Below are 72,089 nucleotides of genomic sequence, written 5' to 3'. Positions count from 1 at the left end.
GCTTGTATTTGTGTCCTGCCTCTCGATCACCCCAGGCAGTCTCATTTTAGTGCCATGTCCCGGCCTACCGGTTCTTCAATGTGGAAGGATTTGCTCATCGTTCTATTTATTTATCTATTTATGTAAAAGTCTTATATACTGCACCCTGCAAAATTATTACTCATAGTATAAAATATTATCACAAACAATAAAAACAAAATAGAAAATGAAGTAAGATTTTTTTTCCACTTCTCTCCTGATTTATATACCAGAGTCATCACAATGTCACAGTCCAGCATTATTAATCAAGGAGAATTAGTGCCCTGATATCTTATTCTGGCAATTCCAACAGAGGCAAACTCCTCCCAGTACCCTGTGTATCCCCAAGAAGAGTGGAAGGCCTTTATCCTAATCAAGAACTGCCTGCTCAGCCCTGAGAGTAGAGGCTGGTGCTATTACAGCTGCCTCCTCTCTCTCCCTAGACTGGGTACTCCCTATCTCACCGGAGTCCAGTGACCACTGCTAGCTCCTCCCAACATTCTGTCTTCTGAAAGATCCACTGGGTCAGTAGAATATGCCAAAGAGACTATTTTCTGTACAGAATATTCACTATAGTAGGAGAGTCACTATAATGAACGATATCTATTATATAATGTGAATTATTTCTAAGGAATCAATAATGTAGGATACCTGATGTATGATAAAATACACTGGTAACTAGAGCAGTGCCAGTCTTCCTGCTACCATACCATTTCTTCCCACTTAGCATGCCAGTCTGTGATGCCAGGGTCTGGATGGCCCAAACCTTGAGATGGTCAATTTTGTTAACACCAGAAATGCAGCTGGTGATGATATTGCAGTCAAACAGATTCAATTTAAAACTGGATAAGAGACTGCATGCTGGCCTACATTCCTCACAGCAGGCTCAGGAGCTGAAGTTTGTACAGGCTGCGGGTTGACAGAGGTCCATTCTCAGCATCTGTCTGCTGCCTGGGAGGCAGTGAGCATTCATTCCTTTGTTTCTAAATCTTCCTCCAAATTTCTCCCTCAGGCGCATACGTCAAGTCCCTCAGTTATGCGGTGCTCAAGTCAGGCTGTTTGGATGCATTTATGATTTTCTTTCAAAAATCCAGGCCTTTCTTGGACTCTCTTGCTCTTCCACCAGGGCTCCTCATCATCAGATGGTGACAAGGCCTGAGACTGCGGTCAACAACAGGCCTCATGTGATAAGGGTCAGGCAGAACTAGGTCTTGGGTTACCTCACCGTATCAGTGGCCTTTTCACCCTCGCTTTCTTATTGACCCTGGAATGAGAAGTGCATAGATACCATGGGGAATTATGACAGGCCTGGCTAGGCCCATCCCTTGTGACAGGGAAGCTTGCTGGAACGCCAGCCTCCGCTCTTCCCACATTCTGATGACAAGCAGCGTGGATGGATTTTGCTTTCCATTAGGCCCATCTTTGCTCTACGAACACCGTCGTGCCAGACTTCCTTCAGAGTTTCTGGCTGAAGTGTGGCACAGGCCTGAGGCCCAGCTTTCAATGTTTGCCCCCAGGCCAGCAGCTGGTGGTGGAGAAGAATGTTTGCTGAATCCCTTTTCCTGGTAGCTGCGAGTCCAGACTCTGTGCCTGATTAAAATGATGACACATCATCCCTGGGACCTCTCGGTCCCAGCCTTTGGTACTCTCCCCCCCCCCAACTGGGTATCCTCTGCCGCTGTCAGGTTCACACTAATGTTGCACCTATGGATTATTGTGCCGCAGGAAGTCGTGATTCATGGGTTTCCATCTGGAAATATAAACATTGGAACTGGAAGGCCTCAATAAATTCCTGCCTTCCAAATGTTTTAATTAGGATTCTTTTATGTTTAATGTTTAATTTTTGGTTGTATAATTGGTTACCTGTTGTTTTGGTATATCAACACAGGTGATAAAAAGTAACCACTTAACTGTCTCTTAAGCTGTTAAGTGTTCCTGCTGGGGCAGCTACTGAATGAATTCTTCACCCCCACTCGAGCTTTCCTCCGAAAACTGTGGGACCGCGGAGAAGATGGATATTAGCATCTCATTTTGATGGCGTCCTCTCCAGGAGTAACCTAGCGGACAGGGCAGCAGGAGGTGAACCAGGGACGCCAGGAATGAAATCCCATTTTTTTCCCCCACTGAGGCTCCTTGGGACCTGGAGCACATCACTAAACCCTCCATTTGCCTCAGGTACAAACTTAGATCATAAGCTCTCCTGAGCAGGGAACTACCTGCTGTGCCTGATTGCAACTCACTGCAATCAAATCTAAAAAACAAATACAAATTCAAAAAAAGATCTAAAATAAATTGTAATGATATGGGATTGGCTGGAATTAGATTGCATTATGGGAGACAACTGCATTCCACACCCAATCAGACTGCAGTTGATTAGGAGCAATCAGGTACCTCTTATTCTGTGTACAGATGTCATCACGTCCTCTTCAGATCACAAGTGGAATAAAGCTTTTGGTTTTTAACTTAATATGAATGACTCATGTTTCCGCTGATTGCTATCCTAAATTACAGATGAAAAATGTAGATGGTAAAGAATATGTGCTTCTTTAGGGGTACAACCTGCTCTAAGGACAGAAAGGGGGCTTGTGAAATGCTGACCTCTAATTACCAGAAGAGCATTGCACACAGAAATGTTCTTGGTCAATAAACGTTGTCAAAACCTTTGTGTGTGTGTGTGTGGGGGGGGGGGGGGTGGAAGAATTCTGGCCGAAATCCTGGCCAAAATGAAAAATTTTAGATTTGCAGGTGAGGGACGGAAGGAACTGGCAAATTAACTAACGTAATACCGGAGAGTATGGCAGAGGGCAAAAAGAGAACGAGGCGAGCAAAAACATGGCCGAGACCCGGAAACATGCGAGAAAGAAAGAGGGAGCGATGAGCAGCAAAAGAACGAGAGCGCCAGAGTTAGTGACCTTCGTACCAAAGACAGTGCTTCATGAGGATGATGATGATGATGATAGATTACCCAATGGCTGCTCCTTCTATGGGCTCCTTCTCGCTATATTTTCCTTATATTTTACAGTAAATCACAATATTCTGTAACTGACATCTCTTGATGAATTCTGTGAATTTTAAACAGCCAAAAACAGTTGTGTTTGCCCAAAATGCAATGGGATATTGCCCTTTTATTTTTTTGCTCTTTTTGAGGGTATCTACTAGTCTCCTCTTACTGCTGGATTTTTTTAACCAAATAGAAATTACCCGTATAGAATGCACATGGGTTGTAGGGTGCGTTCTGCACTGCTTTCCGGCATGTGTATATATAAGGTGAGAAGCTGAGGTAGCCTTCATTTCTGGGGTTTTGCCCTGGTTTTGTTTTCTGTATCTCGGCTCCCCAGACCCTGCCATGGTCCTCCTCCTCCTCCAGCCAAGGGGGCAAGTCCTGCAGCTCACCTTCAGTTTAGGGCTTTTGACCTGGTAATTAAGGGTCACCAAATATCGACGACTCCTAGGGGTCATGAGGGAACGTGCCATATCATCAGAGGTGCACCTTCTTGTACAACGGCAACCACATCTCTCTCACTTCCCCCTAGAGCGATAGCCAACTCACCTCCTCAGTACGGCGGCTCATTCCCTGCCCATGATTACCTCCTGCTCCCTTGCCCTGGAATCGGTGACACATTTCTGGGATCATGACTCTCTCAGTGCCCTGGGATGACAGCAGTCTGGCAAAGCCAGGATTACAGCTCACCCACCTCTCTACTTCCCTGGCTTTATAGCCCAATCACAGACTTTACTCACTTTAGCAGATTAAATCAGAGGTAGATAAACATTCATTTTTCTATAAACTGGGTATAACTAACATTGTTTTGATATTTTCTGGATTTGATGGTTGGAGCTTCCACTTGAAAAATATTGGAAAAAAAAATGTATTGAATAGGTAAAATCAAGTCACATGTGTTCTGCCTATAGAGGCAGCGTTAAGCCAAATGAGCTCTGATTCTTATTCAAAATACTTTCTACCTTATTCTTTCTCCAACGTTGAATAAGAATGTTCCCAGTCACCAAACTATCTGTTTCAGCCATTCCCCTCTTAGAGCACTTGGGTGCAGAAACACTCTAGTTCACCACTCGTTCCATCTCAACAAACGAATAGAGAAAGGAGGAGAGAAAAAAGAAGGAGATGATGAGTTGTACTGTGTTCTTGACCAAAGGAATTACATACCGGCAGGAAAAAAATGGCAGTACTTCACCTTTAAGTAATGCCTCCTTGTCACGCATCAGAGGTTCGAGCTCAGAGACTGATAGAACAGGTTCTGGGGTCGCAACACTCTTCTGAGGAAGAAGGACGTGTTCTTTTGCAGATAAGGGAACATGAATTGGGCAGCAGGGCCCTTTTGTTTTCGCTGCCCTGAGCCAGGGGAGAGGAGTGTGTGTGAGAGAATGCACAGGCTGTTCCCAATTCCCACTCAACAATGTCAGACGCACGCCAAACTGGAGGCCATCCAGCCTCCAAAGAACTGCCTGAGCCTGTGCCTTAAGGGATACGTGAAACCCCCGGAGACCGGGCCCACGTTACGGCACAGGGCCATCTGTCTTCATTTGCTAGATTGCACCATTCTCCTTTCAAGGTGTTTGGAAAGTGTAGATAGCCCCGGCTGGAAAGAAAGCCAAAAGCCAGAGAGACAGATTTGGAATCCTGAGGTTGGGTGATGGATGATGACTGGAATGAGGAATCGTATTTCCCAACAGTGGTCAGCGGTTTAAGTGATAGCCTATGGAAACCTTTTGTTTTAAATGTTCTTAACATTACAGTATTTTCCTTGGACTTGTTTCTGCCGGGAAAATCTAATTAACAGTGCTGTAGGTCAGTGATAAGCTGTAACGAGACCCCCTAATAGGGGTGACACTTGAGTAACAGTACTGTCATTATTGGAGCTTAGTGAAATTCTGCTTTTAAGTTGACTGATTTCAGCACTTGGGGGATGGTGGTTCTGGTTCATATATTATGGCTGGATCAGAACTGGGAAAGGTTTTGTCTGCATGTTCAGCTCAGAGTTTGCCACTTGATTAACAGAGAAGACTTTCTATACGAGGAACTAGTACTAGTGATATGCTTTTGAAAGCTTCTCCTACTTGACAACTCAGCTAGTAAACATCTGTGTGAGCCAGTGATACTCTGCTGGGTTGATCCTCATCCGACCTCATACAGACATTGAATTGATACAGGTAAAGCATGGACGGCAAAAAAGTAGACTAGAGGGAAGGAGACCAGGCAGCAGAAGCATAATTAAAGGTGCACATCCTTATTTAGTTTTATTTATTTATTTTTTGTTTATTTAATAACTTTTAACATACCGACGTTCATAGTACACATCACACCGGTTTACAATTAACTCAGGAAGGAGGAGTTACAATGAACGAGGAGAAGGAAGTGGGAGCAGGCAAGAAAAGGGGGGAGAGGGGGCGGGAAGGGAGAAAGACAGAAAGAGAAAAAAGTGCAGAAGTAAAGTAGAACGGAGCAACCATAATAATATAATGAAGGTAACTTATTTACATAATTTCCTTAATTAGTTCCGAGCAATAGAAATGTAAGGGGTCCCTATTATGGGTGATGATGTATTGGGGGGAGGAGGGGTTGTAGTAAAATTAACTTTTCCAAAGGTTGGAAAAGTAGTATATATTACTGGTAGTAGGAATTTGGAGACCATTTTGGGAAAAGGGGATCTCTGAGAGACTCTGTTTTCTGTTCTGATGGTAAGAGTTTGGTTTGCTATAGATTGGTTGACTCCAGAATATTTTATTGGTGTCAGACTGGAAATGGAATCAATTATCTGGGATTGCTTCTGTGCTGGAAGAGACATGTCTGAAGATGCTGGAAGCTGGGATAGAAAATAACTTACACTGCTACTGTCCTCTACAATTACTATCTGATAGACTCAGTAGGTAGAATCCATTTGTAGGATGGATCGATAACTATCGCCCTCTGGGGACAGGGAAATGCCTACAGTACCTGAATGTTATCCATTTTGAAGTGGCTGACCAGTCACAAAAGGCAGAATATAAATTTAAAAAGAAATTAAAAATTAAATTTAATTATACTAATCTGTAATGAATATGAAGATCCCAACTTTTTTTTTAGAGTCGACCTAGCTGCAATCAGTTACTAGCCTTAACTTCGTGAACATCGTTGCAATTCATTATCCAGCCCAGGGTCAGATTTGCCTATGAAATGGGTGGAAAGTGTATGATGTGGGTTGTTAAATATTATATTTGAGTTGGATTCCCACTTTAGGATTTTTATGACTTAAAAGGAAATTATTAAATATAAACAAAAATAAAAAAAAGTATCAAGTGCACAATATGAGAAAATTGTATATTTTGAGCTGCCTTCAGATTGGATGTTTTCTGTGCTACATTTAGATTACAAATGAATTTGCTGTTTGTCAACTATCTACCTGAAAATAAAGCAAGCTCCTGGGAAACAGCCAGCAATTCTATTACAGTCAAGTTATTTCCTGTTGTTTGCTCGGCATTGCTCCCACACTGAAGGGCCCAAGTAATATAGTTTATTGGACAGAACATATATATGTGTGTGTGTGTGATTATGTCAGACCTTGTGCCAGCTTGAGAAAATCATGGCTGCAGAGAGAAAATGCAGTAGGATCAAAAAGAAAAGAAACCTAGGATTTTGATCCATAGGGACAAAATGATCGCATCAACCCTTTTCTCCCAATAAATCATTTTTATCTGGTCCAACATATAAAGATTATCTATTGAATGTGATTTATTCTGTTTTATTACTTGGCTTCTGATTATAAATTGTAATTTTTCCAGCTGATTGGAGGTTCCTTGGAAAAACCAAATGTGGCAACCCCTTCCCCCAGTTTGGCCACCAGATGTCACTGTCCCTGTACGGAACACACTATTAAGAAGCCATCCATCCCCTCAGTCCCTCCCTCCTGGAGAGCTGTGGTTGGATGTCTCAACACTATTTAGCCCAGTCATTTTAGAACATGGTGGGAAGAGTTTGAGGAAGCCTTTGAAGAGTCAGATGTTTAAGTTTTACACTGTGATGAGGCCTCTCAGTCTCACCCAGATGATCCTTCTCCTACTAATTTACAGAAGAGATAGATTTTTATACCTACTGGGGAGAGGGAAGCCAGCATCAAGTCGACTAGGACCGCCCACCCACCCACCAACACCAGATGACCATGGTGGCAATGAGGTGAGGTCCACTGGGCTCCCTCCCACCACTCACCCAGCAGCAGCGGTGGCGGAGGCAGCGAGAAAGCGCACCCCCCCTCCCCCCTGAGAGAGAAGAACAGGAAGCCAGGGAGAGGGAAGCTGGCACTGAAGCAACTAGGACCATCCGCCACCCACTTACCATCCGCCCACTGACACCAGAAGCTACAACGAGGTGGTGTGCTCCTTGGCTACCACAGTCCCGCGGCTGGGCTCACTCACCCCCGATGCCAGCCCAACGGGTTGGGCCCGTCCTTTCCGGTGGTGGCAGACAGCTGTTCCTGTGCTTGCCCTGCCCCCTCTCCTCCCAGGCCTCCCCACATGGCGGGGAGTTACTCTAGGCTCAGCTAGGCCCCTACTCTTCTATGCGGCCAGATGCCACCCCCATCTCCCTTCCAGCCCAATGGCCTTAGGCGTGCGTGCTGCGTGCCTCAACTGAATTTAATGGGACTGCGGCGGGAAAGCCACCCATGGCCTCCTCTGATGATGTCTGCAAGCTTCCCTATATAAGGCAGGATCTGGCAGTTAAAGCTTGCCTTGTCAACAGGTCTCCACACTGTTCAGCTGTGCTCTGCGTTGCCTGCATTCCTGTTCCTGATCCTGCTTCAGTTCCAGTAACAGTACCAGTTCCTGTTCCTGCTTCAGTTCCAGTACCAGTTCCTGATCCTGCTTCTGTTCCAGTACCTGTTCCAGTACCTGTTCCGATTCCTGCCTTCTACTTCCTTTAGGATGGACTTCCCTGCCTCTGACCTCTTGCCTGGACTTGACTTCGTACCTTGCTTCCTGCCTCTCACCAGTCACCTGGACCAGCCTCCCAGTTTCACCATCTGCTTCTTCCGTAGCTGGACCTTTCCAATAACTGTCCTCAGGTGTGCCGCCCTTTGGCCAACCATACGGGATCATCCACGCAGAGGCCCATCTAAGTCCAGCTAGCCCTGGCACCAAAGGGCTCAACTTGCGTGGCACGAGGGCTGGTATTGGCGAAGCTCCAGCTGGCCTCCACTCCTGTCCGGCCTCGCCTCCCGATGGTGGGGACCTGTGGGGGTTTCCCCTACAGATGGCGCCAACACCACCTCGGGCCAAGGATCCACCTCCACAACAGAGGTGAGGTCCATCAGGCTCCCTCCCACCACTCACCCAGCAGCAGTGGCGGCGGAAGCAGCGGCAGAGGCAGCGAGAAAGCGCGCCCCCCCCCCCCTTCCGGAGAGAAAAGAAGCCAGGGAGAGGGAAGCCGGCGCCGAGTCGACTAGGATGTCCCACCGCCCGCGTATCACCCGCCCACCGACACAAGACCGCAGCGGCGACGCCAAAGGCGCTTGCGTCGTGAGGCGTGCACCCTTGGCGTGCAAATGAAGGAGCATGACAAAGGAACATTCCTGCGTAAATATGATGGCATCTTAAGGGGAAGAACAATACCAAGCAGATGATGGAAACAATAGAGACTGACCAAGAAATGTAAGCTAAGAAATGCTTAAAGTGCTGCCCACTATTTAAAGTGCCCTTGCTCATTTTCCTTGATATCGATCCTTTCTGAGCATACAAAAGATGAATTAATTCCTTTTTAACTAATTTCCATCTGAATAAAACATCAGCTCCCTGCCTCAAATCTACACAGAAACTCAAGCCTCAGGCTCCTCTGCTGAATATTCTCCTAGTTACTCAGACCCGAGAGATACTCCGTGGCACCTTCACTCATGAATGACGTCATTCCAACAATGGAGCAAATACATAGTATTGAGCCTAGACTTGGTCAGAGAACATATGGTGAGCTAAAACAGGAAGGACAAAAAAATAAAAAAAAGAAACATATAAGGAATACAAGGCATATATTTCCCATGAAGAGTAACAACTCTCCAGTAATCTCATCCTGCTTAATGTTTACTTTACTACTTTGAATGTTCAAAAAAAATCCCACTGATAAACGATCTGTTAGAGGAATTAAATCCTACCATCTTCTGCATTGCTGAAACCTGGTTGAATGACATATTTAATGTACTCTTAAATCAAACATCATACCAACTATGATGTCTTTCACTTCCCCAGACATAAACATAAAGGTGGGGGGCTACTTGTAACTAGGGATGTGAATCGTGTGATCGATCATCTTAACGATCGATTTTGGCTGGGGGGGGAGGGAAATCTGATCGTCATGTTTGGTTTTTTTTTTTTAATCGTAAAAAATCGTAAATCGGGGGAGGGTGGGAAAACCGGCACACCAAAACAACCCTAAAACCCACCCGACCCTTTAAAACAAATCCCCCACCCTCCCGAACCCCCCAAAATGTTTTAAATTACCTGGGGTCCAGTGGGGGGGTCCCGGCGCAATCTCCCACGATCTCCCGCTCTCGGGCCACGGCTGCGTTAATAGAAATGGCGCCAGTGGCCCTTTGCCCTCACCATATGACAGGGCAAAGGTAGCGCCGGCGCCATTTTGGTTCCTGTCACCCGACGTCACGAGTGCAGACCCCCGTTGGACCCCCAGGGACTTTTGGCCAGCTTGGGGGGGCCTCCTGACCCCCACAAGACTTGCCAAAAGTCCAGCGGGGGTCCGGGAGCGACCTCCTGCACTCGCGCCGTATTGCCAATATTCAAAATGGCGCCGGCGCTACCTTATGACCCTTATGACATAGTGAGGGCAAAAGTAGCGCTGGCGCCATTTTGAATATTGGCAATACGACGCGAGTGCAGGAGGTCGCTCCCGGACCCCCGCTGGACTTTTGGCAAGTCTTGTGGGGGTCAGGAGGCCCCCCCAAGCTGGCCAAAAGTCCCTGGGGGTCCAGCAGGGGTCTGGGAGCGATCTCCTGCACTCGTGACGTCGGGTGACAGGAACCAAAATGGCGCCGGCGCTACCTTTGCCCTGTCATATGGTGAGGGCAAAGGGCCACCGGCGCCATTTCTATTAACGCAGCCATGGCCCGAGAGCGGGAGATCGCGGGAGATCGTGGGAGATCGTGCCGGGACCCCCCCACTGGACCTCAGGTAATTTAAAACATTTTGGGGGGGTTCGGGAGGGTGGGGGATTTGTTTTAAAGGGTCGGGGTGGGTTTTAGGGTTGTTTTGGTGTGCCGGTTTTCCCGCCCTCCCCCTCCCCCGATTTACGATTTTTTGACGATAAATCGGGGGAATTGTTATTGTATCGCGGCTCTAACGATTTTTGACGATTTAAAATATATCTGACGATTGTTTTAAATCGTCAAAAAACGATTCACATCCCTACTTGTAACTAACCTCACTCATATAAGCAGGACATATCCTAGATTTAATATTTGCTAGCCACAATAACTGTCTAATCAATACCTCCCACAAAATACTGCCCTGCTCTGATCACCAACTAATAAAAGTGAACATAACCCTCCTCAACTCAAAGCAAACAAACCGCAATAATAACTAAACCTTCACCTTCAGAAAAAAGATAAACCAGATGTACTTTAAGAATCATTAAAAAATAAACTAATTGATTTTAAACAAACTAATGCCTCCACAGCCTTTGACTCCTGGGAAAAAATCATCAATGATATTGCAGACAACCTAAGCCCAATACAGACAAAAACATTCCAAAATGAACAGAATAACTCTAAACCAAAGAAACCATGGTACAACGAGGAACTAAGAAGAACCAAATAGACTGAAAAGATCTGAGAAACAATGGCGAAAATACCCATCTACAGAATCCCTAGGAAAGTACAGATGCCTCCTAGCAAAATACCTCGAAGAAGTCAATAAAGCAAAAAAGACTACGTGCAAAACGGATTCACAGGGTAATACTTATGTTGTGAACCGAGTGGTGGACCCTTGGTTCGACGATGATCGAGTAGACCACCGTCGTTAGGCGAGGCTGATTCTCGGGGTTGCAGATGGAAAGAGTAAGATCTGGACGCTGGCGCCTCCAGCAGGTCGAGGAGCAAACCCCGCGGATCTCGTGAAGAAGTCCAATCCAGAAGTCGTGAGCCAGGGAGATCCGCAGCCAGTCCAGGAGTCAAAAGCCAGAGAAGTCCGCAGCCAGTCCAGGGGTCAGAAGCCAGAGAAGTCCGCAGCCAGTCCAGGGGTCAGAAGCCAGAGAAGCCCGCAGCCACGCCAGGAATCAAGGAACCAGAAGGAACGTCAGCCAGACCAGGAAACAGCTCAGGAGGACAAACAGGAACCAGGAACAAAACAAACGCAGGAGCCAAGAAGTCAAGGCAAGGTCTGAGGGTACAGACCTTGCTTAAATAGTCTTCAGCCAATTGGAATGCCGCAGGAAGGCGCCTGCTCACTTCCTGTGAGTGTTTCTTTAATTACAAGCCAGAGCCGCCCGCGCGGCCCTAGCAGCTGTCAGGGGGCGGAGCTTAGCCGCGCGGAGAGAAACGCCGCGGCCATCTTGGGGCAGCAGCGGCTGCTGCTGCTGAAGAAATCTGCGAGGTCTGATCAGTGCCGATGGTCAGTTCGGCCCCTGGGGATGGCGGTAAGTCCCGGTTGCGGCTTGCCGCGGCTGATAGTCATGACAGTACCCCTTCCTTTAGGCCTCCCCCTAGAAGGCTTGGGTTTGTCCGGGTGGCTGGCATGAAAACTCTTGAGGAGATCCTTGTCCAGGATATTAGCAGCAGGTTCCCAGGAGTTCTCCTCAGGCCCAAAACCGTCCCACGCCAAAAGATATTCCCAACGACGACCACGTCGCCGAACATCGAGGACCTCACGGACCTGAGAAGTAGAGTCGTCCTCCAGCTGAACGGGCGAAGAGACAGGAGCCTTCCGAGATGGCCAGTTGAGGAGCAGAGGTTTCAGTAAAGAGACATGGAAAACGTTGTGAATGCGAAGAGAGGTGGGTAGGTGCAGGCGATAAGTGACGGGACCGATCTGCTTGGCCACGGAAAAAGGACCAATATACCGGGGAGCCAATCTCATCGAAGGAACTCGCAAACGAATGTTCCTGGTGCTCAGCCACACCCTATCGCCTGGATGAAACTGAGGCGCCGGCCTCCGATGCCGGTCAGCAAACGTCTTAGCCAGAAGAGCCGCCTTGCGGAGCATGCGGCGAGTGTGCACCCATAATTGCTGGAACTGAGTGGCAGTAAGCTGAGCCGCCGGCGAGGGTACCGCCAGAGGGAGAGGCACCGGAGGAGTAGGTTGGTAGCCAAACACAACTTGAAACGGGGAGGAGCCGGTTGAGGTACACCGATGGTAGTTATGGGAAAACTCCGCCCAGGGCAGCAAAGCCGCCCAGTCATCCTGCCTAGAATTGACATACGCACGCAGAAACTGCTTGAGAGTACGATTAGTCCGCTCAACTTGGCCATTGGCTTGCGGATGGAAGGCGGTCGTGAAGTCCAAGGAAACCTGAAATTTGGCACAAAGGCTCCGCCAATACCGGGCAGTGAACTGGGAACCTCTATCGGAGGAAATGTGGGACGGCAGTCCATGAAGGCGGAAGATATGGGACATAAACAGTTGAGCCAACCGAGGAGCAGAGGGAAGAGCGGGCAGGGGCGTAAAATGAGCCATTTTAGAGAAGCGGTCAATTACTACCCAAATCACTGTGTGTCCTTCAGAAGCAGGTAAATCAACCACAAAATCGGTGGAGATATGCGTCCAAGGCTTGGATGGTGCCGGCAAGGGTTGTAGCCGTCCCCACGGCCTTCCCACTGGAGTCTTGTGTTGGGCACAAACGGGACACGAGTCCACGTATGCCCGAATGTCTTTGTACATCCCCGGCCACCAATAGAAGCGCTGAAGGAGGTCCTGTGTCCTCTTGCGTCCAGGATGTCCAGCGAATTGGGAATCATGTCCCCATTTCAAAACCCTGTTACGGAGTCGGCTGGGAACCACCGTCTTTCCTATCGGAACCGGAACAGTAGGTGCCAGAATGATACGGGCAGGATCAATGACGGTCTGAAAACACCTCTTCGCCATCCTCACAGACAAAGGACCGGGATAGTGCATCTGCTTTGATATTCTTACTGGCAGGTCGATACCGGAGCTCAAAATCAAAACGGGAAAAAAATAAAGCCCAGCGGGCTTGCCGTGGGTTAAGTCGCTGGGCTTGTTGTAGGTAAATCAGATTCTTATGATCAGTGAAGATGGTGATTTTATGCTGGGCCCCCTCCAGCCACTGTCGCCATTCTTCCAATGCGAGTTTAATGGCTAATAATTCTTTGTCGCTAATAGCATAATTGCGCTCCGCGGGAGAGAACTTCTTTGAAAAGTAGGAGCAGGGATGAGATGTACCCTTGACAGTGGTCTGACTTAATACTGCTCCTACACCTTCGGTGGATGCATCAACTTCAACTGTAAATGCGCGACTTGGGTCCGGGTGGCGAAGACAGGGCTGTCGTAAAAAGGAGTCCTTAAGGGCCTGAAATGCTTCTTCGGCCGCCGTGGGCCAAGTAGTGATATTAGCCCCTTTACGAGTGAGTGCAGTGAGGGGCGCAGATAACTTGGAAAAGTCCTTAATAAAATGTCGGTAGTAGTTCGCAAAACCAAGAAATCTCTGCAAGGCTTTTAGCCCCTTCGGTTGAGTCCATTCTTGTATACTTTTTAGTTTAGTTGGATCAATTTGAAACCCGTGTTTAGAAATAACGTATCCCAGGAACGGCAAAGACTCTGTTTCGAAAATACATTTCTCCAGTTTAGCATACAACTGATGGTCCCGGAGTCTTTGTAGTACTTGTAGCACGTGTTGACGATGAGTAAGTAAGTCCTTAGAAAAAATCAAAATATCATCAAGATACACCACAACGCAAGTATATAACAGATCCCTAAAGATTTCATTAATAAAATTCTGAAAAACTGCAGGTGCGTTAGTTAAACCAAACGGCATTACCAAGTACTCATAATGTCCGTCTCTGGTGTTGAATGCAGTCTTCCACTCATCCCCTTCTTGAATACGTACTAAATTGTATGCACCACGCAGATCAAGTTTAGAAAAGATTTGAGCTCCTTGCAGACGATCAAACAATTCAGCAATAAGAGGCAAAGGATAACGATCCTTGATAGTAATAGCATTAAGTCCTCGGTAGTCGATGCAAGGGCGTAATGTCCCATCTTTCTTTTCCACAAAAAAAAATCCAGCCCCCGCGGGCGACGTGGATCGTCGAATAAATCCTTTTTGCAGATTGTCCCGAATATATTCGGTCATAGCTCGAGTCTCAGTAGCAGACAAAGGGTAGACTCGTCCTCGCGGGGGTATAGAACCAGGAATCAACTTGATAGCGCAGTCAAACGCCCGATGAGGCGGCAAAGCATCAGCCGCCTTCTTAGAGAAAACATCTGCAAATTGGTGGTATGAAGAGGGTAATTCTCCCAAAAGCGAGGTGCAGACATAATTGGAAGCGGAACCGGAGTCCTTGAAACAGGTCCCAGAACATTCGGGACCCCACTGTGTCAGTCGTAAGGAAGTCCAATCAAACTGGGGGTTATGGCGCTGCAGCCAAGGTATGCCCAGTACCACAGGGTGAATGGCTTTGTTGATGACATAGAAAGTAATTTGTTCAGAATGGTCTGGTGCAATAAAACAATTCAGGGGTTCCGTCTGATGCGTGATTCTGCCGGGTAAAGGTTCCCCGTGGATGGAAGAAATGATTAGAGGTTGCAGACAAAGTCGAACTGGAACGTGGAGCTTATCCACCAGTGCTTGTAAAATGAAATTTCCTCCGGCTCCTGAGTCTACTAGCGCCAGCGTGGAGAATTCATGTTCGTTCATATGGAGAGTGATTGGTAAAGTGAGTGGGGGTTGTGGAGAAAACTGACCCAGGGAAACACCCCCCAAAGTCCCTAGGCTTTGAAGTTTCCCGGACGAATAGGGCAGTTAGCTAAACGATGTCCAGAGCCTCCACAGTACAAGCAAAGCCCCGATCTGCGCCGTCTCAAGCATTCCTCTGTAGACAGCGGGCCTCTTCCGAGCTGCATGGGTTCGTCCCTGGAACCCTCACTGGAATGGGCTCCTTGAGGCGGAGGATTGGGGGTTGGAGAGATCTGAGAAAAAGTAGACCGTCTCCTCCAGTTGCCGCCCTCTCGTGCTCTTTCTTGTAATCTGCGATCGATCCTGGTGGCCAGTTCGATGGTGCCATTCAAGGAGGACGGAAGTTCTCGGGCAGCCAGTTCATCCTTGATCTTGGCAGTAAGTCCTTCAAGATATATGGTCCGAAGAACTCTCTCTTCCCAGTGGAGTTTATTGGCTAGAGTGCGAAAATCAATGTTGTAATCCGTGAGGGAACGTCCTCCTTGACGGAGGTGTAGTAAATCCGTGGCGGCAGCGGCTTGTTTTCCGGGTTCTTCGAAAGTAGTGCGGAATAGTTCAATAAATTGGAAGTAGTTCTGCAATACCGGGTCAGAACGTTGCCATAAAGGAGAGGCCCATGTGAGGGCTTTGCCTTCCAACAGGGACAGAATGTAGGTAATTTTAGTGGCGTCATCTGGAAAGAAGGGTGATTGTAGCCGGAAATGCATTGTACATTGGTCCAAAAATCCCAGGCAGAGACGGGGATCTCCGGCGTATCGCGGTGGTGCTGGAAGTGGAAGGACTGGACGAAGGCTGCTGGACGTTGAAAGTGGAGCAGGAGCGACCGGTGGAGCTATGGTTGATGCACTTGGCTGGCTGGCTACCACCACATCTAGTCGAGCGTTGAGCCGCTCCATGGAGGCGGCCATGGCTTCGAGCATACCCTGTTGCTCCATGATCTTCTGAGCCAGGCCGGGAATGGCCCGCAGAGCAGAGGCCTCCGCCGGGTCCATGGCCTTGACTTACTGTTGTGAACCGAGTGGTGGACCCTTGGTTCGACGATGATCGAGTAGACCACCGTCGTTAGGCGAGGCTGATTCTCGGGGTTGCAGATGGAAAGAGTAAGATCTGGACGCAGGCGCCTCCTGCAGGTCGTGTAATCCAGATGCTGGCGCCTCCAGCAGGTCGAGGAGCAAACCCCGCGGATCTCGTGAAGAAGTCCAATCCAGAAGTCGTGAGCCAGGGAGATCCGCAGCCAGTCCAGGAGTCAAAAGCCAGAGAAGTCCGCAGCCAGTCCAGGGGTCAGAAGCCAGAGAAGTCCGCAGCCAGTCCAGGGGTCAGAAGCCAGAGAAGTCCGCAGCCAGTCCAGGGGTCAGAAGCCAGAGAAGCCCGCAGCCATGCCAGGAATCAAGGAACCAGAAGGAACGTCAGCCAGACCAGGAAACAGCTCAGGAGGACAAACAGGAACCAGGAACAAAACAAACGCAGGAGCCAAGAAGTCAAGGCAAGGTCTGAGGGTACAGACCTTGCTTAAATAGTCTTCAGCCAATTGGAATGCCGCAGGAAGGCGCCTGCTCACTTCCTGTGAGTGTTTCTTTAATTACAAGCCAGAGCCGCCCGCGCGGCCCTAGCAGCTGTCAGGGGGCGGAGCTTAGCCGCGCGGAGAGAAACGCCGCGGCCATCTTGGGGCAGCAGCGGCTGCTGCTGCTGAAGAAATCTGCGAGGTCTGATCAGTGCCGATGGTCAGTTCGGCCCCTGGGGACGGCGGTAAGTCCCGGTTGCGGCTTGCCGCGGCCGATAGTCATGACAACTTAATTCCAAATTACTCTTCAAAACCGTAAAACACCTAATCAAAGACCCATCTTCATCCATGTCAAGTAACAACAACTTCCCAAAGAATGCCTGCAATGAATATGCCATCTCATTGTTAGATAAAATTAGTGTTAAAGATTGAGCAGCCTAATTGGAACACATTTGACATAGTCACTAAAACAGAAATAAATCAAATCATTGCCAAAATTAAGCCAGCTACCCCACCCACTAGACCCTATTCTGGCGAGCTCCCTAAAAATAGTAAACAATGTAGTTACTCCATCTAAAACCACTACAGTTGCTACAAAATGCCTCTACAAGGCTTCTACTGGGGGCTGGGAAATTCGACCACATCACCCCCTCACTGATAGCTCTGCACAGGCTATCAGTACAAGCCAGAATCCATTATAAAGTACTAACCCTAATTTTTAACATCATTAACGATGGAAACCCCTACTTAATAGGTGCAAATCTTCAACCATATTCATCACATTGAACACTAAGGGGTAGATTTTCAAACTATGCGAATAGGCCTACTTTTGCTGGCGCATCAGGCGCAAGCAAAAGTACGCTGGATTTTAGTAGATACGCGCGGAGCCGCGCGTATCTACTAAAATCCTGGATCGGCGCGCGCAAGGCTATCAATTCTGTATAGCTGGCGCGCGCCGAGCCGCACAGCCTACCCCCGTTCCCTCCAAGGCCGCTCCGAAATCGGAGCAGCCTCGGAGGGAACTTCCTTTTGCCCTCCCCTCACCTTCCCCTCCCTTCCCCTCCCTAACCCACCCACCCGGCCCTGTCTAAGCCCCCCCCTTACCATTGTCGGGGGATTTACGCCTCCCTCTGGGAGGCGTAAATCCCCGCGCGTCAGCGGGCCTCCTGCGCGCCGGGACGCGACCTGGGGGCGGGTCCGGAGGGCACGGCCACGCCCCCGGGCCGCCAGCACGCCTCCGGGTCCGCCCCCGAAACGCTCCCGGCACGCCCCCTAAACGCCGCGCGGTTCGGGCCCGCCCCCCGACACGCCCCCGACACGCCCCCCTCGGAGAACACCGGGACTTACGCGAGTCCCAGGGTCTGCACGCGCCGGTGAGCCTATGTAAAATAGGCTCACCGGCGCGCAGGGCCCTGCTCGCCTAAATCCGCCCGGATTTGGGCGGATTTAGGCGAGCAGGGCTCTTAAAATCCGCCCCTAAGCTCACAAAATAAAGGACTATTATCTGTACCCACAACGCAATGCACACACCTAACGCAAATAAGAGACAGAATGTTTTCCATAGCAGGCCCCGAACCGTGGAATTCTCTACCAGAGTCATCACGTCTGCTAACAGAAAGAAAGAGGTTCAAATGTGAGCTGAAAACCTGGCACTTCATAAATGCATACGATTTAACATAATATATCAATATGTAAAGAACTACAATATTAAAAAAACATAGTCAATGTTAGAAGAATGAACAACAAAGAATGAGTGATATAAAGTATCTTAAAACAACTCTCGGACTAATGCATGAAGACTACTGAAACAGAACCTATGTAGCACAATTTACTAGATAAACCCTCCAGTTAATGTTTTAAATGTCTTGCGGACCTATAATATGAATGTCAATTTTGTAAACTGTTGTGATCTTCTTTTGGAATGACGGTATATAAAATGCTTAAATAAATAAAAATAAATTAATCAATACCTTTCTGGGGTGAAAGGGCTCTCAACAGAGGACCAAAGGCCTATGAGCCTACTCTAAACCCTAGGTGGGCAAGCACCAGTGATGGATCCTGCTGCGAGAGACGGTGAGGGCAGAGGATGTAACCAGTTTAAACTTTAGAAGTATTCTTTGGACCTGAACAGTGTGGGGAGATTTTTTTTTTGATCCCCACCTCTCCCCTGGAAGGTAGTGCTGAGATAGCCTGATCCCCTCTGACTTTTCTGACTTTTCCCCATGAGAAGTCCTCCCAGAAAAATATCATTGAAAAAACAAGATTGGGGAAACCCCAACCGGATCTCCAAACTATGGGACCAGGACAGGTTGGGTGTCCAAGGAGAAGATGACCTCAGGTAGGATTTTTGCTGTGAAGTTGTCATTCCTGGATAGCTGATGGGTGAGCTTTGCACATTAAATATCACCATGGGGCTCTACCCAGATGCCTGAATAAAGGACACCTACCCATGTAGAGATACACTTGTACCAGTAGTCAGGTCAACATTATTGACCAATGGACTTTAATTTATGATAACCAATCAGCAAACTTTTATGTTAACACCCAGACCCTGGTCCTATCTGATTTATCACAGCCTCTCGCCTCACGGGAAGTATCTACATTATTTAAACACACTGTGTAGCAAGACACCATGGTCTGAGCCACAAGCGAGAGCTTACCCACATAAAAAGGATCCCCCAATCCGTCCCCCACTCATCCCAAGGATTAAGAGTCAAGCATGGAAGTACATTTGCTAGCCGGAGCAGCTCCTAAAGAGAAATGAATATGTTTGCGTGTCCTTGGGGTAACAACCTCGCTTAGGTTTACAAAAATGAAGAGACACCCTTGGTTTCCATTATCCAGTTTGTCCCTAGCTCAGACAGTGGGTTAAGATTTAGGGAGGATGGGAGGAGTTGGCAGACAATCCCTTGCGGTCACCTCCTGTGATTGGTCAGTAGCTTGCATGGCCTTTTTGTTAGAATTTTGGAGAGTAAGGAGAACTGCTGAAGTGATTCCCCCCCTGCTGGGCCCACAGCCTGGTACCCGGGGAAGGGGGGGGGGCACATGTTCCTGGCCCTGCAGCCCACGATCTGGCAGGGAGTTTCTCTGGGAGTGGAGTGGAAGAAGAGTTTTTCTGAGAGTTGGTTTTTGGAAGAGTTTGGGATTTTTCTGTGGTGTCTGATGCTGCCACGGTGGAGGTCAGGATAAAGAACTGGTATTCCCTGCCTGCCATACGAAGGAGGGACAGCAGTGTCTTGTCAGTGGAAGAGTGAGTACTAGTTTTTGTTCTTGTTGTTTTGGGAGGAATTTTTGACCTCAGTTCCTGCACATGAGAAGGAGGAAGAGTTTCAATTTTTTGCTTTTTTTTGGGTCCAGAGTAACATTAGAGAAAGAGATTAGGAGATCCAAGTCCCAACTAGAAATCTCTCTATCATTCAGGAGTGTTGGGTCTGTTTCCTGAGGGGCACTGGTTCAGCCAATAGAACTGACATAAAACGTACATCTTGGATTTGGTTAATTTTCAGAGGACATCAATTGGAGCTTTTTGTCTGCTAATTGGACTGGAAGTATTTCTGGTTAAAGTTACATTTACTTTTGGCACACCCCACCTGCATGTCCAGTATCTTTTTTGCAAATACCAGGATATCACAAGCATGAATCCAGCTGAGAGCAAAAAGGACTGAGGGACTGTGAGCTGTGCCACTCCTGTGTGCCTTGGACCCCCGAGATTGAATTCTCCACTCTGTCAGAAAGAATGCAGCACCTGGAGCCAGTGGACTGGCAGAAAGAAGAAAGAGAGTAAGTGAAGGAGTTTGCAGCCCCCGGACAAACCGTGTACCCCTGTATTCAGGACACCCACCGAAAAGGGAGTTACACAAAATTCGGTGTTTATTGCTGTTTTTGCAGGGCAGGTGTGATTATTCGGGACAGTGAAATAATACCTAATTGGCATCCATTATATGTCCTGACTATCTGCTTATTCTTTCTCATTGGAAAGCACTGGCACAAGTGGGATGAACGTAAAAGCTGTAAGCTTGTAACACTAGGGATGTGCATTCGTTTAAAACAAATGTCACATCTGCAATGAAAAGGTCCCTATTTGTTTCATTCGTGGGACCACGAAACAAATGGCGATCCCCCACGAATGAAACATATCATATTAGTTTCATTCATTTGGTTCACAGTGCTTTCTTAGCAGTCTTTTGAAATAGGAGAAGGTCATGTGGGAGTATCCATAGCAACCAGCCCTTTCCTGTGAGTCATAAATGACCTCACAGCCCTGTCATAGAGTGGGTCGGACAGGTTGGCAAGGAGACCATAATGCCAACATATCAGTGAAGCATTTTTTAAATTCAGCCAATCACTGCTCATCCTGGTGCTTTTCTACTTTCAGCAAATGTAACACAGTGCACTTTCTTCTTGGGTTCTATCTGAGAAGGTTGTTTGCTGATTGAGCTCTCTCAGAATGTCTCAATTATTTATTGAATTGCTGAAAATCAGACCTATTGCTAATTTGCTATTGCTGAAAAGGATTTTTTATCCTTTTGTGCTGCTGTGTCAGGTAGCCAGGCTTTTTTTTTACTGCGCACTGACTTTTCTCTCTGTGTCACCTACTGAGACAAGCTGCCAGCAGTGGCATTTTGCTGCTGATCTTACCCCCTTGGGGTAGGTTGCAGGCAGGGTTTTGGTGGTGTGGGTGGGAGATAGTGTGAGAGTTGCGGTGGCTGTCTGGAAGTGGGCACTTTTCAACTACAAGCAGCATCACAGTGAGTACTGTAGGAATTTGACTTGCAGACTCACAGCAGGAGTAGTCAGGCTGAGGCTTCCAGTGTTTTATATGGAGTTTCAGTACTGTTTTTGTGCACATAGAGCAATCTCAGTTGTAGTGTACAGCAAGATGCTGCACTGTGTGTCTGTGTGTGTGTGTATAGGTTTTCACTCATATATATTGGTACAGTGGTGTTCAGTACAACCAATAAAGAAATAATCTTTTTAATCCAAATCTCCAGTAGGCAGTGACATTAAAATCCATGATGTCAGGGAAAGGTACACGTCGAGTGATTGTGGCACTGGCAGAGGAGGCACTTCAAGAGGCAGTCCCCCAATAAAGTTATAAAGGGACCTGTTCCAATCCAAAATCTCTGGAGGGGCAGGCAGTTCCAGCCAGAAAAAAAACTTACATTTAAAGATGATGCACCGCCACCACCTGTTTCTGACCCTGTTTTGGAGGTGAGGGAAGCGGAGGCTGAGCTATTCAAGGCAGTTGGGGTAGTGGAGAAAGAAAAAAAGAGCGAGACCCAAAAGCAGCAGTGCGACAGCATACTCTAGTTAGTGCTGACCATTTAGCGCAGTCACTGTTTGCTTCTGATTCTGATGAAGAATCATCTTGTATGGGATTTCCTTAATCAGAAATGGAAGCCATAATAGCTGAAGAAGGTTTAGGAGGATTAGTTAGTTCTGTCTTAGCCTCCATGTCAGTGCTGGAGGAGAGAGAGGAAACTGGTGATGATGATGAGGAAGAGCAGTCAGCGCAGGCACAGAGTGTGACTGATGGCATTGGCATTGCTTCTCAGGGTGCCCCTGGCATTGCTTGGCATTACTTCTCAGGGTGCTTCTCAACTCCAGTGCCAGCATCCACCCCAAAGGCTAAAGAGAAGGGATCACAAAAGAAATCTGTGATCTGGAGCCACTTTAAAGTGAGGGAGGACCTGTGTTTTGCTCAGTGTAATTACTGTGCCAGGGATATTAGCAGAGGCAAAAAAATGGGCTATCTAACTAATTCTGGAATGATGCATCATATGCAGAAGCAACATCCATCAGTACTGACATCTAGGGATGGTGGCAGTACCAGTCAGGGGACCCCTTTTTCCAGGCAGCATAAAGTGGTTGAAAAGGAACAGAGTAATCCCACACCCTCAGCCCCTTCCCGCAGTCAAGTGGCAGGCCAGCAGCCCCCTGCCATGTGGCAGAAGCGACAACCCACCATGAAGGAAATGGGGTGGTGTTCGGTAGTACTATCCTGGGGAAGGAGGCAGGCAACCTCAAAAGTTGTAACCAGGAGCATCGGGGAAATGATTGCCCTTGATGACCAGCCCTTGCAGGTAGTGGAGAATGTGGGTTTCAAGCGTTTTCTAAAGGTCTTAGTTCCAAATTACAAAGTCCCCTCCAGAACCACATTTAGCAGAAAGGTCATCCCCAGCCTGTACAACCAGTGTCGCAGTCGAATCCAGGCGCTGCTAGCTAAGGCAGAGGGGAGTGTGCATTTCACCTGCGATATCTGGACCACCATGAACACTTCACACTCTTACCTTTCCCTGACAGCACACTGGTGGGACCTAGCTGAGGCAGGGGCAGGCAGCAGCTCTATTACTGAACAAGTATCAGAGTGGAGGTGGGCTTTGCTGCACACCCACCTGACAGATGAGGCCCATATCTCAGCCAATATTCTAGCGTGCATCAGACAGATGCTGGAAGGGTGGCAGTTACACCAGAAAGCCAGGAATCTTCAGGCAGGGTTCTTTGTCACAGATAATGGGGCAAACATGGTAAAGGCAATATCTGACGGGGACTTTCAGAACATCTAATGTTTTGCACACACTCTGCACCTGGTAGTGAAGTCAGCTCTGGGGTTGTGGTCCAAGCACCAAGACAATGAATACCTGCATACGTTAATACAGAAGTGCAGGAACATAGCAGCGCACTTCCACAGAAGTGTGAAGGTGGGGCAGGTTCTCCGACAAAAGCAGACTGATTTAGGGATGCCTCACAAGTGTCTCATTCAAGACATTGGCACACAGTGGAATTCCACCTATATGATGCTGCAGAGCTTAGTGGAACAGCAGACACCCTTCATGACCTTTCTCTGGAAATGGAGACAGGTGTGCAGAGTCCCCTAGGGCATCATGATTGGTTATTCATGAGTCAGCTGGTAAAACTCCTGCAGCCCTTCAAGGATGCCAGGGAGGAGCTGAGTTCCAGAAGTGCCACCTTGGGTGATATCATCCCTATAGTTAATATTCTGGATGAACATTTGGAGGCCTTTAAACAGGAAGAGGGAATGACAGCAGAGGTGCTGCGTTGTCTGGACTTTATGCAGAAGCAGGTGCAAGATAGATTAGGATCTTTAACAAAAGACCACCATACATGTTCGCCACAATCTGTGATCCCTGTGTGAAAGGGAAACTTGCCCTACAGTCTGATTGTCTCACATTTGTGAAGGACCTGCTGTTAGTAAAAGTCCGTGAACAGGAGCACCATAAGCAGAGACAGATTAGGCATGAAGCAGAGGAGGAAACAGCGGGCACTTCAGAGAGTGTAGTGCAAGCCCAAGCAGGAGCAGCACACTGTCAGCCACATCTAGTGCTTCCTCTTCCACTTCAGTACGCCAAAGCCATGTTGCCCCTAAAAAAGCATCTGTTCTGGAACAGGCTAGAGCGAAAGCAGCTGGCAAGAAGGACTCTCAGCCCACCCAAGCAAAGGAGACACCAGCACAAATGTCAGTGACATGGTATCTCACAGAGCCCATAGAGGACATGCAGACAGATCCGCTGGTCTATTGGGCACACAAGTCCAATGTCTGGCCACACCTAGCCAAAGTGGCTCAGTGATATCTGTCATGTCCACCAACCAGTATGCCCAGTGAACGTGTATTTTCAATGACAGGGGATATCACGAACCCTCACTGCTCAAGGCTGGCACCAGAGTTGATGGAAATGCTAGTGTTTTTGAAAATAACAAACCTTTGCTTGGGTTTCCAGATTTTCCCTGTGAATGGCAAGATGAATAAAAGCACTTTAAAGCCTTGCAGCAACTCTGCCTGCCTCATATGCTCCAGATATATCAGCACATGGTCCTGACCTCATTGCTGTGCCTGTCTGCCTCACCCCTTATGTCACACTACAAGGGCCTGACCTCATTGCGGTGCCTGTCTGTAATGCGCCTTACATCACACTACAAGGGCCTGACCTCATTGCTGTGCTTGTCTGTCATGCGCCTTATGTCGCACTACAAGGGCCTGACCTCATTGCTGGGCTTGTCTGTCATGCGCCTTATGTCACACTACAAGGGCCTGACCTCATTGCTGTGCTTGTCTGTCATGTGCCTTATGTCTCACTTCAAGGGCCAGATCTCATTGCTGTGCTTGTCTGTCATGCACCTTATGTCACACTACAAGGGCCTGACCTCATTGCTGTGCTTGTCTGTCATGTGCCTTATGTCACACTACAAGGGCCTGACCTCATTGCTGTGCCTATCTGTCTCACCCCTTATGTCACACTACAAGGGCCTGACATTGCTGTGCCTGTCTCGCCCCTTACGTCACACTACAAGGGCCTGACATTGCTGTGCCTGTCTCGCCCCTTACGTCACACTACAAGGGCCTGACCTCATTGCTGTGCTTGTCTGTCTCGCCCCTTGCGTCACATAACAAGAGCCTAACCTCATTGCTGTGCCTGTCTGTCTCACGCCTTATGTCACACTACAAGGGCCTGATCTCATTGCTGTCCCTATCTGTCTCACCCCTTATGTCACACAAGGGCCTGACCTCATTGCTGTGCCTGTCTGTCTCGCCCCTTATGTCACACTACAAGGGCCTGATCTCATTGCTGTGCCTGTCTGGCTCGCCCCTTACGTCACACTACAAGGGCCTGTCCTCATTGCTGTGCCTGTCTGTCTCGCACCTTATGTCACACTACAAGGGCCTGACCTCATTGCTGTGCCTGTCTGTCTCGCCCCTTATGTCTATATCTACCAACACCTTTTCTGGGGTCTGATGAGTGTCGACATCAGGTGCCTTAACCCGGTGTTCGGTTCATCCCGCAGCGCCAATTCTGCTTACCAAAAGTGGCCCACTAGGCACTCGCATTCCATGCCCTGCTCCACGCCAGCGAGCCAGGAATCTTACCCATTTAAAGTTTGAGAATAGGTTAAATGACGAAGAGCTGGAACAATTTCATCTTCCTGGTGGAGCCCTTCCGTCAATCCCTTTAAGTTTCATCTTTGCAACCGTACTCCCCCCGGAACCCAAAGACTTTGGTTTCCCGGAAGCTGCTCGGCGGGTCAAGGGAAAAACACCACTGGATTGCTAGTCAGCATTGTTTATGGTCGAATCTACGATGGTATCTGATCATCTTCGAACCTCCGACTTTCGTTCTTGATTAGTGAAAACATTCTTGGCAAATGCTTTCACTTTGGTTCGTCTTGCGCCGGTCCAAGAATGTCACCTCTAGCGGCACAATACGAATGCCCCCGGCTGTCCCTCTTAATCATGGCCCCAGTTCCGAAAACCAACAAAATAGAACTGGAATCCTATTCCATTATTTCTAGCTGAAGTATTCAGGTGACCGGCCTGCTTTGAACACTAATTTTTTCAAAGTAAACGCTTTGATACCACATAATGCTGACGGACTGTAGGTAGCACTTGAAGGTATAGGACAGTCAGTCAAAATTCTCTGTCTTCATCTGCTGGTGAGGAGGCAAAACCCAGGAGTCTGAACTGACCCATGTTAAATTGCTGTTCACATGGAACCTTCTCCACTTCGGCCTTCAAAGTTCTCATTTGTACATTTGCTATTTCCCCCACTGTGCCTGCCTGTCTTGCCCCTATCAACACCAGAGGGACCTGTCTACCTCCATTGTGCCTGCCTGTCTTGCCCCTATCAACACCAGAGGGACCTGACTATACCTCCACTATGCCTGCCTGTCTTGCCCCTATCAACACCACAGGGACCTGACTATACCTCCACTGTGCCTGCCTGTCTTGCCCCTATCAACACCAGAGGGACCTGTCTATCTCCACTGTGCCTGCCTATCTTGCCCCTATCAACTTTCTGCCACTCTGCCTTGCTACCATACACCAGACGTCAGACGACTCTACTCCTTGTGGTGTTCTTGCCACTATCATGGTTCCTCAGTGTGTTGGTGCTGGGCGTTCTGCTACTTTGTCCCTTTATCGGCGCCTTGGGGTTTTTTCTGACATCTTTTCTGCTTGCTATGTTCCCCCTTTATTGGGCTTTAGGATGTTGATGCACTTTGCCTGTCGTGCTGCCTTCGAGGGTTCATGCAACTGTTATCGGCGCCCTCTTTTGAAGCTGTGGTGTGCTTTTGACACTCTCGCTGCTGCTTTGCACCTCTGTTAAAGCACTCTTGCCACTCCTGGTACTTCTTTGCCCCTTTACTGTGCCTTAGGTTATTCATGCCACTTTGGTGCCACTTTGCCACAGTCTAAGTACCTTGGAGCTCTTTTGCCCTTCTGATGATTGCTTCCCAGAAGTTTCATCCAAACTGATAAGAAAATCCCAATTCTGCAGGCAAAAATAGGCTGCAATACTTTCTCCATTGACTTTAATGGCAAACGAAAAACGAATCAAACTAATAAACAATTTTTTTTTTTTTTGCTTCGAGGAAACGAATTGGGGTCCCAACGAAACAAATAAATGAACCGAAACTAATTTTTTTTCTTCTGCATATCCTAGCATTCACAGCCTCGGGGGGGGGGGGGGGGGGGGGGGGGGGGGGGGGGCGGAGGAGAATCCCGGTCATCATACAACAGCGACATCTAGTGGCTGGATTTAGGGCCCATGAGTGCTAGATTCTGGAGGGAGCTCTAGTGCCTGGCATCTGGGTGAACTCTGGGCTAGGTGAATTAGGAAGAAATATAAAATAGGTTTGTGGGTGGGTTTGAAGCCCCAGAGAGCTGCACCATAGCCCACCAGAGATTGTTTCTGATTGAACTGGAAATCCACAGGAATAGGAATCATCTCTTGTTCATTTTTCTGTAGGGCGTGCAGACCTTCTGAAAGATTGCCGATTGGGAGCACTGCAGGCTGAACTCTTCAGGGTCGCTGTGGACAGAGAAAAAAAAGAGCTCCGTTTGTGTGGTTGTTACACAGGTGACCTCAGGCAGCCCTATTGATCTGGTACAAAAACCTGGAACTTTTTCAGTGGTTTAATTTTATTTATTTAAAAGGCTTTTCTATTCCACCTATTCAGGACAAGTAGTTCTGGGTGGATTACATTAAAATATACACTATTCATCAAATAAGTGACAAGCAATAACAATAAGGAGCCGCAGTGCAAGCTTCCCTATGCACCGCCCCACCAATGTGCCAAAACATGGCCCAAGGAATACCCTACAACCTATAGAAGGCAGAGGCAAGGTCACCTGTCAGCAGCTCTACTGAGGCAGCTAACTGAGGTACCAGTCCATACCACCTGTAGTAGGGGGCTCAGTGAGAGGGTTGCACCCCCCCCCCAGTTTGAGCAAAGATCACCAGTCCACGTATACCACAGAACGGTAATAACTGGCAATTCCTTCCAGGCGAAAGAGCTAATCCGGTGGTCTGCCTGCTCCCACTCTCAGGAATGCCGCTCCATTCCCACACGTGAGGCCGCGCTATGAGGCGACACACAGCCCTGCAGCGCGCACAAAAAGGATGAAACCACATTTCTGGCCTTCGAGTTGCATTAAAACCCGTTCCCGAAAGTTGTAAAGATGGTCCAGTCAAAGGAAATGTTTCTTAACTTTTCTTAAAGAAGGCAAACTGCCATTTAGCGATTCCCCAGGTCTAATTGTGGCAGATAATTATAGTGGAGGACAGCTCAATCTGTGCAGACTGTAAGATAACAAAGACTTGGGACCTTCAGCTTGACAGCACAAAAGAAAACATTGCATATAATTAAGATAAAAGTAAATATTAAGGTTAATGTAAAACCAGGAAAAAATGCACATAAAAATAAATAAATTGGATTACAAAAAAAAAAAAAAGCAGACAGTGGAATTACAAGCTTCTCAATTGTCCTAGAGCTTAATGTGTTCATAGCTGGTAGAGCCCTACTGCCAGAATTCTCTTTCTGATGTCTTCAGAAATCCCATAATCAAGAAACAGACTAGACTGTAAGCTCCACTGAGCGGGGACTGTCTCTTGTGTCTAGCAGCGTTATAGAAGTGATAAATATTCATAGTTGTAAAGAGAAGTGAGTGAAACGCAGAAGCAGCTGCTGCCAACTCAAGCCAGACTGCTAAAACCAATAATAAACAGGATTATGAGGATTGTGTTTTCAATAAAGTTTTGCCATAGACATAGAATAGTAAAAAAAAAATACAAACCTTGAAATCTGATCAAGGAGGATTATGTCAACATGGCAGACAGGAAGCACGATGATGCTCTATAGCCTAGGCGTGTCTTAATCTGCTAAGGTTAGAACTTTGATGTAATGGTCAAGTGTAGAGCATCCTACTGGGTCTCTACTAAGAGGTTTGTTCCATGTTAAAAGGGGGATCACAAGTAGGTGTTAGTTGGGTTTAGCTCCCCTCGTGTGAGAAACTGCAATATGGGGGTCCTCAGACCATAAAATCCCTACCGCCATTTTGCATTATGGATTTTCAGTTAGCCCTTACAAGGGGTAGGATATCTCTGATTCAAATCCCTCTTCTGATTTGTTTTTTTGGGAAAGGATCGTGGAATGAATCCCGAGTATGGTCTATGGGAATGTACGCCTTTTACTCATGTTAAACGTTCCAAATTTTGTCTCTTTTTATTTGAGATGAAGGAAGTTTTTTATCCATTCTTCCTTCTTCACCTTCTGGATTGTATTTTTGAGCTAACTTTGGGGGTTATTTTCTAAACCCTTATCGTGTGCGCTAGGGCCCTAACGCACACGATAAGGCCATACCGCATGCGAAAAGGGCCTTTTCGCATGCGATATGATGCAAATTAGGGGGAGGGGAGGAGTCGGAGCGGGGGGGGGGGGCAGAGTCAGTGGTGTTTTCGCTGCCAGCGATAATGTCTCTAACATTATCGTCGGCAGTAGCGCGCCAAATAGCACCACCTTTCACGGTGGTGCTATTCGATGCGAAAACCGGCAGCAGGCGCACCACAGTGGTGTGAAGGCTGCAGGCTTTCACAGGCCCACCCCCCCTCTCGCCCCCCATTTTCTCAGGATTCATCATTCTGCGTTGAATGATGAATCCTGGCCTTTATTTTTAGCATCTAAGTGCCCCAGGATCCAGGGACTCAGTAGCACCATCATGAAGGAGTTTGGGGGTCTCTTAACCAGTTGACTACTGGGAAGGAAGAAAGGAATCTGGAGAATAGAAGAGACCTGTATCACCCATCTTGATATGGAGGTGATGAGTGAGGAGGTACTCTCCAGGTACCAGCAAGGACAGTGAGGAGCAAAGGACAATCCCCAAGAAGTAACTTCAGAAACAATTGGATCAAGGTATGAGATAGGGGACTTTATTATAGTACATGTAAAGTGGGAATCATCACCCTAGCCATCAAATTTTGGGAGACAGCTTTAAAACTACTCCAACAATGTGACAGGATTGGAAATAACAGATGAAGCTAAATTCAACATCAGAATATACTTAAATTTAACTAGAAAGTAACAGATTTATTGGAAAAGCTATAAGTGTGCACAGCCTTAGTCAGGGTGTTTTGGGTTCCCCTAGGGCCACAAAAAGTATTTATAAATCAGGGCCTGCTCTTGCCATCTTCCCTCTTCTTCCTGATCTTCCCAGGGAGTGAGCTCTTTCTGTGGGGGAAGAGGAGAACCTCTTTGGCCCAGGTGATGGAGAGTCCCTTCTAGGGTGTGTGTGTGTGTGTGTGTGTGTGTGTGTGTATCTTTCTCGTGTGGTGTTCTCCTCAAGGACAAGACAGGCTGGACTCAGAATGGGTGTTCAAATCATATTTACAGATCATTTCCAAAAGGTCAATCACTGTCCCACAGACATTCAAAAAATGAAACTGTACAGCTGAACTATTTACATGGGGTCTCTGCTGGGCTGCTGGTGTCCATCTCTGCCTACTCATCCGTGCTACAGCCCAGCAGAGGGAGAATACGAGTGAGGGGCCCCATGCCATTGAAAAGATCCTACCTGAGTCCAGTCTGAAGCCCACAGCCTGGGTCCTGATCCCTTTGGGGTGGAGATCCGATTGGGAGTCTCACAGGCTTGATGTCACAACCTTGATGGACCTCTCGGAGAGAGAGAGAGAGAGGCTAGATATTCCTGTCTCAGACACCAGGTTGTGCAGAGGAGTGGGACAAAAAAATAAAATCCACACGAACAAAAAGGGGGAAAATCCAAAAGTCTCTGTCCAAGATATCTCACGCCTAGTAGTGTTGTCATTGGTCTTGCTTCCTCTGGGAGTAGAGGGGTTGCTCACAGTTTTCCAGGCCTTGCTCTCAATATTAGAGGGGGTTGCTCCTATCTCAAGGCAGAGGGTATCTCCCAGAATAAGAAAAACATCAAAATACGATCAAAATCTACAAAAACCTTGTCTAAACAAAAGGGATGCAGACCCTCTCAGACAAGGGAGTGTACTGAGAAGGGAACTCCTCTGAACGCAAGAAAAATCAGCAAGCTGGGTTAGTAGGGCCCAGCTCAGCAGGGAGAAAAGAAGAACAGGTCCTTACTCCTCAAAACCTAACTCAAAACAGTCTCCACACTCTACCTCTAACTCCGCCTATGCCCCTGGGATATCCAATCACTCTCAGATCAATGGAGATGCTGAAAGAGAATAAGATATGCCATACTGGGTCAGATCAAAGGTCCATCAAGCCCAGTATCCTGTGTCCAACAGTGGCCAATCAAGTCACAAGTACCTAGCAAGAACCCAAACATTAAATAAATTTCAAGCTACTATTGCTTATTAATTAATAGCAGTTTATGGATTTTCCCTCTAGGAACTTATCCAAATTTTTTTTAAACCCAGTTACACTAACTGCCATAACAACATCCTCTGGCAATGAATTCCAGAGCTTAAATATGCACTGAGTGAAAAAGAATTTTCTTCAATTTGTTTTAAATGAGCCACTTGCTAACTTCATGGAGTGTCCCTAGTCCTTCTGTTATCTGAGAGAGTAAATAACTGATTTACATTAACTTTTTCAAGTCCTTTCATTATTTTGTAGACTTCTATCATATCCCCCCCTCAGTCATCTCTTCTCCAAGCTGAACAGTCCTAATTTCCTTAGCCTTATTCATAGGGCAGCCATCCATGCCACTTATCATTTTGGTAACCCTTCTCTGCACTTTCTCCAGTGCAACTATATCTTCCTTGCACCATCATCTCATCCTTTTATTAAGACTCCAGAGCTCTGCCTGCCTCTGGGGACCTGCGCGTGGAACAGGGAGCATTTCAGAGAATGCTACCCTGGAGGTTCTGGATTTCAGCTTTCTACCTAAGAGCCTAAATTTGGTTTCCAGAACCTCCCTCCCACATTTCCCCATGCCGTTAGTGCCCACTTGTACCACGACAGCCGGCTCCTCTCCAGCGCTGTCTAAAATCCTATCTAGATGATGTGAGAGGTCCGCCACCTTCACACTATGTAGGCATGTAACCAGGCAATCCTCATGCCCACCAGCCACCCAGCTATCTACTTTCCTAATAATCGAATCACTATGATGGCTGACCTAACCCTTCCCTCCTGGGCAGTAGCCCTGGAAGACACATTCTTGGTGTGAGAGGACAATGCACCACCTGGGGAGTAGGTCCTTGGTACAGGATCCTTTCCTGATTCACCAAGTTGATGCTTTCTGATCATGAGACCTTCCTCCTTTAAGGCAGCACCAGAGCTGCCAGACTGGAGTTGGGACTTGGCTACGATATCCATGAAGGTCTCATCTATATACCTCTGTCTGCCTCAGCTCCTCCAGGTCTGCCATTCTAGCCTCCAGAGATTGACTCATACAATGCACGTACAATTTCTCACCAGCAGGTAAAAAATCATTCATGTGACACTTGATGCAGAAGACTGGGAGGGCCCCCTCTTGCTGCTGGACTGCTGCCTTCATCTTAAATTTGTTTAGTTCCTATTTAAGTTTTAGTTTGCCATGGGAGTAGGACTGTGTACAATTAGGGATCTTTATATTGCTCTATGCTTCAATGGCAAGAGGAAATGTGGAAAAGAGGATTTGCATTCAGGCAACAACCAACAAGGTAGCACAGTCTGGGTAAACAAATAAGTGTGGGAGTAGCTTGCTTGTTGCGGCGGTTTCTACCCCAAACCAATTAAGCCTGATACTTCACTTTAAATGCATATCCAGCATAGATCTCTGCTTCAATGGCAGGGAAGAATGAAGATAAGAGGATTTACATTCAGACAACAACCAACAAGGACTGAATTGCACAGTCTGGGTAAACAAATAAGCATGGGAGTAGCTTGCTTGTTGCGGCAGTTACTACCCCGAACCAATTAAGCCTGTTACTTCACTTGGAAAGCATATCCAATGCAGCTCACTGCTTCAACGGCAGGGGGAATGAAGAAAAGAGGATTTATATTCAGACAACCAACAAGGACTGAATTGCATGGTGGGTAAATAAATAAGCATGGGAGTAGCTTGCTTATTACGGTGGTTGCTACCCTTAACAAATTAAGCCTGATTCTTCACTTTGAATGCATATCCAGCGCAGCTCACTGCGTCAACAGCAGGGGGGAATGAAGAAATAGGATTTACATCCAGACAACATCTAACAAGGCATTGATCTGAGCAGTATGAGTATACAAACATCAGGGTAACTTGCTCGATATGACGGTTACTACCCTCAAATATTAAGCCTTATACACTTTGATACAACTCCAACACTGCTCTCTGCATCAATCGCGGAGGTGGAAGGAGATTAGAATAAAAAAGTTACCAATAAGGGCCCTGAACTCAGTGGTCAGAGTAACAGATAAGTATGTTACAACATAATATAAGTATTATACAACATGTATTACGCCCCTGAGGCGACAGTTCAGTTTCCATGTAAACCGGTGCGATATGTATTGTATACAGGAACATCGGTATATAAAAATTAAAAATAATAATAATAATAATAATATGAGAAAATAAGTATGAAAGCTTACTGAGCAGACTGGATGGGCCTATTGGTCTTCTTCATCCGTCATTTCTATGTTTCTATAATACATTCACTATATATATGGTAGTGACCTACAAGGGAATGATAAAACTCTTGATAAGGTGTGGGGAATTTCTGAATTTAAAAGGCTGATTAATTTTTTTTTTTTAGTGTGAAAGTGTCACCTGAATATAAATTAAAAGATGAGCTAGGGGTGGGTGGGATAGGAGTGACAGTGTTGGGAAATACAAACACCAAACTTCTGTTTTTTTGCCTGCCTTTCTGACTGTCTATTTAATACAAAATACACAAACTCCTGGTTTTTTGCCTGCCTTTCTGACTATTTAATACAAAACACACAAAACTCCTGGTTTTTGCTTGCCTTTCTGACTATTTAATACAAAACACACAAACTTCTGTTTTTCGCCTTCCTTTCTGATTACCTATTTAATGCAAAACACACAAAACTCCTGTTTTTTGCCTGCCTTTCTATTTAATATAAAACACACAAAACTCCTGGTTTTTGCCTGCTTTCTGACTACCTATTCCATACAGACACACAAACATACTAAATAATATAACCCAATAATAATAATACAGACACACAAACATACTAAATAATAATAATACAGACACACAAACATACTAAATAATATACTCCAATAGTTTTACTTCTCCCCAATACTTTTAAGTTTTAAAAATTTCCCCAAGCAGTACTTACTGATTCTTTTCAGCCAGCAGCAAGGTGATCCTCTCTTCTCAGTGCTCCCAAGCTGTTACTAATCCAGATAGTAAGGCTCAGGACCTTACCTAGACACACATAACAAATACAGTACATTACATATACACCTTCCTCCTCATTCTCCTGGATAGAGAATCCTCTGCTCCTTCGCTTTCTCCTATTCTCCTGGGGGAAGAACCATTTGCAATTGGTGTTATTTTACCTGCTCTCCAGAGGTGGGAACTATACCCAATGGGTCGTCATAGAAACATAGAAACGACGGCAGAAGAAGACCAAACGGCCCATCCAGTCTGCCCTGCAAGTTTTGCACTTTTTTTTTCTCATTCTTATCTGTTACTCTTGGCTCTTAGTAACCTTTTGATTCTATTTCCCTTCCACCCCCACCATTAATGTAGAGAGCAGTGTTGGAACTGCCTCTAAGTGAAATATCTAGCTTAATTAGTTAGGGGTAGTAACCGCCGCAATAAGCAAGCTATACCCATGCTTATTTGTTTACCCAGACTAAATAATTCAGACCTTGTTGGTTATTGTCTGTATATAGATCTACTTTTCTTTATTCCCCCTGCCGTTGAAGCAGAGAGTTATGCTGGATATGCATTGAAAGTGAAGTATCTGACTTTCTCCCCTGCCGTTGAAGCAGAGAGCTATGCTGGATATGCATTGAAAGTGAAGTATCAGGCTTATTTGGTTTGGGGTAGTAACCGCCGTCACAAGCCAGCTACTCCCCGCTTTTTTTGTGAATGCAAATCTTTTCCACATTTCCTCTTGCCGTTGAAGCTTAGAGCAATGTTGGAGTCACATTAACTGTGTGTATGTTTATTGAATAAGGGAATTATCTCCAGGCAGTAGCAGTCATTCCCGTGAGCCACCCACTCTTCATTCATGTCCTCTAGACTTTATGGATCCACAGTCACCCACAGTCCTTAAACTCTCATTTAATCCCTACTATATACGCTGAGGAGGGAGGTACTTACACCTTCTCCATCCTCTGATCATCAGGGGAAGATTTCTCCTTCTTCTCATTTCCTTACACGTGGCCTGTGAAAGGAAAAACATTAAGTGCAAAGGAACTAGGACACAGGATCATTCCAATGGTGTTAACCACCGCAACAAAAATAGGTTAGAAGGTATAATACAAAATATAGTGGGAATGGTTGTATACTTAATTATGCAATAAAGAAATCAAGAACACCACTTTTATATTATTTTTGTAGTTTTGCTAATTTTTTGAATATTTTTTTTTTTCATTGTAATTTCACTCAAAGTCCCATTAACTTAGTGCAGCGTCATGGGAGCATCCCAGGACCTGCAAGAGAAGAACAAACATGTAAAGCAGCCAAAACAGTTTAAGTGATTCATTTCCTTTTCAAACTGGTTAAGTCAGAATATAGAATATACAGTCAACAGCAATGGGTGGCAGTCTCCTTACACAGGAGCCAACCATGCCAGTCCCTGCGGGTTAAGCAGATCCACATACAGCCACTATCAAATAACACCAGGCACTGAGTGTCCGTCACCCCAGGCTGAGAGCCAGGATGATTTCTAGCCCCCCTTATGTGAAGTTTCGGTAAAAGGGGCAAGGCCCCTTTAAGAAGAGTCCCCGTCTTTCTTTCAGCCCAATGTCTTCCCTCAAGCGCACGATCACGCCGTAGCGGCTGTCTCCCCGCGCTGCTCCTCTCCGTTGCTAGGATGGCTCCCTCTCCTGTACTCCGGGCGAGACTTCCAGCGGCAACCCTGGCCCTTTCCCGTAGCCCCGTTGGTGCTCTGTCTCCTCCAGCGCAGCGGGATGTGGAACGAGGAGCCTGCTTTGCTCCGCTCTCCTCGCTGCGGCTCCGCACCTCCATGGGCCCCACTCTCTCTCACTGCAGGTCTCTTTACCTTTGCTGCTGCAGGGGAAGCAGCGGTAAGGGCAGGACACGTTGGCGTTGGTTTCAGTGAGGCGGCAGGGGGGGGGGGGGTCATTTTCTCCAACCTTTTCCAATCAACCTCACAAGTTCCCTTTCTCCGCCGACGTCACCAAGGCGTCTATAGACAGATCTCAGCTCCTCCTGCATGGTGGTCACCAGTATCACCCTCTGGTATGTATCCTGGGGATTTTTGCTTTTCTCCCCTCCCTCATAGCCAGGGCTGGTAGTCATCTTTTGTCCATTAGTATCTATGGGGGCCTTTTTCTCAAATTATTCTGAAGTGCAGCACAGTTGTTAAGCACCACAATTCTCATGGAAAACACAAATTTCCACATCTCCACCACCCTCGAGCCCCACGTTCTTTGGGCACCATTTTATGTAGCCCTTAGTCAGCATGTTGTTGGTTCCCCTAAGGCCATAAAAGTATTTACAAGTCCGGGCTGCTCTTGCCATCTTTCCTCTCCTTCCTGAACTTCCCAGGGAGAGAGCTCTTTCTGTGAGGGAAGAGGAGAACCTCTGTGGCCCAGGTGATGGATGGTTAGCGTTAACGTTAAGCCCCTCTGAGTCCAGAATTTCCTGTTGGGGTGGGGGGAGCACTATCACTTGGTATTTCACCTTTCACAGCCTTTTGACTAAAGCAATGATCATGCTGGAAGCTAATTGTGGTTTCCATTTTAACTTTACAGTTTAGTGACTGAAAGTTGATAACAGGTTTCATTTACAGTTGTGACCAACCCTCTGGTTTGTTTGCACTGTGGGGGGATTCGAGGAGCAGGGTAAGAGACACAGTCCAGAGAGAGAACCCACAGTATACAGACAGAACTGGAGACGCAGGTATAGTCACTGGTGTAGAACGGGGGCATTGCCCCGAGGAGCGGGAAAGTGCAGGTACAATCACTGATGAAGGCACTGCCCCGAGGAGCAGAGAGCGCGGAGTTGAGTCTCCAAAGCAGAAAGGCAGTTCTGAGGGACAACCCTGAGGAGCAGGGAGGCCGGCAGGCAGGAGCTCTGGCAGGCGCAGGGCTAGCCCGAGGAGCAGGGAAAGCCCGGAGATGGTCTCCGACTGAAGCGCAGGCAGGCCCCCGAAGAGCGGGTACCCAAGCCAGAGACCAGAGTAGCAGTAAGATTCGGTACAGGAACCACGGATCCAAGGAGACAGGAACAAGCACCAGACAAAGGAACTCATTGCCAAGTCAGTTTGTGTAGGCCAAAAGAGGTGCTTAAATGTCTCCAGGAAATGATGTCATCAGTCAGGGCCGGCCCAGGAGTTCCCGCCCTTGGCCCTTTAAAAAGAGCACAGATGGCGTGCACACGCGCCTAGGGGAACCCAGAGTTGGAGCATGGATCGGCGGCGGCGTCCTCACCATGAGTCGAGGTTCCTCGTCAGCGGACAGGGCCGCAAAGGGGAGAGCAGCACTGCGAGTGCTTTCCCTGACCTGCAGGCAGGACAGTGAGGAAGGTAGGTGACAGTGAGGAAGGTAGGTCGCAGGGTCCGCAGCCGACTGACGTAACAGTTGGTAGGAATGGGACACCTAGTTATGACCAGCCCAGAGGCTATGGACTGACATCTTTTGCAGCAACAGAAAAATCTGCACAGATAGCTTTTCTATAAAGCCTCTAATAATCACAATGGAGATCCTTTAGCAGGCTAACTAGAATCTAGAACCATCCTTATCCTCTGAAATTCAGCAGTTGTCCTATTCTTGCAAAGAAATTCTTATAGAGTGAAAGCTGAACTTCTGGAAGCAGGCAGCAATTTTGTCTATCTTGCCCACAATTTAGATAAGGCCCAATTATAATAGTACTTTCAATGGATGAGATTTTCTACTCTGTGATTGTAAAATTATTCAACATTTTGCTAGCAAAAGTAGTTATGGCTATAACATTAAGGCCTGTCATTCACACACGTCGTGTTATAAAATAACCCAGCTCATGCACGTGTGCGCCCACTTTTGTACAGCTGCGTAAAGTCAGATTTCAGCCATGCAAGTGGTGAATATTTCAAACAGTCGCGCGTCCATGTCATAACCAGTGTCACCAGTTCATCCACCAGTTTACCCAGCTAGGTCCTCAAAACCCCCCCGGTTCGTTAGCCTGCACCCCAGACCACTCAAACTCCTGAGAGATGCCTACAAACAATTTTATCTAAACTTACATCTCTTCAATAGCTGACGTAAAGTGACATGGCACTAGACCTGAGTGAGTGCCCAGGCGCGTGCATACTTCCGCGCACTTCTCTTGATCCCACCCTGGAACAACCACGCCCCGCCCACACCATGCTCACACCATGTCCCCTTTTCTGCCGAAGTGAGATATTTGCACATCGGGACTTGTGCACGCATGTGGGTGCCTTTTAAAACTGGGTGGACGCACGCATGCCATGTCCTACATGCATTCACATCTCCCAATGTTGGTGCACGCATCTCTTTTAAAATTCAACTTTAAATGGGAAAACCCCTTTCAGTATATCTGGTCCGGAGAGGATTTTAGGCAGTCAAAGGTTGGACTTGATAGACCTGGTCTTCCGTCAACCTAGACCCACTATGTCACTATGCTGATACTGGCTGTTTATCAGAGAATTGCTCTGAACTGCTTCGGTGTGGAACAAAGGGTCACATATTTTGAGCTAAGTATTTTGTGAGATGTTCAAAGTACATTTACAAACATTTGGGATCATTTACACTTATACATGGCTTAAATAGCCATTCTGCAAAGTAATGTTTTCAGCATCAATATAACATCTTGGCACTATAGTGTCTGAGGGGCGATATAACAACCAGCGTATTAAAAATAATATTGAAGACTTGCTTAGTCAATTTTATGATCATAATAAAAAGATATTTAAAAAAAAAAAAGCTTTTTGGGAAATTGAATCCATTTTTTGCAGTACTGCATTTATTAAAGAAATAAGGCAGTTGGTGGTTTGTTAATGATTACAAAAAATTAAATATTGGGTAACCTGAATGGTACCTATGAAACAACCACTGTACATCATTCTATATTTTTGGTTTATTAATTAAGCATTTTTTTCCCACAACAACATTGATTTTTCTGATGGAGCTCATTTTTCATTTTTGATTCGATATGGTACACAGCAAAAGAGAATCATCTGACTTCAGTTCTTCAGGGGCAGAGATTTCCCAACTGAAGCATTCTGGGAGCTTGTTGATATGAAGTGGGAGCTGAAGAGAAAAGAACTGATTCATCGTCGTTTGTGACTCAGGAATCACGGGGGGCCGATGCAATACAATGTGCTCAGCCGAGCGCACTTTTTAACCCGCTGTGGGACACGGGTTAAATAGGCGCTAATCCACCCCCTAATGCAATAGGGGGATTAGTGCCTATTTAACGTGCGTCCAACGCGGAGTGAATGAGTTAGCGCTCATCACACGCAAATGCACGTGAATGAGGCTATTACTCATTCACTCCAAATGCAAAAAAGTAAATGTGCGTCTGAAGCATGCGTTAATAGCTGAGCGCACTGAAAAATAGTACAGGAAAGCAGAAAAAACTGCTTTTCTGTACTTTTTTAAAAGTTAAAAAAAAAGAGAAAAAAAACCTCTGCTGGCCGCTTTGAAGACGGATGCCGATATGCTCGGCATTGGTTTTCATAACCGGCCGGCTACAGTAATGAAAACCGGATGCCTGTAGTTATGAAAACCGACGCCACGTTTATCGGCGTCGGTGCTCATAACCAGCAGACCGCTTGGTAACCGCTGGGTCACGTTAGCAAGGAGGCGCTCGCTTTCCGCGAATAATATTGCATCGGCCCCCACCGTGCTATCCTAAGGAAGTGCATCGAGCGAGGAGGTTCCATGTCTATGGGAAAAAATGCTTAATAAATGCAAGAGAACTGCAACCCTGAGTAGTTCTGCTGAGCGCAAATGTCCAGTCACATAAAAAGTCCCTTTGTTTTCAAAAAGAGACGTGTAAAATTATTCTGTATCTTAAATAACTATTTTGTGGTCTTCTGACGTGCTGAAGTTATTATCTGCTAATGTAAGAGGCTGCTGAGATGAAGTACCAAAAGGATATTTTTTAACTAGTTATCAGTACTATCATAGAAATGGTACTAGGTGGTTTAACTTTTATTTGACTGACTGGAAAACCTTATCTGTAAACCAAGATAATGTGCTTTTCTAAGCTGGATGCTTTCTTTTATTGTCATCTTATTAATGGAATACGACTATTTGACCAACTAACTATTCAGGCACAGTCCACTTCAAAATGTCTATCAAAATGATTGAGAAAATGCAATGCCCTCATCTAGTTGGTTGAAGAGATGGGATAACCATAACAATACTGAGTGACACATGTTGATGAGATCACCAAGCCCAACCAAAGGCAAGGAGACCTGTCCTAGTATGCAGACACATTATTGTGTTCACTTGTACAAGACCTGTTCTTGTACTCATGTGGCCTGCATTACTATGAAAATAATGGAGGCCTGCTTCTGAGTACGCTGAGATGTTCCTCAACAGAACCGGTCTAGAAGGCGGCTGGTAACTGGAGTCCTTTCAGACATGCAACCCTAGGTTAAGGCATTGTCTCTAGACAAGATGAGACACGTAAAATCATTACTGACTCAGGAGAGCCGAAATGTCCTCAGAAGCTGTTGACATACTGACTTCCTAACCTTGTTCTCATGCACTGCTTGCTCTGTGCCTTCCTTTCATCTTAACTCCATACCTAGTCCTTCCTAAGCCTCTGCAGTGACTCATCGATACCACTTTCTCTTCCAGCCTTGGTGTTTTAGGGGATTAAATACAAAAGTTAACTTTAAGCTGCAGGCTTTTGTGCTTTTCTCCATTGAAGAGAACTTTCTACAGCATACTTTCTCCCCACAGAGCAATTTATAATTGCTATACAAATAAGCATTTAAAAATTGCATTAATTACTGCTGCCCTTCCTTGAAAACAAATGTTGGCCAGAGGAAAAAAAAAAAAACCCTACTGGTCCGTGGAGGAAATCAAAGGGACAAGAATGGTGGATGCAATACACAGAGGTTTTTTGTAACACACACACACAAATTTTGAGCAGCCTCAGAAAGGAACATAAGAACTGAAAATTCGCCTGATCGAAGTTTTCTTCCTGTATTATATTCCTCCTACATTTTTCAGAGTCCCTAAACCCTAAGGGGCCGATGCAGTACAGTGAGCTCAGCCGAGCGCACTGTTTAACCCACTGTTGGACATGGGTTAAATAGGTGCTAATCCACCCCCCTAATGCAATAGCGGGATAAGTGCCTATTTAACGCCCGTCCGATGCAGAGTGAATGAGATAGCGCTCATCACATGCAAATGCATGGGAACGAGGCTATTACTCATTCACTCCGAATTCAAAAAGATAAATGTGCATCTCAGACACACATTTATTGCTCAGATATTAACGCCTGCGTGGAGCAGGCGATAATAGCTGAGCGCATTGAAAGGAAGTACAGAAAAGCAGAAAAAACTGTTCCATACTTCTTTTTTAAAGTAAAAAAAATAAAATAAAATAATTCGGCAAAGCGCCGAGTTATGAAGCCCGACGCTGGTCAGCGCCCGCTTTCAGGGCACATAATTGCATCGGCCCCCTCAGGGATCCTAAACTTTTTTAACACACGTTAAAACTTTTAACATGCATGCTAGAATAACACTTAGGATCCTATATACCACAGTGCTTTATTGCTTTAGCAAACGTTAAATGTCTATTTTTAATCCAATATGCATTAAAATGGTAATAACACATGTTACCAGTAACACAGGTTTGCATTATTGTTAAGGCCAACAAATCCATTAACATGGGAAAGCTACTAATAAGCAACATTGTGCGATGCAAATCATGACATTTGGAGCTATTGTGGGATCAGCAGAGGCTTGTTGCCTCATGAATCGTTCTGCTTGTATTGATCTTTGCTGCACTGTTTGCCTTTGTTTACAATATCTTGATAAAAAAAAATATAAATCGCATTAAGCCTTGCCATTTGGGTTAACCCAAAAAGTTAGTTCTACCTCGAGAGGTGACATTAAATTTGCCAAGAATAATCAGCAGGCTAACTTGCCCGATGATGTTCTGGCCCTGACTCTCCCCCCTCCCCCCACCCACCCAAAGAGCTGCCAAGGCTCGACAGTGGACCGATATCCCCAGGTGCCGAAGAAGCATCCTGCCCTGAAGATCCCCCTTCCATCCCCCCCTCTAAGTCCTCCCGCTTCTGCTTTAGCCCATCTGATGCCAGGGCAGGAAAGATCCAAAGGCCTCCTGTTCCGCTTCCTCCACAGGACAGAAATGACATCAGCTGACTTGGCGTTCATCGTTTGGCCCTTCGGGAAGATAGGTCTAGCTTGTAAAAGACAGGCTGAGCCTGTCCCGGTGTTCATTGACTTGCAACCCTCACGGCAGAACTGCCAACCCACAGACGCGAGAGGGGAATCCCCTTTTTGGATGGGGATGGTGGTGGCAACAAAGCTCCGCCCCCAATACTGCTCCCACTGCCAATTTCTTACCTTATGTTTACAGTCAGTCATACGTTCTTCCATGTAAATCACAGAGTATAGTCATTCACCCCCAGACCAACCAGTACAAAGACCGATGCTAGAAAAGCAGACAATGTTAGTAAAGGGGGAAACGGCAAAGGGAGGCAGATCATCGAGTACCAAGAGATGTAATCAGAGACCACTGGAGATGGGGGCTTAAAGATCCAGAAGTGGCACCACCCGCCTGCATAAAATTATTACACCGTGCAAGCTTCATTTGGCACAACATTAGTATTAAGAAGAGCATTAGTAGTGAACCTGAGAAATTGAGATCATACTGAAAGTACCCTTGGCTTATGAGTGAGGTTCATTGTAGTCATTGTATGTGCAAGTCAAACCCAATATAAATACTGCACCTCCAGTTCTGTAAATATATATATATATCTATATATATCTATCTATCTATCTATCTATCTATATATATATATATATACTCTGTGTCTATAGGAACCCCTCCATCCCCCACACACACCTCCAACAAGTGGACAGAGCAGGATATTTCCACATACACTTCACCATGCCAAAAAATATATTACATAATCATGCTATTACTAAAAACAATTATTACAGTTATTAAATCACTCACCCGCACACTCGTGTACACCATTCACCCACATCTACTATTAAAATAACCACAGAAATCCCAATTTGAAGAAAAGGCTATCAAGAAAGGCATTGATCTAACCACCATGAAAGACACTGATCTTTAAGGGATTCATATTTTGCATACCAGTTGTGTATCTGCTTATAATAAAATGTAATCTGTTGTTTAAACTGAGTTTTGTTTGTTTAAATGCAATTCCTTTCTGTATATATGTACATTGTGCATGTTAGGAATTGTAGTATACTTCTATTTTGTAATTATACCTTGCGGTTACCTATATAATTAACAGTAACACGAATGCTCTCTACTACTACTAGGCACACTGTGAAATAATAACAAAATCCTGCAAATAAAAAAAGAAAAACTATCTCAGCTCATATGCAGCAGACCCGTAAGAAAAGGGCCCTCTAGTGGCTGTAGTTGTGAGTCAGGGCGTGGTCAGTCTGAGAATGAGCAGGTGCATATATAAGCAGTGTTTTATTTGTAAATCTCGGCTCTAGATGATGTCAGAGGAGGGCTCTCAGAGAGCACTGGCATGCAGATATCTCTGTGTTTATTGTCTCCGTCATCCCTTGTTTTCTGAATACTGCCCGTTATAAAACCTGCCTCATGGGTGCACTTTTTTTGCCATAAGGAAGTGCGGGCATCTGTGCTTGTATGAAAATTAAAACAGAAGTTGTTGGAATCACTAATCGGTATGAAGTGCCTCTTTCTTTGAAGAAGTGCTGCCATTCTGAGACTCGAAAAATCAATAAAAACCCTCATTTGCATGCTGGAGAATAAACCCTACCTGATTGCTTACAAATCGCGCCTGACCAGGTGGCCACAAATGCTCACTGAAGTCTTTCAATGTTATTAGCAGCAGAAAAGTTTGAGATACCAGAGTAACTGAATCTTATGTCTGGTAACTAGAAAAGGTGTGTGTGTGGAGCTGGGCTGGGAGGGTAGGAATGACACTTCCTTGGCCTCTTCAATGGGTCCTATAAATTGAAAACACATGATTACAGTTCATGAGTTACGAGAACCAACAGCGTTTACTCTTTCCATAACTCATAGTCTAGCAACCCTCCTTATAGCCAGAATCCGTCCCTTATCAATCCTTTGTTAAGACACTCAACTAAGCTCCCTGCCTTTAGTGTCTTTAACATGCTCTTGCCTACAAGGGGTCAAAGGCCATTTAGGATATACTGATTGTGTTGCATGAAAGTGCAAGGAGCCTGAACTGTTTGTCTCTCACTACAAAAAAAAAAGAAGTTACACCATTCAATCATGTGCGTACACTTATCTACACCCTTACAAGAAACAGGTTCAGTTAATCCCTTCCCTTTTCAAGACAAATAACTCAGTCTCCATTTTCCATTTCCATCTTCATTTATTCATTTGTTTGCTTGCCTTTCAACCAAAAACATTAACGCCAGTTATAAAAATAAGCAAAATAATTTACCTTTCAATAAAAAAAATAAACATTGTATATAACAAGGAGAGCATCTGTATCTGATCTCTACATCAGCTTTCCCCCCATAATGCACTGATAAATTCTTGGTTTAAATAAGCTAATGGATAGTACTACTAGGCAAAAGACTTATCAAATAACCAAACCAAATATTTTCAAAAGCACAGGTAATTTACGTCAAAGTACACTTCCCAAAGTTCACTCTTCCATAGACAAGGAGCAAAGCATACAAATGCACGCTGCTATGTTACCAGCAACTTGACCTCAGCTAAGGAAGGAGTAACCAGGTGAACATCTAGGGATGATCTGAGGCTTCTCACTGGAACGTAGTAAGACAAGATATTTGCCAAATACAATAAGGTTGCAATATCTAAAAATGATCCCAACAACCTTAAATTTTAGTTGATATTCCACTAGTAGCTAATAGATCTCCCTCAGAATAGGTGCGATATATTCATTAGCCTTCACCTTGGTTAGGAGCATGGCCCCAATATTCTGAAGGCAATAAGGCATTGTGTTTATTTTCAATTTTAGCAAGTGTAAAGGTGGTCTTTGATCCCTTCACTCAACGGAGGCTACATTGGGAGTGGCAAAATAGTACTTTGGACTAAACTATTTGCTATGGACTAAACGCTTTGCTAGGAGGACTTAAGAGGTACAATTCTGGGTTGGGTTAGAGCAGCCCATGATCATTCTACTAGGAATGAAAGAACTGGAGAGAAAAGCCCAGTCTCTCTTTTCCCTGTATGAGATGAGAGTTTGGGAAGGGGTAAAACCTTACTTATTTCCCATTTATGCAGTGTGTTAACTAAGGCCCACACAGATAGTTCTCTGTGATGGTGTTTCTAATACTTAATTATAAGTAACTGATCCTGGGAAATCCAGCAGTGGGATGGAGAGTATCCCCATTTTGAATGATTAAACATCTCACCCTGGGATCATCCTGTTATGATTCTGGGAGGTGGACCCCTCGTCCGAGATGAAGTTGGTGCCACCTGTAGGAGAAGCCCCTACAGGTCCCTACTGTTGGTAGGCGAGGCCGGGATGAAGCAGAGACCCCGATGGAGCTTCACCACTACCAACCTACGTTCCCCTCAGGATGAGCCCTTGGGTACCGGGGTCGGCTGGACTTATGTGGGGTCTATGATGATGAGGAGATGGCGATGGAAGAGTGACAGAAGCTGGTCCGAGGAAGGGCGAGAAGACAGAGGTGAAGAAGCGGCTGAAAGACCGGGACAGGCCCTAGAACTCGGAGGCGGTGTCCCAGGCGAGACTCGAAGCAGATGGTTCTTCCGGAGGACGAGATTCCAGGCGAGGGTCAGAACAGGTGGTGGTACGGGAAGTCCAGTTTCCAGGCAAGGGTCAGTTAGTTACCAAGTCACGAACAAGCGTTGAAGAATATCTCCGAGGAGAACCAGGAATAAGGAGCTAGTAGCCGAAGCTAAGGCAAGGTCTGTGAGCTAGACCTTGCCTTAAGCAGGAAAAGACAGGTGGGGTCAGAAAGGAAGCCTCACGCGCAGCCTAGAGAGACTCAGCGGGGGAGGAGCCCCTGCTATGTTGCGAGCACATCAGAGGAGCGCAGAAGGACCCATTCTGTTTGCTTGTTTGACTGCCGCAGCACATTGAACAGACGATTTCAATGTGCTTTCCACTATGACTCCTAGATCTGTTTCTTGGGTGGTAGCTCCTAATATGGAACCCAACATCGTGTAACTACAGCAAGGGTTATTTTTCCCTATATGCAACACCTTGCACTTGCACTTAAATTTCATCTGCCATTTGGAAGCCCAATCTTCCAATCTCGCATCATCATCCAGTATTATCATCTTAGCCACCATGGATCCTCTGTGTATATCTCATGCTTTTTTGGATTCTGTTACCATTTTGGTCTCCACCCCTTTCCTCTAGTAGTCCACCAACCTTTCCATGAAGAAACATTTTCTGATGTTATTTCTGAGTCTTCCTCTCTGAAGCCTGATACACATGCCGTCTTCCTCTCTGAAGCCTGTTACACGTGCCGTCCGTGGCAGACCTGCGGCACGGCCCCCTTACCTCTCTATAGTGACTCCAGCTCCTGGTTCCTCCTCGCTGGTGGTGGTGGGCCGTCAGCTCCGTACCTGGGCTTCCCCAGTGCCTCCGGCCCTGCCACAGTCCTTGGCGTTCCTGGTCCAGCCACCACTTCTTGTCAGGCCTCTCCATGTGGCCCGCGGAGAGACGCTGTAACTCACACCCTGCCCCTCCCTAGACGCGCGTGCGCACCATTGATGTTTAAGTAGGGACCGCGGCGGGAACCTAGACGCGGCCCCAGATGTTGATGTCAACACTGCTACAGTATTTAAGTACAGGCTCCGCTCCCTAGCATTGCCTTTGCAACAGGTCTCCTCGCTGGTCGAGTACTCGTTGCTCCTCATTCGGATCATCCCTACGTTCCTGTTCCTCGTCTGTTCCTGGTTCCTGTCTCCTTGTTCCTGCCTAGCTCCATTCATCGGATTGCCTACACAGACTTCGACTCTGCTTCACCTGACCACGCCATTGACTCTCTCCAAGCCAGGACCTCCGCATTGCCTGACTACGCTACTGCCTATCTCCAGACCCAGACCTTTGCTTCGCTTGACTATGCCATTGACTATCTCCATGTTCAGACCTCAGCCTTGCTTGCCACTGCCTCAGGATTGCCGCCAGCCCTGACTCAAGCCTATTTCTCGATGGCTCTCCGGCTTACTCCCTGGACGTGGTTTATTCAGGCTTCGGCCTGCTTTTGCTCGAGCGCCCCCTGTCTGCCCCCGTTCCATTGGCACTCAAGTTTCCAGGACACAACCCTGTCCAGAGTAAGACTGTACCATCTCTTACCTGCTGTCTCTGGGCTGAACCAATCTCTACCTCAACTATATACAGAGACCCACCTAAGTCCTGCCGGCCCCGGCACCCAAAGGCTTAACCCGCGGGGAACGAGGGCTGGTATAGGTGAAGCTCCAGTGACCTCTGTCTACCAACCCACTCCACCTGCCGACGGTGGGGACCCATAGGTCCCTGCCTATGGGTTGCATCAACCCCACCTCGGCCCAAGGGTCCAACTCCAGCACAACAATAACATTGCTTCATATTATAACCTCTTATTTGAGCTTTGTCTCTCCTGAAAAAGGTTTGCATCTTGTGGCCGATTTATGCCTTTTGAAATATTTAAATTTCTCACCCTCTCTTATATCTCCCCCCCACCCCCCCAATCTCTCCTTTCCTGTAAGTAGTTATTTGTCTGTAAGTCTCATGTCATATGGACTTTTGTTGTAGATCCTGCACCATTTTGGCAACCTTACTCTGGATCATTGCAGCCCTTCTATAGATCCTTTTGGAGAAACAGCCTCCAGAACTGAGCTCAGTTTTATAGTAGAAGAGTCACATCACTTACTTTTTTTCCTGTTGATCATGCATCTCCCTATGCAGCCCAGCAACCCCCTGGCTCTGGCCACCACTTTATCTTGAGATCATCAGACAGGATCACCCTGAGCTCTCTCTCCTGGGGTGTGCACATTAGCTTCTCATCCTCCCCCCCCCCCCCCCCCATTGTGTATTGTTCCCTTGAATTTCTTCACCCCAAATGCATGATTCTGCAATTTTTTTTTTTGCATTGAAAAGTTCATTGCCAAACACTCAACCACTCCTCCTACCTATGTAGTGCGGTACAAGCAACACGCAAGAGACCGTTTCTGCTGACTAGAACTTACAATCTAATGAAGAGACACATACAAGTCTAGAGACTTTTGGAGTTACATATGTGGTTAAAATTAGTAAATGAGAATGCAGTAGGACCATCAGGCTTAAGAGTTTTAAACAATCTCAAAAAAGATGGGGTTTTAGTTGGCAAGACAAGGAGCATGATACACCAGCTCAGGAAGTCTATTTCAAGCACAAGGTACAGGCACATGGAAAACATGGAGTCGGGAATTGACGGTAGAAAGGAAAGACATTGAATAACCTGTCTGATGAGCAGAGTGCACGAGCAGGGGATGCAGGGAAAGTGAGGGGCCGCAGGGTGAAAGTTCTTACAGGGGAGTAAGAGCAGCTTGAATTGTATGTGGGAACGGACAGGGAGCTAATGCAGTGAACCTCTTAGATCTCTTCACTTTTTGTCAATTCTCTTCAGGGTTCCCAACGCTGCTGAAGACCTTTAGTGTCATTCATCTGCAAAAAAACAAACAAACCAGAAAACCCTTCCTACGAATACTGCTGCAATATCCCTCACAAAGATATTGAACAGAACCAGTCACAAGACCAATTCCTGAGGCATTCCACAAGTCACTTTTCTCTCCTCTGACTGCCTCATGTGCCACCACTCTCCGTCTTCTGTCACTCAACCTGTTTCTAATCCAGGCCATCTCAGGGTGCCAATGGTTGTTTATGCAGGTCAGTCTCAAAAAGCTTCGCTGAAATCCAGGTAAATCACATGCAGACCGTGATCTTCATCTAATTGTCTAGTCACCCAACTGAAGAAATCAATCAGAAAAATGGGGCCTGTTGCTATCCAGCCAGAGGGGCACTGGTATTGGAAGGCAAGAGCTCAGGCATCGGCATTAAATATATTTGCAAAGGGTAGGATCAGTAGTCAGGAATACTGAAAAAAAAAAGGTGTCCACCCTGAGCCTCTACACCTGTGATTAAAAGGGACAATTGCCACTAACTCCATGCTGGAGGCACATCAAAGATCAGAACAGGAGCGGGAATCAGAACTGGTGTTTGCGTGTGTGAGGAAGGGAGTGGGAGGCATATAATGTACATTATTAATCTCTCTTTAACAAGCAGGCTGGGAGCCAGCTGTTTGTTAATTTCAAGCAGAACTGGAATCGCAGAATTTGATTCATCATGGGATCAAAAATGTGCAAGTAGGATGTTAGGTTGTTAGATCTGCAGCCCGTCATAATGGAACCTTAGATGAAAACCACAGAAACTTGCAAATTAAATACATAATTGGCATGACTAAGTTTAGTAGTAGATATGGTACAATCCCAACAGTATCAAATTTTCTTACCTTTATAATTCTTATAGTGGGAAATCTTCCAAAGCTTAGTCAGGATCTCGATGCAGAAAGTAAGGAGTTCGGTGGGTAGATGAGATGAAGTGGGTTTTTAGGCTCCCGAAACGAGGCCCATACTTTCATAACACAAGAACAAAGCTGCATGAAGAAAAGGGTTGGGTTGCTCTGATCTGGGTACAATCCCTGACTCGAATCTTCCACTCACTGGGTTGGCTAGGGCTGGGATGCTGCGGAGGCAGTGCTCACAGCAGTTGGGGTGGGGGGGTTTGGGGGTAGGGAATCCTAGTCATTGTGCAATGGTGACACCTGGTGGCTGGATTCAGGGCCAGCGAGCGAGGCATTCAGGAAGCAACCTGGTGTACGGCCCCAGGCTAAGGACTGACACTCAAATGACAGGGCTAAGGAGCTTATAATGTTAAGCTTTAATGCATCTAATAAGGGTGAGAATGCTGACATTTTTTGATTTGTTCAGATTTTTCATCGCTGTTGTTTTGTTTATAGTTTATATGGGGCTTAATATGTGTATTTTTCATCTTTTTTTTTCATTATTACAATATTTTTTGCTTTACTTTGTAAAGCACCTTGAACGACTTGGTTTGATATAGGCAGGATATAAAAACTTTCAAATACATTAAATAAAATAAATGTTAAAATGGATTAATGCGCATCACATTAACACACACACACTTTGTGTTGGCCATCTGATTAATGCAAGAAGTGAAGTTTCAGCGAGGGCCCTGGCCGTGGCTGGCTAACATGTATGTGTTACGGGCAGCAGGAACGCACATGTGTTACCACCGCTGGTAACATAAACATGTGGCTGACTGCGGTAAAACAGGAAACGACAGGTTCTGTTTCATTTCATGTCGTTTTTAAAAAAGAGACAAGAGAAAAAAAAAACATGAAATTTCGGTTTCTTTTTCCCATTCGTTTTTGGTGCACACTCTCTGAACAGCACGTCCTACTTGCAATAGGATGCATTATTTGAACAGGGCGCATCATTTGCCAACCAGTGCGAGCTATTCAGAAATATAGGGGAGCATTTTATAATTTTGCGCGAGCGCGTACTTTTGTTCGCGCACCAGGCGCGAACAAAAGTACGCTGGATTTTATAAGATACGCGCGTAGCCTATAAAATCCAGGGTTGGCGCGTGCAAGGGGGTGCACATTTGTGCAACCTGCGCGAGCCGAGCCAAGCGCGCGCTGCCTGTTCCCTCCGAGGCTGTTCCGATTTCGGAGCGGCCTTGGAGGGAACTTTCCTTCACCCTCCCCCCACCTTCACCTCCCTTCCCCTACCTAACCCACACCCCCGGCCCTATCTAAACCCCCCCTTACCTTTGTTGCACGATTTACGCCTGCTAAAAGCAGACGTAAATCTGCGCGCGCCAGTGGGCTGCTGGCGCGCCATCACCCGACCCAGGGGCTGGTCCGGAGGCCTTGACCACGCCCCCGGGCCGATGCCACGCCCCCGGGCCCGCCCCCACAATGCCACGTCACGCCCCCGAAACGCCGCATCATTTAGGACACGCCCCCGACACGCCCCTTTTACAAAGCCCCGGGACTTACGCACGTCCCAGGGCTCTGCATGCGCCGGCGGCCTATGCAAAATAGGCGCACCGGTGCACGAGGGCCCTGCGCGCGTAAATCCAGCCGGATTTACGCGCGCAGGGCATTTAAAATCTGGCCCATAGTGCACAATATTTGCCAATACAAAAAAAAAAAAGAGCTCCCAACTTAATGGAATTCAGAAAAGAACCCCCTCCCCCAAAGAAACAAAATGACATGAAACAACATTTTGTGACCTGCACGCCCCTCGTATTTACTAAGGATTTAATTGCCATTAGTCAATACCGCGTTACCATCGGCATACTGCCAAATGTTAAAAATGGCGGGTTAATGCACATTTCTAATTCACTTTAGTAAAGAGGCCTCTAAGTAAGATGGGAGAGGATATGTAATAGGTGAAAAGCATATGGATAGTTGTGAATAAGGGCTCTTGGTGCCAGTCAGATCCCATCAATGGTCCCGATTGACCTGGAAGTACAAAGACGAAAGAGGAAACGTCAGGGTGATAAGATAATGCCATGCTGGGTCAGACCAAGGCCCATAAAGCCAGGCCTATGCTCGTCCCCTTGACCACATCCTCTGGCAACAGATTCCACAGCTTGATAGTGCGCTGCGTGAAAAAGGACCTTCTACGGTTTGTTTTAAATCTGCTGGCTGTTAGTTTATGGAGTGTTTCCTTGTTTTAGTGGACGGGCCATTTTTGGTCAGTTCCAACGCTGAAGCTGGGAAGGGGGAAAGAGGCGGGGCCAGAGTGGGATTTCCCCAAGCCTGCCACTTGGCAAGGACCCGGCTAGCTATAGCCTGCCCTGAGCAGGCACTAGGCCTAGGCCCTGGCACTGGGTTCAGCCAGGGTCTAGGCCTTAGCGCCAGTTCCAGACCTCAGCACCAGGCCTGGCTCGGGGCAGAGTTTTTGGCCCGGGAAGGCCAGCAGGAGCTGCCAGAGGCCTGTTTTATTTTGTTTGTTTGTTTTGTGGGATGTGTTTTTCGGTTTGGCAAATGAAGGAAACTGAAAAAAAAAATGTAATGAACTGAGTAAAAATAAAAAAACAAAAACAAAAAAACCCCCCTGAAATAAAAAAACAAACCAAAACAAAAGTTTTGTGAACCTAACATTTATTTACCTGTTGTTGGGATTATTTTCCCTATGTGCATCAGTTTTCACTTTTTTTCATATTAAACTTTATCTGCCACTGATGCCCAGTTTCCACATCTGGCAAGATCCTTCTTGCATTTGCTCACAATCTGCTGTTGTTGTTTTTTTGTTTTTTTTTAACAACTTTACATAATTTTGTGCCGCTTCGTTTATTGCTCCCTTTTCCAGATGGGTGATGACTTTGTTAAACAGCACAGATCCTAATACAGAACCCTGGGGCCCTTTCCAGTTGGAAAACTGACTATCTAGCCGTGCTCTCTGTCTACCATTCCACATCAGGATAGTGCCATTACTTTTTAATTTCCCAAGGAGTCTCTCATGGTCGCCTCTGTCAAATGTCTTTTGAAAATCCAAATACACCATATCAATGGGCTCACCTTTATGTGCATGTTTATTTACATCTCCAAAAAACTAATAGATCGGTACGGCACGACTTCGCTTTGCTAAATCCACGTTGACGTTTCCTCATTAAACCCTATCTATTTGTCCAGTAATTTTGTTTTTGAGGCATTCCAAGAGCGTGCATTAGATGTAGATGCATACACTAGATTTCCAAAAGTCACTTACACATAAATGGTTTCAGACAATCACTGGAGTTTAAGTGATCGATATTTCGTTAACCCGCATTCTTCCTTTCCAACTGCAAATCTAAAAGATGCAACTCCAGAGTGGAGGATGCCGCTGTGATTCAGGCTGTCCGTCATTGCTCCTGACGTTTCCCCATGCACCTGCTCCGAGCTATTATTAACTCTGCAAAGTTTTGGCCGGAGTAGAACAGAGACAATAAAGGAAGCCACTCCTGTTGACTCACCGCTTTGCAGCTCCCAGTCCTCCCACAGTCGCTGCCAGGCCCACCCCCTCCTCCCCTGCTTTCTCTCGGTACCACAGGAATGCGGACCGCTCCACGCAGCGCCTTAGGGCTTAGCACGCTCGCCTGGGATGCCCTGCTCCAGAAGTGCCCCTGCTACACGTTAGGTTTTTTTTGTTTTGGTTTTTTTTTAGCCACCAGAATACTGCTGATGTATACCCGAATTTTCTGAGACCCACCGCCCCTCCCTCATTACCTCTCTCTCTCCACCCCATTCCCCCGACCCTAGCTAATTCCCTTTCTTGCCCCAATGAATGTAGTTTTTGGTGTGCACAGACATTTTCCTTGTGTTCATACACGAAGCAGCGGGGTAGCTTTGTTACTACACAGGGACGTGACAAAAATAAAGCTCTGCCTATAAGCTGTAGATGATACCATTTTACTGTACCAAATCAATTCGTTTTTGACTTGCTTTCGTCAGGTCAATGCCAAATTGTAAAGCATTCACCCTAAGCTCACTGCGGTTTGCAAGGGTTATTCCAGACCAAGGCATCCCAGATATCCTCCTGCTGGAATAGAAACTCTCTATTGTGCAGTGTCCTAGCCTCTGCAAGCTATAAACTGGATGCCAGGGAAGGCCTGCACAGGTCATCGGGTGAGGCCTTATCTCAAAAAGGATAGAGACAGGATGGAGGCGGGCCAGAGACAGGCGACCAAAACTGTGCAGTGTCTGACCAAAAGACTTATGAGATGATAACAGAGAACCCAGGGGAGACATTATACAAATTTTTAAAAGTATTAACAATGACAGGAATCGATTATTTTATGATGGAAAAGAATCTGTAGAACTAGGGGACATGATATGAAAACTCCAACAGAGTAGACTCATGAACAATGTCAGGAAATATTTCTTCATGGAAAAGGTGGTGGATGCATGGAATGCCCTCTTGGAAGAGGCAGTGAAATACAGAGAGTTCTTAATGATAATGACTACTGGATAGAAATGAAAAAAAATGGGGCGACCTGTGGAAACTTTAGATGTAACATTTCTGCATGATTGTAACCTGCACGGAGAGGCAGTTACTGCCCTTAACAGAAGGCTTGGGGGTAACCTGCACGGAGCGGCAGTTACTACCCTTAACAGAAACATGGGGGTAACCTGCACGGAGCGGCAGTTTCTACCCTTAACAGAAGGCTTGTGGGTAACCTGCACAGAATGGCAGTTTCTACCCTTAACAGAAGGCTTGTGGGTAACCTGCACAGAATGGCAGTTACTATCCTTAACAGAAGGCTTGGGGGTAACCTGCACGGAGAGGCAGTTACTACCCTTAACAGAAGGCTTGCGGGTAACCTGCACAGAATGGCAGTTACTACCCTTAACAGAAGGCTTGCGGGTAACCTGCACAGAATGGCAGTTACTACCCTTAACAGAAGGCTTGCGGGTAACCTGCACAGAATGGCAGTTACCACCCTTAACAGAAGGCTTGCGGGTAACCTGCACAGAATGGCAGTTACTACCTTTAACAGAAAGCTTGTGGGTAACCTGCACAGAATGGCAGTTACTACCCTTAACAGAAGGCTTGGGGGTAACCTGCACGGAGCGGCAGTTACTACCCTTAACAGAAGGCTTGGGGGTAACCTGCACGGAGCGGTAGTTACTACCCTTACTACTAGAGGCTTGGGGTAACCTGCACGGAGCGGGCAGTTACTACCCTTAACAGAAGGCTTGCGGGTAACCTGCACAGAATGGCAGTTACTACCCTTAACAGAAGGCTTGGGGGTAACCTGCACGGAGCGGTAGTTACTACCCTTAACAGAAGGCTTGTGGGTAATCTGCACGGAGAGGCAGTTACTACCCTTAACAGAAGGCTTGTGGGTAACCTGCATGGAGAGGCAGTTACTACCCTTAACAGAAGGCTTGTGGGTAACCTGCATGGAGCGGTAGTTACTACCCTTAACAGAAACATGGGGGTAACCTGCACGGAGCGGCAGTTACTACCCTTAACAGAAACATGGGGGGTAACCTGCACGGAGCGGTAGTTACTACCCTTAACAGAAGGCTTGTGGGTAACCTGCACGGAGAGGCAGTTACTACCCCTTAACAGAAGGCTTGTGGGTAACCTGCACGGAGCGGTAGTTACTACCCTTAAACAGAAGGCTTGTGGGTAACCTGCATGGAGCGGTAGTTACTACCCTTAACAGAAGGCTTATGGGTAACCTGCACAGAGCGGCAGTTACTATCCTTAACAGAACACATGGGGGTAACTTGCACAGAGCGGTAGTTACAACCCTTAACAGAAGGCTTGTGGGTAACCTGCACGGAGCAGCAGTTACTATCCTTAACAGAACACATGGGGGTAACTTGCACAGAGCGGTAGTTACTACCCTTAACAGAACACATGGGGGTAACTTGCACGGAGCGGTAGTTACTACCCTTAACAGAAGGCTTGTGGGTAACCTGCACGGAGCGGCAGTTACTATCCTTAACAGAACACATGGGGGTAACTTGCACAGAGCAGTAGTTACTACCCTTAACAGAACACATGGGGATAACCTACATGGAGCGGCAGTTACTACCCTTAACAGAAGGCTTGTGGGTAACCTTCATGGAGCGGTAGTTACTACCCTTAACAGAAGGCTTGTGGGTAACCTGCACGGAGCAGCAGTTACTATCCTTAACAGAACACATGGGGTAACCTGCATGGAGTGGCAGTTACTACCCTTAACAGAAGGCATGGGGGTAACCTGCATGGAGCGGCAGTTATTACCCTTAACAGAACACATGGTGGTAACCTGCAAGCAGCGGCTGTTACTTCTCTTAACAGAAGGCATGGGGGTAACCTGCACAGAGCAGCAGTTACTACCCTTAACAGAAACATGGAGGTAACTTGCACAAAGCGGCAGTTACTTCCCTTAACAAACACATGGGAGTAACCTGCATGGAACGGCAGTTACTTCCCTTAACAGAAGGCTTGGAGGTAACCTGCAGAGAAAGGCAGTTACTATCCTTAACAGAAGGCACAGCGGTAACCTGCATAGAGCGGCAGTTACTACTCTTAACAGAAGGCATGGGGTAACCTGCATGGAATGACAGTTACTACCCCTAACAGAAAGCATGGGAGTAACCTGCATAGAGCGACAGTTACTACCCTTAACAAATACATGGTAGTAACCTGCACAGAGTGGCAGTTACTACCCTTAACAGAAGGCTTGTGGGTAACCTGCACAGAATGGCAGTTACTACCCTTAACAGAAGGCTTGTGGGTAACCTGCACGGAGCGGCAGTTACTATCCTTAACAGAACACATGGGGGTAACTTGCACAGAGCGGTAGTTACTACCCTTAACAGAACACATGGGGATAACCTACATGGAGCGGCAGTTACTACCCTTAACAGAACACATAAGGGTAACCTGCACGGAGCAGTAGTTACTACCCTTAACAGAAGGCTTGTGGGTAATCTGCACGGAGAGGCAGTTACTACCCTTAACAGAAGGCTTGTGGGTAACCTGCACGGAGAGGCAGTTACTACCCTTAACAGAAGGCTTGTGGGTAACCTGCATGGAGCGGCAGTTACTACCCTTAACAGAAACATGGGGGTAACCTGCACGGAGCGGCAGTTACTACCCTTAACAGAAACATGGGGGTAACCTGCACGGAGCGGTAGTTATTACCCTTAACAGAACACATGGGGGTAACCTGTACGGAGCGGTAGTTACTACCCTTAACAGAAGGCTTGTGGGTAATCTGCACGGAGAGGCAGTTACTACCCTTAACAGAAGGCTTGTGGGTAACCTGCACGGAGAGGCAGTTACTACCCTTAACAGAAGGCTTGTGGGTAACCTGCATGGAGCGGCTGTTACTACCCTTAACAGAAACATGGGGGTAACCTGCACGGAGCGGCAGTTACTACCCTTAACAGAAACATGGGGGTAACCTGCACGGAGCGGTAGTTACTACCCTTAACAGAAGGCTTGTGGGTAACCTGCACGGAGAGGCAGTTACTACCCCTTAACAGAAGGCTTGTGGGTAACCTGCACGGAGCGGTAGTTACTAGTTAATACCCTTAACAGAAGGCTTGTGGGTAACCTGCACGGAGCAGTAGTTACTACCCTTAACAGAAGGCTTATGGGTAACCTGCACGGAGCGGCAGTTACTATCCTTAACAGAACACATGTGGGTAACCTTCATGGAGCGGTAGTTACTACCCTTAACAGAAGGCTTCTGGGTAACCTGCACGGAGCAGCAGTTACTATCCTTAACAGAACAGATGGGGGTAACTTGCACAGAGCGGTAGTTACTACCCTTAACAGAACACATGGGGATAACCTACATGGAGCGGCAGTTACTACCCTTAACAGAACACATAAGGGTAACCTGCACGGAGCGGTAGTTACTACCCTTAACAGAAGGCTTGTGGGTAACCTTCATGGAGCGGTAGTTACTACCCTTAACAGAAGGCTTGTGGGTAACCTGCACGGAGCAGCAGTTACTATCCTTAACAGAACACATGGGGTAACCTGCATGGAGCGGCAGTTACTACCCTTAACAGAAGGCATGGGGGTAACCTGCATGGAGCGGTAGTTATTACCCTTAACAGAACACATGGTGGTAACCTGCACGGAGCGGCTGTTACTTCCCTTAACAGAAGGCATGGGGGTAACCTGCACAGAGCAGCAGTTACTACCCTTAACAGAAACATGGAGGTAACTTGCACAAAGCGGCAGTTACTTCCCTTAACAAACACATGGGAGTAACCTGCATGGAACGGCAGTTACTACCCTTAACAAACACATGGGAGTAACCTGCATGGAGCGACAGTTACTACCCTTAACAGAAGGCATGGAGGTAACCTGCATGGAATGACACTTACTACTCCTAACAGAAGGCATGGGGATAACCTGCATGGAGCGACAGTTACTACCCTTAACAGAAGGCATGGGGGTAACTTGCATGGAGCGGCAGTTACTACCCCTAACAGAAGGCATGGGGATAACCTGCATGGAGCGACAGTTACTACCCTTAAACGAAGGCATGGGGGTAACCTGCACGGAGCGACAGTTACTACCCTTAAGAACATAAGAACATAAGAAATTGCCATGCTGGGTCAGACCAAGGGTCCATCAAGCCCAGCATCCTGTTTCCAACAGAGGCCAAACCAGGCCACAAGAACCTGGCAATTACCCAAACACCTAGAAGATCCCATGCTACTGATGCAATTAATAGCAGTGACTATTCCCTAAGTAAACTTGATTAATAGCAGTTAATGGACTTCTCTTCCAAGAACTTATCCAAACCTTTTTTGAACCCAGCTACACTAACTGCACTAACCACATCCTCTGGCAACAAATTCCAGAGATTTATTGTGCGTTGAGTGAAAAAGAATTTTCTCCGATTAGTCTTAAATGTGCTACTTGCTAACTTCATGGAATGCCCCCTTAACAAACACATGGGAGTAACCTGCACAGAGCGGCAGTTACTACCCTTAACAGACACATGGAGGTAACCTGCATGGAACGACACTTACTACCCCTAACAGAAGGCATGGGGATAACCTGCATGGAGCGACAGTTACTACCCTTAACAGAAGGCATGGAGGTAACCTGCATGGAACGACACTTACTACTCCTAACAGAAGGCATGGGGATAACCTGCATGGAGCGACAGTTACTACCCTTAACAGAAGGCATGGGGGTAACTTGCATGGAGCGGCAGTTACTACCCCTAACAGAAGGTATGGGGATAACCTGCATGGAGCGACAGTTACTACCCTTAAACGAAGGCATGGGGGTAACCTGCATGGAGCGACAGTTACTACCCTTAAACGAAGGCATGGAGATAATCTGCACAGAGAGGCGGTTACTACCTTTAATAGAAGGTATGTGGGGAATCTGCACAGAGCGGGCAACTATCATGAGTAGACTGGATGGACCATGTGGGTCTTTATCTGCCATCATTTACTAGGTTACTATTAGTACATGCCCTGCAAAGAAATAAAAATACCCTATTGAGTTACTGTTTTCTTAATATTGTAAGCAGCTCTCCTGCACTTTTGCATAGCTATCATAGATTTCTTTAAGGCTAAGCTGCCATTTTGAAATAACATGAAAACGGTGTCATTTGTCATCCAAAATTACACATAAAACTACCAAAATATTATTTGTAATTCTCATCACTTTAGCACATGCAAAAGCGTTTCAGCGAGTTTTTCACAAAATTTAGGGGCTGCCCAAGAGTGCACGCTGTACAAAATGTCCGCCTGTCGTCTGAAAATTCTGCGCATTGCAAAAGTACCGCGCACGAAAAACGAACAAATTATGCAACACTGGGAAAAGAAATAATATAAACGGCATAAATCCACCCCCAGATTTCTTCCCATGTGTAGCCTCTTTTCTATATTTCCATAGATTCCTAGCTACAATTTACCACAGACTTCTCCATCTGAATTATCCCACATTCATCTGCAAGTGTGAATATGTCAAATGTTTGTGATATTTGGCTTGAAAGCAAGTGTCCCGTGTAGACTTGCTGTTAAAGGCTGGCCCGATGAGTCTCCGAAAGGGCTGGCTCGGTGCCATCAGGGTTGACCTGGGTCAAGCGGCGACCCTGCTCACTGCTGCCACCCCCTGGAAGAGGAGGGAAATGCAGGGCTTTGTGGTGGGGGAGGGGTGGTGAATCATACAGCAGGAGCAATCTTTAATCTGTCAGGTGCACACCAGCGGGTGGCTGAGCCAATTTCACTATTATGCTTCTGTTTGTTGAAGAAATCCATAATGGCATGAGATTGATTAGTTCAAATAAAGGTGCTGGGGTTGACACCTGCAAATTTTTTTTTTCTCTGCTGAATTCTTGCTCCCATTAACCCTAAGCCGGTTGCCATGAGGACCATGGGCAGATTTTTGTTTATTGGTAAATTCTCCAAAAATTGGGAAATTAGCAAGAGTCAGCCCATTATATAAAAGAGATCCACCAGTCCAAAACATAATCAGCAGCCTACTCTGCTTGTTTGCATTTCGATCTGACTTGTTAGAATGATTTATGCCTTTTTGGTTTTTTTCTCTTCACAATTTCTGTTCTTTACCCCGTGCTTTATCCAGCCAACCGCAACTTTAATTGAAGGCAATAGAGAGTATTTGCACAGCTAAAAACAGATAGGGGAACACATGCGGATATTTGTTTAGTACCACTTTGAAAGTCGGTGGTCACCGTGCTTGCACCAGAACTGACCTGATGCCATGCGCAGCCGAACTCTAGTGGTCTTCTGATTCCTGCTTACGCTCACTTGCCCGGAGAGAAAGGAGCTCGTTTTAAAATGTTCAGAGGAAGCCCGGGGCGCAGTCCCAGGGGAGAGTCTGAGTTACCCTGGTCACAACCTCTGATTCCCATGATGCTGAAATGAGCCCCCCCCCCCACTGAGCAATCAGCGCGCCCCATCTCCGTTTCACAGGGGGGGCGCCCACTGAGCCTAGGCTCTCCCCCCCCCCCCCCCCCCCACCACCACCACCATCGGGGGCGGGCGTATGGGAAAATCTTGCCGTTTGCTTTTTTTTGTTTTGTTTTCTATTTATTTAACTTTTTTTTCCCACTTGGTCGTCCTTTCGTTTCTGCTGTTTTAGCACGCACCAAAGCGACAGAAACGAAATCATCTTTCATCGCTTTCTTGCATCGTTTCAATGGGGGGAAAACGGCACAAAACGAAAAGGACACCGATGCTAGTGGGAAGACAGCTAAGAAGACAGTAATACCGGGAGCCGTGATCGTTTTGATCCTAAGGATGATTCTTGCCATCCTCACATGGATTTTGCTCTTTGAGTTGCAGTAAACATTACTGTTAAACACCACGCTCAGACTACCGCCTGTTTGTTATCTCGCTTGGAAGGAGATCTACCTAAGCGACTGCCCGTTCGGCCATTGAGAGCGAGGACTGGGAAACGCTGTGAGATTACTCTCCCACAATACCGTGGTCCCTGGAGGCTTAGATCCTGCTCGCCACCGGTGGAACCCCCAGCGCCCAGGTTCAGAAGTTTAATGCAGGAGCAAAGGATTAGAGGACCAGGACGGTGAGAAAAGCCTTGGGCATTCTTGTGGCCTCTGAATTAGTTGCTGTGCAACCAAGATGGGGGTTACATGCACGGAAATCATATTTATGAGCAGAAAACGTGTTTTGTGTGTGCAAAGCAGGTTTTCTGCACATAGATCCTGACTAGAGGTCAGGGCACCAGTACGCCAGCTTCTAGCCATAGACTCCTCTGACCAGGGCCAGCTCACCTCTCTACATTTGGGGTGCTCGCTAATGCGTTCATTGACAAGGGATTTCCATGCAGTGGCGCTATGCAGCACACACAGTTTTGCACGCACATTGTTTGCACACAAAACACTCAGCTGCATCAGGAGTCAAGTTTGCACACACAAAAGTTTGTGCTCCTTATTACATGTCATTACTTTTCCCTTCCAACAACATTTAAAGGGACACTTTAGCATGAAAACTACAGCAGATCGGCAGCTTTGTATCATTGTTACTGAGTGAGCACCCAAATATTTCCTAGTAATAATTTATCATTTAAACTAGAAATCTGGGCTATAAATAAGGGAATCTGGCCCATAGGACTTTGGCTACACCTGTGAGTACAAGATGAGCTGGAGCCATCAAAGCAGTATTTATTTTATTTATTTACATCTTTTTATATACCGACCTTCCTCGACAGATATCAAGTCGGTTAACAATATAGCAAATAAATTCCAATTCACTTATATTCACTCTGCAAATGTTACAAAATTCCACTGCGAGGATCCTAACTAAATCTAATAAAAGGGACCACATTACTCCCATTTTAAAGAACCTTCACTGGCTCCCTATCAAACACAGAATCCTCTATAAATCCCTATCAATAATCCACAAAGCCATCTATAACTCCACTCCAATGGACCTCACCATCCCTTTACAGCTTCACTCCACCTCTCGTCCGACTAGACAAGCTCAGAAAGGCACGCTAAGAGCCCATCCTCTCAAGACTTCACTCAGCAAAAGAGCTATTTCCACTGCCGGTCCTAATCTTTGGAACTCACTCCCACCAGACCTTAGAATTGAACAATCGACTCCCACCTTTAAAAAAAGACTAAAGACCTGGTTGTTCAACCAAGCATTCTCTTAATCTTAAACTCAATATCTAAGGACGGTCCACTACTTTGTATATAATTACTCCTATTAAGTTATTATTATTTATTTTTTCCAAGTTATTTACCCTGTTCATTGTATGACATTATTCTTTATACTGTCAATCTATTGTTGTAATGTAAACCGAAGTGATTAGTAACTTTGTTACCAGAACTTCGGTATATAAAACTGTTAAATAAAAAAATTAATAAATAATAAAACAAGCATATAACTATAAATCTAATACAATAAAAAAAATTAGTACAATAAATGAGTACAATACCTTAAATAAATCTAAGACAATAAAACCTAAACTAAGCTAATAAAACGAATGTACACAGTCTAAACTTAAGACTGATATTCATTAGAATGAATAGACTCAGGGTACTATTAATTCCTACTACAAACTGTTCAGACCTCCGTTTTAATTATCTAAATCTATCAAACGGTAGTCGGCTTCTAATCCCTCTCCCAGCTCTTAAACTCCCTTGTCTTCTTAATCTCCCTATCTATTTATCACCCACAATTTCCTAGTTAAACGGAGAACAGCTAGACTTGTGACTAGAAATTCTGAATAATCAACCACTAACTCCTGGTGTGTCATTGAACGCCTGTTCAAATAGCCAGGTTTTTATCAGCTTTTTAAACTTATGGAGACTTAGTTCAGTTCTGATATCTAACGGTAATGTATTCCATATTTTCGGACCAGCCAGGGCCAAAGATTTCTCTGTGACTGAGCTCAAATGCGCTATTTTTGGGGATGGTATTGTTAACAGTGCTTTCCCCGCAGATCTTAAATTGCGAACTGGGGTATGAATACGTAAAGAAGCATTTAACCATTCAGTGTTGTTTCCATAGACTGATTTGTGTATTAATAATAAACATTTGTAGTGTATTCTTGACTGAATTGGTAACCAATGGAGTTCCTTCAAAACTGGTGATTTATGGTCATATTTCCTCTTATTAGTTAGGAGGCGCGTGGCTGCGTTTTGCAATAACTGCAAAGGGCGCAAAGTTGAGTAAGGAACTCCCAGCAGAAGAGCATTACAATAGTCCAACTTTGGTGCAATAAGTGCTTGAAGCACCGTACGAAAATCCCCTATATGTAAAAAAGGTTTTAACCTTTTTTAAATTTGTAGCTTATAAAAGCCATCTTTGCTTATGGCTTTTATTGATGCTTTCATATTCAATTCTGTGTCCAGTATAGGTCCTAAATCTCTTACTTCGAAAGATATCTTATAGGAAGGTGACATAGCTTTAATTTCTAGTTCTATTTTCTCGGTCACTTTGTTGCTCATATACAGCATCTCAGTTTTTGAGTTATTTAATGATAATGACATATGCATGGATTTGTTTTCAATATATTGTGCAGGAACAGTCTTCCTCATTCTGATTATTATCTCAAACAATGATTTCTATATGCTTCAATGGCTGTGTGCCTGGTTGTACCCAAGAGTATGATGGATGGACTTTGTCAGCATATGTTCCATGTTACAAGCGTCTTCCTAGCAAGTTACATGAAGCCCCTTCCCTAGAGATCTGATTCCTTCTGCTGAAATGATGATTGCTTACCTAGGCCCTATCTCCAATCATTTAGAGGATTGTGAATCCGGGTCTTTGAGATCTAAGAGTCTCTTGATTGCTCATTTGGGAGCCAGCTGCTAGTGTTTTGCTTTAGAGAAGAAGTGTCTGAGGTATTTACTTACTAAGAATGTGCCTCTGGGAAGAGTATGGACTGTAATTCCCCTGCAGCTGTATCTTGGATAGTAAACTCAACAGAGTGATTTGTCCAGCTAAGATGGGGACTTAGCGGACACCTTATGGGTTTTAAATCCCCTGCCGCTCTGAGCGCCTCCAACTTATCTGGGTAACTGTTGGGCCAGATATGTTATCCAGAACACCTCCAACTTATCTAGCTAACTCTAATATTCAGAGCAGATAAGTTATCTGGCTAAGTCTGTTCATGCCAGAGAGCAGTCCTAAAGTTAGCCGGATAAGTTGATTTGGCTTATTAGAACTTTATCTAACCATATTCATCAAAACCTTTAGTTGGGAGAAGGCACATTGTACTTGAGTAAGACCATATACTTATGCCTGTCAGTGTTACATGCGCCTCTATTTGTATGTTTATTTTATATTATTTCTCGCTATTATATGCTACAGAATAAACTCTTGGCCATGCTGAATGTCCAGAGCCTTCTGCAGGGAGCAGGGGCTGTGCGTGCAACCGCAGTGCAAGCCCGTCTGCCACAGGACTACGTCAGGAAGATAGCAAATTGTTTGAGTTTTGGACTTATGATGTTAAGCCAAAGAAGATGCAAGAGTTCCCGAAGTTATGTAATGAACATATGCATCTTCGCATAGCTCATTCTGAGTTAACTGGCTTCTGGACCATGGAGCTTGGTGGAATGTTTAAGCTCTTTCATACTTGGAAATATGACGGTTTTGAACATTGAACAGAAGTCTGGAAAAAATTAGCCCAGGATCAGGAATGGCAGGGAAAATTTATCTTCAAAATTCTGCCCATGTTAGATAAACAGGAAAATTAACTTGCTTACCTAGTTCCATGGTGCCAGTGGGGGAAGCCTAAAAAAGAAGGGATTCATGAACTGGTCACATTTCAGATGAAACCAGGTGGTCCTGTCCTTTGGGGTCAAGCCTTCAAAACAGCCATCACTGCTCACATCAATGCTGGGTATATTAAGTTGATTGGAATCTTCCACACAGAATACAGAATGCTTAACAGAGTTCATGTGCTATGGTGGAATGAGCATGCAGACAGTTGGGCTGCTAGAAGACATCTGGCCCATGAAGATGCCAGAGTGGTAGCATCTGTGAAGGGAAAGTGTTAAATTTCTGGAGTTCCAGAGGAATACACTACTGATTCATGCACCGTTTTCACCCCTGAAATAGCTCTCCTCCACCATCCCCAGTACAACAATCACAAGCTCATCATGACCAGTCGCCAACTGATGTCATAATCCTTAGATCATTATTAAGAAGACATTCATGTCATTTTTCTGTACTATGGTTTATTTTATATAACTATAAAATATAAAATTTGCCAGTAATATTCCATAATGTTTTATCAATTTGCTTGCATAGAATCATCTCACTGAACCTGACATGATATGAATGCCCCCCTTGTATTATTTAAGGGGACACAGTAAGATTGGGGGTTGGTTCCATGTGGGAATTTGATCTACTTTGAGTAAATGCATAAAATATTTGATGGGCAGACTGGATGGGCCTTTTGCTCTTTATCTGCTGTCCTTTACTATACCACTATGTTACTATCCATGACAATTTAACCTGCTAACTTCAGCTGGATAAATTGTCTCCTCACGGCACTGCTGAATATTCGCCCCAACCATGCTTTAGACCTAGTGCAAATGTGTTGTGTGTAGAAACAAATGTGATTTTTATCAGTTTTTGGAATCCTTGAAAACAATGACTGATGCAGCCTTTTCCAGTGGTCCAATTCTACACCTAACTGACCATTGGCACCTGACCCTGGCCAGTCTGGCACCAGTACAGGTTATTGCTTGGGTTTCTTGGTAACACATGTGTTAATGTTGCGCTGGAGGTGGACCCTTAGCCTGGTGCAGGATTGGTACAGCCCTCTGGTTAGACCCAGAGAGCACCTGGCACCAGGAGGTGGAGCACAAGAGGAGACAGAGGCTAGTTGGAACTTCGCCAATAGCAACCCAGGGTTTCTGCAGGTTGAGCCCTTGGGTTCCCGGGCCGCCTGGTCTTAGGTGGGCCTCACAGAGTCTCCTAGAGATGAAGCGCAGGAGCATGCCCACCATGAACAAGGGTGCATGGTCGATGTTCAAGCAGGAATGTCCAGAGGTCACAGGAGGGCAGAATAGAGTGTCCGAGTGGATAGTGAGGATCAAGGCCAGATTATCAGTCCAGAATGGTCAGCCGAAGCAGGGATCAGTACCTTTAGTCAATCCGGGAGTAGTCAGGTCAGGCAGAGGTCGTTCCAGGCAGCGGTCAGACGAAGTCAGTGGACAGCCAGAGGTCAGGTTCCAGACAGCGATCAAACGTGGTCAGGGAACAGGCAGAGGTCAAGATCCGCGCAGAAGTCAGATGAGGTCAGGAGCAAGCAAAGGTCAGTACCGTGAGATCAGTCCAAAGGGTACTACCAGGAATGGAGGACACTGGAACAGGAGACACTGGAACAGGCAACTAGATAACACCAGAGTGTAAGACCCGATTGCAAAGGCAGGGATCATGGGTTTGAGCCCTGCCTTATATATGGAGTCTCTGTGATATCATCAGCGTACGCCTCTCGGGGTTTCACCGCGCTTGGCCCTTTAAAGGGCTGCAGGCCTGCCGCGCGCGCGCGCCTAGGGGTGAGGCCGAGGACGTGGAGCCCCGACGGGAGCTCCGCTATGAGACCTGCATGGAAGACCGAGAGGGGGGGAGCTGAGGACGCCGCGAACTGGCTGCGACTGCGGAGGAGGAGAGCTTGGAGCTTGTGGACGGGAGAGCGAGGTGAGCAGGGCCGGCTGTGGATCGGATGCGGCCGGAATGCGCAACATTAAGGAATGGGCTTTACCTCTGTTCTACTGAAGAATGCCTCCTAAAATGGTTGCTAAAACAAGCAGAAATAGGATTAAAGTTGTATTTCAGTCATTGGAAAGTGAGAAATAAATACTTTTTCCAAGCATGACAGAAGGATTACAAATATTTGGTTGAAAACTTGTGGAGTACAAATTGTAAAAAAGGATGCATTAGTCCTACTTCCGCTTCCTCTGATGGTCACTTAAGAAGATCTGTAGGGTTATCTACCAAACAATGAGTCAGCATACCGGTCCTTCTACAGGATCTCTGGTGACTCTTGTTTTTTGTTTAATGTTTATTTATGCAATTTTATATTACAGAAACCAAGAATATTTATTGTAATGAAAAACAGATAATGACAATAAGAAAATAAAACAAAGTATAGAAAAATCATTAAACATCATAACAAACCATGTCAAGTTCAATCCAAGTCCACCACATGGAGATCTAGAGACAATTTAAGGGGAATATTTAAATAGAAATATGTATCACCACACAGGGACTCATTATTAATATGGGACACTCTCTTCTGACAACACAGTAACACTAAACAGCTACAGAATGAGAAGGAACATCTTCTAAAGGCATCTAATTACTTAGAAAATAATTGTCCAGATTGAAGAAAGACTTAGGAAACATCTCTATACTTGACACAACATTTGCATGGGTATTTCAGAAAAAAAAGAGCTCTCAACTGAAGGCCTCCAGGTCTCATAACTAAACATTGCTGCCTCTTTTTCTGCATTTGTCTGGCATCTTCTGGAAAAACTCTTAACTTTATAATTTAGAAACGTCTCAGAACAATGTCTAAAAAAGTGACACAAAACCCAGTCTCTAATTAGGTTCCAGGAGAAAAGAAACTATGAAAGTAGCAGGAACAGTCCCCTCACTGTTTCCAATATAGCAGATAAATTATCCCAATCCAATGATGGTACTAACCTCCCTTTTAAAAGGGGGAAAAGGTATTTTGCTTTGGAAATTGGAGGGAGTGCCTGTTCCGAAATTTTTAATATTTCCAAAAAGTATCTTTTAACCATATCCTTTGGTGGAATTAAAGGATTCTTAGGAAAGTTTACACCTAAGTGTTTGATAATTATCCTTGATAGCAGACTGCTGCAAACTTTTTATAGAATCAACTTCTTGCTTAACGGAATCCAGTTGCATACCGGTATGCAGTACATTTAGCAACCAAAGAGTTAAGTTGGGCCGTTCGAAACCTTCCCAGATCTTCAATAGCCTCCAAAATGGGCTCCAGTGTAAACTGGTTTGGTTTTACCAGGGAAGTTGAAATTATCCACAGTAGGGATGGAGAAAGTCCTTTTTCCTCCATCTGCAGGCTCCTGACGGCAGAAGTACCCGGGTCTCCTCCGGAGCTGTTCAAACCAGGAGCAGCAGACCCCCCTGGGCATCTGAAAAGGAAGCAGTCGCACCAGTGTGAACGGCCCATTCTGTTTCGATTCCGAGGGGCCAATCCCCATGCTGCAGCTGGGTTCAACGGGGGAGTCCGAATAATCGGGGGGAGAGAGATATAATTGAATCTGGGGAAGAGATGAGTAAATCCTTATCTCGATCAAACCCCAACGATTCTGCATCCGATTTTGGCATCCCCCGTACAACGTGAGCATCCATCGGGCCGAGAACAGGGGAATCAGGAGGAGCCGCAGAGAAAAACCCTCTCCCTAGCCCTTCTCTTTCGACCAGCATGAGGCACTGAAAAGGTATTTTTGTCAGGTAAAGCCGAGAGACCACACCACGCTGTGAAGTGTTGCACTGCCATGTTGGATCTCCCATCTCCCCTCTGGTGATTCTTTTGCACATGACCTAGACTTACAGGGACAATATCCTTAAAAGACCCTTATTTTACATATCTGACACAACAGGAAACAGGACTCACCCCAAAGTCTCAAACAGTAGGGAAACTCAGCAAAAATATATCATACAGATTTCTCTTGAAACTAGGATGAATTAAAAGTAAAACTTCGTTTTACATTTACATAGCTGTATCTTTTTTTGTCCTGCCATATTTTGACCTAGGCTTCATTAAGGCTTAATTTATTTAACCGCCAGGAAATTCTTGTGAAATACCTGAGTGGTTTAAAAATTGTTGACATAGCAAAGCTGCCAACTTTTCTCCACACCGTTGAGACAAGGGATAGGACGGAACACAATCAGACAGCGAGATCTGAGATATACCATCATTTTACCCCCATCCTCCCACACAAATCATGCTTCAAGGGGGCCAGCTTTGGGTCCTTTTAGGAGTAGGGTGGGATGGAAAACTGAAATGTAAAGAGAGTCCAACTTCTCTGCAAACTGCATACCTGGTTTTCAATGATACAAAGAGGGAAGCCCCTAATTAGTGGCATCCTTTCATTACCAAAAATACTTTCCTTAAGACGCACATGCATGAGAGGTCATATTCAGCCTTTGGCAAACAGAGACTTAAGTTGTGCTTTGCGTTCCTCTCTCTCTCTTCTGAACCAGTTCCTTTAGAAGAGGGGGAAATTTTGATATGACGTCCTCTCAGCAATTCCATAATCTTCCCTTTCTAAACAGATATATGAACCACCGTGGGCAAACAAGGACTTGGCTCCCTGCGTTTCTGCGTGGTCGTTAATCCTCCAGCACCTGCTTTAGCTTCAAATGCAAACTGCGAGATCACAACTGCTACATAGTGACAAGGTCTTAAAGGGCCATCATCCCCCTACTCCTGGGGAATTCTGTGCAAAAAAATAAAAACTGCGCAAATTAATGAAAAACCTGAGCAAAGGTCTGCGCATTCTGTTCATTAAAATAGCACAGTATAATTGCTGTTTCTGAATGACACTTCATTTAAAATGCAAGACAGGAAAATTATTCAAAAAATGCTAATTTTGCTTCTGCAGAATATTCCCAGGAGTATTGTAGGAGTTTAGCCTGACTCCACCCTCTTCTCTCCCTGTCAGCTTGCTTGCTTCCTCCCTTCCCCTTTCAGGCTTAGCCACCCCAACTCTCCTCACCCCACCCAGACTCAACCCCACTTCTCCCTCTCTTTCTCCCTACCCATTCCCTCAGTAATCACCTCCTCCAAGCCTTGGTCCTTCCAATTTTTTCTTTCCAGTTCTTTCCTTCTTCCTAACCTCAACCTCCTCCCCTCAGACTCAACGCTCCCCCCAGTTTTCTCTGTCCAGCTCTTACCCCATTGCCTTGCCCCTGCACTAGGTTCCAGCCACTGCACTCACTCTCTGTCTCCCCCCTCCAGCTATTGCACTTTCTCCCTCTCTCACCAGGTAGATCCCCTAGATCTCTTCTCCAGGCTTGACGTCTCTCCCTCCCCCCCATCTTTACAGGTTCCACCACGTACTCTCTGTGCTCACTCCTTCATCCTTCCCAGCCTATATGGCCTGGAATGCTGACATCTCTCCAGGGGCCACGGGGCCGACAAGTGCAGCAGCATTTTCTCCCACTGGGCTGACTAATGGAACAGCTCTTTCCCTCCCAGTCGGCATGGCTCACTTCGCGAGCCAGGTGGCAACATGCTGTGCGCAAACTTTAAATTCTGCACCAGAGGGGAATTTGGCGCAAATTCTCCCCGTATCCCCCCCCACAGAACTTCCCGTACCATAGCCTGGACATCAAGATAGTTTCTCCACTGTCGTCCCACTACTGAAAAAATACCTGAATGTAAACCGATGTGATATCTCAGATCGAATGTCGGTATATAGAAACATAGAACATAGAAACATAGAAATGACGGCAGAAGAAGACCAAATTTATTTATTTATTTTATTTGAGTTTTTTCTATACCGGCATTCGCGATGGGAATCGCATCATGCCGGTTTACAATTAACAAGGTGTGACAAAAGGAAATTAATAAGAACATTAACAGGTGCTGAAAGAAAAAATAGCAGTTACAATAAAACAGGGACATAATACAACTTGGAACGGTGAATAGGCGATAGTAATTTAACAGTGAAAAAGAAAAAACCTGCCAATTTAAAAGAGATTGTAAGATTAAGGAATTGGCAAAGATGTTGATTACTCTGATTGGGTGGTCAGAGTTAATTAAGGTGAATTAAGGTTCAGTTGGTGTCTGGAAAGGCTTTCATAAATAACCAGGTTTTAAGTCTTTTTCTAAATGTTGGAAGGCTGGGTTCCTGTGTCAGTTCTGGTGGGATGGAGTTCCACAAAGTAGGTCCTGCTGTGGAGAATGCCCTGTCTCTGAGAGTCATATGGTGAAAGGTTTTGGAAGGAGGAACCTGTAGTGAATCTCTGTAGGACTCTCTGATCGGTCTGGCGGAGGTATGTTTTTTAAATGGTATTTGAAGGTTAAGCGGAGAGAGTTGATGGATAGCTTTGTAGATGGTGGTAATGGACTTATATAAGATTCTGTAGTGAACTGGCAGCCAATGCAAGTCTTTGAGAATAGGAGATATGTGGTCTCTTCTTCTTGTGTTTGTCAATATTCTGGCCGCTGTGTTCTGAACCATCTGAAGGGGTTTAGTGTGAGAAGACGGGAGACCTAATAGAATGGAATTGCAATAATCTAACTTAGAGAAGATTATTGATTGCAAGACTGTTCTGTAGTCGTGGGAGTGGAAAAGTGGTTTAATTCTTTTTAAGACATGAAGTTTATGAAAGCAGTCCTTAGTAGTTTAATTAATAAAAGATTTTAGATTTAGCCGATTATCAATGATAGCTCCTAGGTCTCTTACTTGTGAAGTTTGAAAGCCGGTTGGTGGATTTGAGGCGAGGTTACTGTTTTCGGGGGAAATTATGAGAAGTTCGGTTTTTGAAGAATTTAGGATTAGATTTAGACTGGAGAGGAGGTTGTCAATTTTTTGAAGGCAATTTTCCCAGATTTTAATAGTTTTTGTGAGGGATTCTTTGATAGGGATGACGATCTGGACGTCATCCGCGTATAGAAAGTATTTGAGGTTCAGTTTGGTTAATAGTTGACATAGGGGGAGGAGGTAAATGTTAAAGAGCGTGGGAGAAAGTGAGGAGCCCTGCGGAACTCCTAGCGTGGAAGGATAAAACTGAGATTCTTTGTTATGTATTTTGATTTTGTATCCTCTGTTTCCCAAGAATGATTTGAACCAGGCAAGAGCAGAGCCTGTTATTCCGATGTTCGCTAGTTGATTTAGGAGGAGGGAGTGATTAACAGTATCAAAGGCGGCCGATAGGTCGAGAAGTATCAGTAGGTAGGCCTGACCTTTATCGAGGCTCATGATGAGGTAATCTGTTAGGGATATGAGAAGTGATTCGGTACTTAAAGATTTTCGGAAGCCATATTGAGTGGAGAATAGTATATTGTGGTCTTCGAGGTAGTCTGATAATCTGGCGTTAACTAATTTTTC

At 46.0% G+C, this 72,089-nt stretch overlaps 1 pseudogene; it reads left to right on the top strand.

Moving 5' to 3' along the window:
• The first annotated feature begins 37,261 nt into the window (after nucleotides 1-37,261).
• Nucleotides 37,262-65,091, top strand: LOC115099614 (annotated as a pseudogene).
• Nucleotides 65,092-72,089: the final 6,998 nt, after the last annotated feature.

The sequence above is a fragment of the Rhinatrema bivittatum genome, chromosome 9 (genome assembly GCF_901001135.1).
Source record: "Rhinatrema bivittatum chromosome 9, aRhiBiv1.1, whole genome shotgun sequence".
NCBI lineage: Eukaryota > Metazoa > Chordata > Amphibia > Gymnophiona > Rhinatrematidae > Rhinatrema > Rhinatrema bivittatum.
Note: the sequence above shows the minus strand (reverse complement) of the source record. Positions and strands in the feature narration are given on the sequence as shown.